The 72,089-nt window shown below is 35.1% G+C and overlaps 2 protein-coding genes across 2 annotated transcripts in view; both read right to left on the bottom strand.

Annotated features, from left to right (window-relative positions):
• LOC148947015 (uncharacterized) overlaps nucleotides 1-34,455 on the bottom strand; it is a 43,356-nt gene extending 8,901 nt beyond the window's left edge. The window contains 11 exon segments of the mRNA XM_089096486.1: nucleotides 406-615; nucleotides 2,181-2,302; nucleotides 3,857-3,958; nucleotides 9,986-11,038; nucleotides 11,086-12,085; nucleotides 12,120-14,161; nucleotides 15,025-15,193; nucleotides 19,919-20,080; nucleotides 23,238-23,341; nucleotides 32,428-32,703; nucleotides 34,286-34,455. Coding sequence (XP_088952612.1) covers nucleotides 406-615; nucleotides 2,181-2,302; nucleotides 3,857-3,958; nucleotides 9,986-11,038; nucleotides 11,086-12,085; nucleotides 12,120-14,161; nucleotides 15,025-15,193; nucleotides 19,919-20,080; nucleotides 23,238-23,341; nucleotides 32,428-32,703; nucleotides 34,286-34,430 — 5,385 coding nt within the window. The 5' untranslated portion in view covers nucleotides 34,431-34,455.
• Nucleotides 34,456-42,947: 8,492 nt separating this feature from the next.
• On the bottom strand, nucleotides 42,948-69,795 carry LOC148947014 (MOB kinase activator-like 3). The gene is made up of 4 exons (XM_089096485.1): nucleotides 69,648-69,795; nucleotides 65,605-65,832; nucleotides 53,506-53,621; nucleotides 42,948-46,033 (listed from the first exon to the last, which is right to left on the bottom strand). Exons 1-4 carry the CDS (start codon nucleotides 69,793-69,795, stop codon nucleotides 45,914-45,916), a joined length of 612 nt encoding a protein of 203 aa, XP_088952611.1. The 3' UTR covers nucleotides 42,948-45,913.
• Nucleotides 69,796-72,089: the final 2,294 nt, after the last annotated feature.

Here is a 72,089-nt window from a genome sequence, read left to right as displayed (position 1 = left end):
AGCAGTAATTGTCACCCCAAGTAGTTTAATGCATGTGATAAGAGATTTCTGGAGGAATGGGGTTTGTGAATGTGGGGGATGATTTTGAAAAATTAACTGTCATAACTGACGAATTATTAGGGTTTACTTTCATCTTCGACAAAGAAGCCTCCTGTGTGACATCGTCAAGTAATGTCATAATTGAGCTTTTCATATTTAGTCAGCAAACCTCAAGTGCAGACAGGTCGTCCACATATTTCCGTCACTTTGTGTGGTGAGTCATGAGGCTAATAACAATTATAACGAATAAACTGGGACCATCAGGGTTCCCTAGGGGATCTCAGTAAAGATAGCAAGGTGATCGGTATATACATTTTCATATTTTGATAAAAAAGATGCAACAATTTTAACTAAAAAGAGGCTCACTTGAAACTCTGTCAGTAGTTTATTTACAAGAATATTGTGGTCAAGTAGGTAAAACGCTTTATGGAGATCAATTAATAAAAGATTCAAACGAGTATCAGGGTTTTCAAGGTTTTTATTAACGGTTTCAAGAAGATTAACAATGTAATGTGAAGTAGATGTCTTCTTCAGGTTTCCAAATTGTTGCAAGTCAATAAGTTCAAGAATCTCTGCCTTTAACCAATTAGCTAAGAAACCCTCGTACATTTTTGAAAAAAAACGGGGGTTAAGGCTGATAAGTTGTACTCCAGTAAAGTCGTTCACGCCTCCCTTCTTTTGGATTGGAGTAATATAGCCCAGCTTTCAGCACGACGGGTAACATCCGGAATTCCTAATATCATTCAAATACTAGCAAAGGGTGTTGATAGTCAATCAGAGAATGCTTTCATGAGATCAATTGTAATATCAATGGGGCAAATACTATTTTTTTTTTCATTTTCTGTGTTTTTTTTTATTATTTGCTTTGCTGAAATTTTTGGGATTTTATGTTTTGGAGTTTCAGGGATTAGCTGGATTTCCGAGAGAGGGGGGAACATTTGCACAATGCTAGCTTGGTATTTATTAAGCTCATTGGCTGTCCGTTCAGGAGGTTCATCCAAGAAAATAAAGGTTCTTGCACGAGTGACCCCCTATTTCTTTCACTTTCTTAAACCATTGCTGAGAATTGCTCTGTTTTAAGTAATTTAGTTTATTCTTACCATAACGAGAAGTAGCACGACACATTTCTTTCTTTATTTGTTTACAGAGGGTTAAGGCTTCCTCTTTCTTTCCGAGGCGAAAAAGTTCTAGTTTCAAATGGATTATTCCTTTTATTTTCTCATTAATGTAAGGTTTATCTCAGGGACATACGTTCTTGGTAGCCTCTGGGAAACAATTTTGGTAATTTGTCATTAATTTTGTTTGAAACAAACTAATCTTTGAATTAAGATTAACACACGACAAAACATCATCCCAACTCTCGGACGTAATCCAAGATCCAAAATCAAAAGACTTTAACTTGTTATTGGCCGGTAGGAAAACTCAGAAACTAAGTAATTTGTTTTAAAAACTGGCAGTGGATTCAAATGTAGCATGAAATGATAGCTACCACCGAGGGGAGGGAAATGTAATGTTTTTCATAAATAGTTTAATGCAGTTCATTTAATGCTTAATATTTACCACTGAAAAGGTTAAGTTTGTCCAAGTACGTCAAACCTGCTCGTTATTTTATAAACCGTGTATTTATAAATGACTAGAATTTTTTTCTGTTTTTTTGTTCTTACAAAGTGGAAAATACTGAACTAAAAGCTGTTAATCTGACTTAGAGTTTCAGTACCCGAGTGGAAGGATCTACTTTTATGATAAGGATGATACTGAAACTGTCTTTAGCCGGCGGAGCACATTTAATGAATGTATTGTTTACTATATGTATATATTGAATATATAATGAATATATTGCTTATGAATATATATGTTTACTGACATAGTTGTAAAACAGTGATTTTTTCCCATGGAAAGTGGGCCTTTATAAAATTCAATCCTTTTTTCAATGATTGTTCAAATGAAATGCTTGAATGACAACAAAATTACATGTACCTAAGAGCTGAATAAACTTTGAGAGGAAATTAACCTTATTGGGCTGCAAACTTGTCGCTTCTGTATTGTGGAGCAGCAGAGAGCTCAATTTTTACAAAAAAATTCCTAAATTTTGGTATAATACAAAACAAGCAAATCTGTATGTATTGGCATATGGTACTTACTTTTTCGTATTGATCCTTTGTTAAAAGTTTTTCTGAGACTTATCCCATTTGAGCAACAATTCTTTCCATTGCTGCTTCCGTTACTTCCAACCGTTTTCTTAACAGATCCATTTCCTGCTCCTCTAGTAAGGTACAAAAAGATAAAAAAGGGGTTGATAAATAAAAGTCGTTTTCAAAAACTGTTTTTTCCAAGAGTGTTATATTTCTCGTAGGTGTCGCAAATTTTTTGAACTTTGCATATTGCTAGATTTCAAAATGGAGTTGGGGCACATATCCGGTCTGTCCCCCCTAATATCCACTCATCACGGCTGCAGCGATTGGTGCAACCTAGTCAAAAACGAACTACGTCCATACTAACAAAAAAAAACGTATTTTGCAAAAAATAAAAAAAAAAAAAACAGCGAGAGAGGAAAAATTGAAATTTTTATATGATTAAGGAACGGTAACCATTATATGGATTTTTCTTATATTAACACCATGTTTAAAAGACAAAGACATGGGAATTTTGAAAACAACCCTGAAGCCCCCAAAAAAATGGAGTCGGGCCAAAACAAAATGACATACAACAAGAATCATTCACAGCAACTCTCAGCTGCAGTCAGGGATTCAGCCAAACCCTAAGTGGCGATCAACTGCTTTTTTGGACCAAAGAAGAGGATTCCCAGAGAAATTTCGCATATCTTAAATACATAGAATTTATACTTTTTTTTGTCAGTGCCCGAAAATATGTTCCAAGAAGGGAAATTGAGCAATTACACAAGAGAGAGCAAATGAGTTGTAGACTCTGGCTTTGCAGCAAGCAAGAGGTCCAAATGCTTTTAGCAACTTTTTACCAAGATGCACGAGCAGGAGGGAGAAGGATCCTTACCTATTTATGAAACGTTCATTTTTCTTTGTTGTATATACGTGTACTTATTACCAACAGAAAAACTGGTAAAATAGCATTTCGATTTCCCAAGAGGTTAACATACTTCTAAACTCGACTTTTTCCCACTTCGACAATTTAACATAAAACTATACTAGAAGAATTTCAGCACTAAAATTCAAAAGGGTCCAAAAAATGTAAAGCGCACGTATTAGATCAAAGACTTGTTACAAGAGGAGTACAGACAGGGCTGCCACTGCACTTTGTCAAACTCACTGCCTACTGACAAAAAGTACAACAACACCAAAAATATTCTGTTTTTGAAATTTTTCGCACGTTCAGTCCCAAAAATAAATTGAAATCTTTGTGCAGAAGGAACTTTTTTTCCAAAAATTAACCGACTTTAACGGAAACTACTAAACAGTACTGCTGTCTTTCGATGGCTCATAAATGTCTATTTAGGAAGAAATTTAGTAAAAATGGTAGAAATGCTACTGCCTTTAGTAACCACAAATGTAAAATTGAAATGTAAATTTCTACGCTCAACGTTACACGGTTTTAAAAAACACACCTAACGGTTTACGGATCAGAATAGTAAAAGAAATTTTCGTGCATTTAGGCGCTTTGATTTTTTCAAAGGAAAAGAAATAATTGTTTAAAGCAGAATTTTTCAGAAGAATTTTTTTTTTCTGAATTCAACCTAAAATCGGACTCTTTCCAGTGCCCGTCTTATTTACTGGCTACATTTTTAGTTTTGTATACTGTCTATGGCAACCCTGATTACAGATTAGGAAAAAAAAGTAAAACTTACTTTGTTTCTTTAAATCTTCCAATTTTTTCTGTACTTGTTTTTCACTGGCTAAAACTGGTGGTTGATTTAATTCTTGAACGCAAGTACCAGAACAGCATTTACCTGCATGCGAACGTGCGGTTAATTAGCGGCTACTTTCTAATTAAAATTATTGTATCTAAGCTAAAATGTCAATGAACTCGTTTTTGGGCTATTAAAATACAATTAAAATGCATTCCACGTCTGGTTAACCAACTACGTGGCAACACCTTGTATTTCAAAAATGGTCGGTTCGCATGTTCTTTAAGTATGATTTTCAATGGATAAAGTTTTCCTTAATTATAAATAGCTTGAACAGATATTATTCAATACATATTTGGGTCGTATTTTATTATTTTTAAATTTCACACTTTCGCTTCTGAAGTAACATTACATTTTTAATATAATTGAAAGTTTTCACTTATTCAATTATTTTATTAATGAAGTAGAAAAATACTTACCAACTAATTGTAATTGAACGATTTGATAAGAAAAAAATTGCTAAATTCCCCTCCTAAGTCTAAGAAACATAACTAAAGAAATCTCAACGGTTAGTAAAGTGCACCTTAAGCTGTCTTTTTAGAAGCTTGTCCAGTTTGTACCCCTTTGGCTCTTGAACGATCTATTTTTGGTCTCGTATGCATAGTTTAAGCAGGGCTGGCCATTGCAGGGGATGGGTAGGGGGTCCATTGTTTCCCTAGATTTCAAAAAATACTTTTTTTTGTATTTTCGCTGAAAAATGCTTGTTTCCAGAATTTTCACTGAAAAATAAAAAAATTTGCCCCACCCCCCCTTTAGTTTTGTTAATTGGTGTCACTGAATATAGGAAATTTCTAAATGGCCAAAATTCTCTGCACTAGTCTGTTGCGACCTCACACGTGCTTTAACGAGAAATGCGTTCTCATTCTCAAATTTTCCGTTTTAGCCACCGAAATTGAGCTGAATTACAAATTATTGTCCTGTGACAAAATTAGCCTAAAAATTAAAAGGAAGAAGACAACATTTTGTTTCGCACGCTGCGGAATAGTCAATGAAAATTTAGTAAACCTTGATGATTCGCTCACTTGTTAACGATAAAGACAAAATCTTGCATGTACAAAAGGGTTAGTCTCACTGAAGGGATTTTGATTTTTATTACAGTAAGATTCTAATTGATATCACTTTTTTCATGTCTCTGAAATATTTGGCACATCACAAACAACAAAATTATTAAGCTTTTGGGCAACTTAGGATTACAAAATATAATATTAAAAATTTAAAAAAAAACTTAAATTGTTATTAAATTGTAAGTCTTTAATCTTATTTTACTCCAAGAACTCCTCCAATAGATGCATATTGTACACGGTAGACGATGCTAAAGTACATGTTGACGATTCGCTAATTACCCACCAGAAACAGTTCTAGCGTGGATTTCTAACTTCTCTAGCTGCAACTGTATGTCAGAAAACAACTTCCACTACTAATGTTTTTTTCGCTACAATATGTTAACTATAAAATGTTTTCACTGGCCCTTTAAGGTTTTCTTAAAGAGTGACAGGGTTTTCAGGAAAGTATTTTTGAATTCGTCTTTAAAAGATTGACAAATGACAAATTGCTTCGGTTAACCCTTAAGAAAATAGCAAAGCTCATTCCATGAAAGGGAAACCCAAACCTATTAAGGAAGAAGTAATTTTTATGATAATTCAGCTTCCTCAATGTCAACCTTTTTGTAGATCCTCGCTCCTTACTTTTCCATATTTTGATCTGCAAAATAGTTTTAGAGAATCCAAGGTCCATAAATAATGTTCAAACCTTATGCCTATAGTACCATTTCAGAAGTGTAAAAATTAAAATTAGGAAGTATTATGTAATAATCTACAATCATATAAATTCATCTATACGCGTGAAAGATTATATTGTCAGCCTTTAAGCATTGACAAAAACATTGCTCAGATGTTTAGTTTTACAACCTCTCAAGACAACCTCTCCAACCTCTACAAACTCTTTACAACCTCTACAACTTCTCAATTCCCAAGTTTATGTTTCTACCCGAGTAAATTCTATTTTGTTGATTTGAAGCAATTAGGGTATCTCGAACCCATTTCTAATTACCATTACATTGTTCATTTTATGGACTCAATTGGAAAAATAATGAAACTATCCAATATTTGGCTAAATTCAACTTCCACTGGCCTTCAAAAATGGGTTTGCATTGTTAATTACATTTATATTACAGAAACTTGTTATTGAGTTTAAAACTAGTTTGTTCCTTGTAAAACAGGTTGCCGCATTCTTCTCAAAAAGATCACAAGTAGGTAAATATCTATGTCACTGCCCCGATCCCTTTACTGCTCACAACAGTGTACCCCCGAGAGCTCTTGTAGGCTCCCTCCTCTTTTTTGTTATGATTGAAAGCCTTTCCAAAGATTTTTCTCATAGAAGGAAGTTTATAGCAACTTAATAATCCTATAGCCTGTCATAAAATGTAACGAGGGGTCTTATGAGTATTTTCAAAGCCATCGCACACGAAGTCTTGGACTTTAACATAAGGGTTATCCCGTCTAAACTTGCAGTAGCGCCAGTAACTTCCCTGAAATTGCCCGTCCTCTTTCTTAATCCCGCCCCTACAAAAATTTCTGTTTTCTTCTCGAGTCTACTTGGTGTAGACATCTCTTCTATAGCACAACACCCAAGCTAAAGACAATGCTTTGATATCCATCCTTTAACTCTTTAATAAATTTCGATGTTCCCTCTTGATTTCTTAAGGACGTAAACCACCTATATTCGCTGTCATTTTGAATATGCTTATCATGTTTTCAACCTGGCATTGAAAGGGATCATTCGCTTAAAACTGAATCCTTCCAAAATAAAATCCTGTGAATAATTTTAAAATTGGATAGGCCCATACTCCTCCCTACTAAAAAAAGGAAAAAATAGAAAAACAAAACAAGGTGGAAGCACAAGTGCAGAAAAGTTGTGTTGTCCCTCTTTTTCTAAAATAAACGCAGAGTTAAACCAACGTACCGAAAATATCCTCCCCAAAAGGTACTGTGCTCTCTCTCAGCCCGCCATTATTGTATTATGTATATACTCATTTTATTTTATTAATTTTTTTTTATTCATCATTCGAAGTTTTAAAACTAGAGAGCTTTTTTTCGAATCTTATTAGTTTTTGTTTTTTCTTTTATACCCTTGTTATATCCATGCTGTCATCTTATTTACATTAATACTTCTTTATTTCAAGTTTTTAGACTGTTTTCAATATTTTTTTCGTTTTTATGTTGACTGATAATTGCAAATTTATCAGAGCTTATAAATGAAGGAATGAAGTGAACACGGCTTTTCTTCTCAGCCTCTAATGAGCTGAACTCTTAGAGTTCATCAAGCGATGGAATATATTTATTCATATGGCCAAAGAAACTCATTTTATTGGCATTGTTGCAAAACCCATTTATATTACATTATATATTACAAAACCCATCATATTGTCCTGAAATACCGTACTTTGATCCCCAAAATAATGAAACATTAGGGGACCACTAAAACGAAAACCCAACCCATTTAAGCACCACACTTTGCTGCAATTTTCGGATTTTTTTAGTGATAGGTGGGGGTAGGGCCACTGACTGCTCCCCTGTAAAGAGTGTTTGGTAAAACTGCTGAACATAAAACAGATGGCAGTGAGAGGAAGCTCTGCTTTCTATATAGTCCTAAAATGTGTCCACTTTGTGCTCAGTTTTAAAACATTTTTATCTTTGATCTTACTATCAGATCAGGCTACTTTTCAATATTCAATTTTGATGGAGGAATTTTATTAAAATCTCTATTATTTTAAAATTTCTTTCGGTTTTATCTAAAAAATTCAGTTGCCAAATTAAATTTTTCAAACGAGCTGAAGATGGCAATAGCGTCATATCTTATATGAAGCTAGTGGTAAGCTATCGCTTCAAATCATTTGTCAAAGAAGGAGAGTCTGCATTCTGTGCCCATATAAAGATTGCAAAAACACGATGGCTAATCTTTGGGTTTCTCAGTTCATTCTACCTATGCAAAGATTGACCTAGTAGTTATTTCTCACTCTTCAGGTCAATTTTAGGGCAACTTTAAATACTACTAATACTACTGCTAACAACTCACTGCAGCACCTAGCCACCTGAAACTAACACAGCTACGCACACTCCCCCTCCGTCCCAATATATTTAAAGCCTTCCTCTTTACAGCCTCCTAGGAATTTCCCATTTCCATTAAATTTTTCCTTACGACATGCTCCCACCCTGTTCGGGGACAACCTGTTTTCGAGTTGGTCCTAGACGGTTGGCCGACAAGACAATCTTTGGCAATCTGTCATCCTTCGTCCACAAAACTTGTCCTAGCCATCTCATAGTTTCCTTCATTATAGCCGAAGAACGCTGGTTGAACTGAATTTTTTGCACTGTTTACTGTTGGAGAGACGGTCAGTCTCTTCATGTTCATCTTCATGTTCTTCCAAACTTTCTTCAACTGTGAAATAACACCCTGTGCCTTGTCTATTCTACTCTTAAAATCTTCACTGCAACTGCTGTCTTTACTAATGATACAACCTTAATAGGTTAAGCTGTCCACATAGCGATCTTCTTGTTCCCCAGCCTCAACTTTCCTTCTTCATTTATTCAAATCACCTTCACCTAGTCAAAATGACTTTGCCTTCTAAACATTAATTTTCAAACCTATTCTTGCACCTTAAACTCGCAAAACCTCTAAAAACTCATTTATTTTGGTAACATCTTAATCTAGGATGCTTAAATCATCAGTCTCAAATCTAGGAGAGTTTTACTTCTCTGTTTGATTCCATTTTCTCCCATAAAAAAATGTGTTAGAGGAAAACGCGATTATGCATGCAGTATAAAACACTGACAGTAGGCCTACCTTACATTGCAATTGAAGCAATTTTTCGTGAAAGGACCTCAAATTGTCAGATAATGTATAGAGAAATAAATAGCGAATTATATTTATTTTTGCTTTTAGAGTCACTCCCTAAGAGTTCATTTTAATTTCTAGAATATGTTTGCATACCAGAGACTGCACTGTGTATCTCAAATTAAAAATTTGAAAACAACCCCACGAACAGGCAAACAACTATTGACTCTGTAACAACAATTCTAAAAGGAACTTTGAAATCATTTCAGTGCTATAATGTCAGTAGTTTTTTTCTTCAAAATTTTGCATTGAACCCAAACGACTTCGTCTTTCATAATGGACGAGCATATTCTAAATATATTCGAATGCATTCAATAAAGAAAGTTTCATATTATTTCAACAATAATTGCCAGAAGCATTAATCTGCAAAATTATGTGAAATTTATGGGGCATCCTTTCTATAAATAACCTATAAATCTGGTGAAAGGAGAAAAAAAGGTTGAAATTAATATGTTCTATGGGTAGTTTTAAGATCTACAAAAAGAGAATACAAGAAAAATGTACAGCATTATTCAATTGACTGTGTTTGACTGCACTACAGAATTTATGGTAAACCGAAAATAAAATGTTCACTTTTATATCCTTCTAGTAAGAAGTATACTTATAGGGGATGATAAAGTATAAGATGATAATTTCAAATTTGACAAAAGAAATGACTAATTGCCAAAAGTTTAGTGTGAACTGGATACATATCTGAAATACGGATATTGGCTAAAATACAGGGGAAGAGTTTAGATACACAGAAAATTGTTTGCTGACAGAAAAGTTCCCGTTCAAAATTCAACTTGTTTGCTTTGCAATGCCATTTTCTGAATATTTCAAGATAAGGTAACCTTTTATCTTGAGTACCTGCAAATGAATATGACCAGTATTTCCTATCCCATTTATTTATTTTTCCCATTTAAGACACTCTAGAATTTTACGACTTACCCTTTATTTCGTGAATCTTTGGATAACTCAATCTACCATTATAAATGCCAGCAGTGAGATTCTTAGCACTGCCTGTTTACGTGAACAAGCATAAAACATGCAAAATGTGGCAAAGAACAAAGCAAAACGAAATATACCCATCGACAGAATCAGTCTGATGGATTTCAAAGCGTTAGTTCATTAACTATTCACACAATAACTATTAATTTATGTTTATTAACGTTCTCATTCCAATGCAATATTTACCGTATTTGCTATGAGATTCAGGCCGCAACTCTTCCTCCACTTCCGCAGAATCGCCTTCTTCTACTTCATTCCCAGAGACTTCCGTATAGATGCTTGGCGTTTGCGTATTTTCAGGATCTTTATTTGTTTCCAAATTTGCTTTCACGTCATAATGTGGGGCAACAAGGTCCGTGACTTGCTTCTCTAAGAACTCGTATTCAGATGGGAATGACTCATTTAAGATTAAACCATCCAGATGCTTATTTATTTCCGAGGTTGAGCATATATTTTCGGTTGATTGTATTTCATCTTCTTTGGCATCCATTACGAGATTTTCTATTTCTTTTTTTACATTTTCGAAAACTTTGTTCTGCTCGTCTTTCATCACTTCCATATTGGTAATCTCATCGTCAATCTTGCCCTTCCTATTGGGTAAATCATCTGCTATTGCTTGCTTTAGTAAATCTTCAACACAGCCAGAGGTGTCACTTGTGATATCACTTACGTATGTAAAGGCAACAGCTTTTTCAATAACTTCGTCGACTTCAACTGGCTCTTCCCCGGATGAAATTTCATAAAAACTTGGTTTTACAGCAATGGCATCGGACTTAGTCCTGACTGGAGCATCTAAAAATGTTGATACATTACATTCGATCATTTCTTCTATTTCCAACAATCGATCATCATCTATTGAGGCTGTACCATCTGTGGTTTTATTTATTCCGTCATTCTTTCCAATAGAAGCCATTTCATGAATTTCTCTTCCATTTCGGTCACCTGGTTCTTTTTGAGAAATTTCATCCGAATTTGCATCGTTCATTATGCTCGAAGTATCGCCTGTCGTCTGCATATCATAATCTTCGTCTTTCTCCTTTGATCCAGTAGCAGGCATAATATTTTGTGGCTTCTCATCAACGTCAGGTGTTTTTGTGATAAGATCCTCTTGCGATGGAACACTGTTGACTTCCAAAAATAAATTTTCATTTGATTCTCTGGTCGTTTTATGATTTTCTGGTTCGCTAGCTCCATTAGTAGTCGTTAGGTCTTTCATTTGCTTATCATCAGCCATATCAACTTTAATTTACTCACAGTCTCATAAACTGAGTGTACATTTTGGGCACCAATATAAACTGGGGTTTCTTCATTTTCTTGTTCAGCCTTGCTGTCCTCCACAGAAATTACTTCCAGTATTTTCCCATAATTGTCATTAGAAGACTTGAGTAGTTCTGCGTCTCCGAAATATTCAGCTCTACTTTTTGTAGTTTTAGATTTTTCTAAGCATTGAATTGAATCAAGAGGATAATCATTTTCTTCAGCCCCTAGGTTGTCATCGATACCATATTGGTGTTCACAATCCTTAACCTCTGAAGGACAGGGTTCTAAATCTTGTCTGCAAACAAGATTAATGTCTTTGGACTGGTTTTCCTGATCAACCCTTTCTACTATATCAGTCTGGTCGTATTGAGAAGACTCTGTTATACTTTCAACTGCTGCCAAGGCTTCTATATCTTTTTTTCCTTCTAAATTAGTTACCATACCTCCCGTTTCAACTACAGTTAAATCTTTTTTATCCTCTGTGTAACCAATGTTGATATTTTCAGATTTATTTTCTTTATTTCCTGTTCCTAAAATACCAGTTTTTTCCTGACCATTACTTTTTAGTTCGACAGGCTGACTCAATCCATGATCTATTCTTATTGCTTTTAAGTTTTTATTTGTTTCAAGATCAGCAACTGTGTCTTCTGGTTTCACTAAAGCAAAATGACTAATTTCTTCTCTGTAGCCAGTCTTACTATTTTCAGATTGTCTTTCCTGATCAATTCCTTCAAAGACTTCAGTTTTTTCCTTATCACCAGCGTTCCCTTTAGTGGATCCAGCCATTGATATACTTGTTGTTTGTTCGTGTAACTTGTTTCCCATAACAAGATCATTCACTGCATGTTCCACTTTAGTTGAGCATAAATCACTGTTGTTTCCATCCACAGTTGCTTTGTTTTCTTTGACTGGGTCTTTAGACTTCAAATTTGTGGTCGTGTTCAAAACTAATGTTTTTAGTGGTGTTGATGAATCAGTTTCTTTTTTTTTCAAATTCATTGAGTGGTTTCGCTTTAGTATTATCTCCTAAAATTTCAGTTTGGTTTGACCTATCAAAAACCACTAAATTATCTGTTTCTACTTCAATTTTATCTGACCCATGACTCTTTGGGTCACTTTCATTTTGGGATCCTATTTTAGTTAACGCTGACGAAACAATCAATTCTTTAAATTCAATTGAAGGTATTTTTTCCGAATCTACTGGTTTTTCTAAGGCTGTACTTTTTTCTTCCAATAGTACTTTAAATTCTTCATGTGGTGTTGAAACTTGTAAGAATGGCCCATCTTCAGTTTTTTGCAAGTGACTTGTAAGGTCCAGTTCAGCGATTGGCTCTTCCATATCCTCACAGTTTAATTCCCGATCTGCAAATTCAGTTTCCTCAGGCTTGGTTTCAGCTGGCATAGGACCAATCGCTGTTTTTTCGCTATTCTTGGAAGACAGCGTTTCTTCTACCTTCTTCTCATCAGTACCATGATCATTTAAATATTGAGACACGGATTTTTCAAAATTATCTTGATCTTTCAGCAGAGTTAATTCAGCTATTTCATGCTCATTATCAGTGTTAAGTAAAGAAGCAGCTTCATTCAGTTTCGAAGATTCCTCAAGATCAGTGTTACAACACTCAGGAATGAGAGGTTTTGCTGTTTGCTGTACTTCCACAAGTTCTTGGTCTTCACTTCGGATTAGATTTTTATCTGCATTACTGCTCGGCTCCCTATAAGATTCACATATAGCTGTTTGTTCTTGCTCATCGATGTCTTTCAAATTTTCAATTTGAATTTGAAATGATACCTTTTCATTTTTTTCTTCTTCCATTCTGTTTGAATTGAAGGTTTCAGTATCTTCAAGATCGTCAAGATCGGTAGTAATTATAGTCTTTGACTCTGGAAGGTCAACAACTGGATCTTGATTGGGGCTCAACAGAACCGGTTCATTCATTATGACAGCGTCTTCGTGTTTACTAATGCATATTTCTTTTACCCTATCAATAGTATCATCTAAAGTTTCATTTCCATTGTAAATATTTTCTTGCTTTTCTGCACCTGTTTCAAAGCTGTCAATATTTTCGACCTTGGCTTTTAAATTAGTCATATTAGTTATTTCTTCAGTATCTCTTACAGCTTCAGGAATATAGGTGATTCCTTCATCATCTTTCTTATCACCTTCAAATTGCTGACTGTAGGGTATGTTCTCAGTTGCTGCAAGTTCATTATTATGTACATCAGGATTAACTTGTGTTTCAGTTACTGTTATTATATTTTCATGTTTCAATATCATGTCAACTTTTTTGTCGACATCCTGGATTTCCTGTATTTCTGGCAAATTTGATTCAACTTCCTCTTGGTCACCATTTGAAGAACTCTTTGATACACAAATTATTGTGTCTTCAGTTAAAGCAGTGGTTTTCATTTCACCATAATATTCCTCGTCATGTTTTGGCTGGTGCGCCTCTTTTTCAACTTGCTCAGTTTTTACAGGCTCAGCTCCTGGCATATCATTTACAACTTGTTGAGTTGTTACAGTCTGAGTTTCTGTTACATCGTTTACAACTTGCTCAGTTATTACAAATTCAGTTTGCTGTAAATTACTCACAACTCGTTTAGTTGTGACAGGGTCAGCTTCTGGTAAATCATTTACAACTTGTTTAGTTGTTCCAGGCTCATTTTCAAGTGGATCATTTACAGCTTGCTCTGTTATTACAAATTCTGGTTCTGGTATATTATTTAGAACTAGCTTAGTTGTTACAGGCTCAGATTTCAGTACATCATTTACTGCTCGTTCAATCATTACACATTCAGTTTCTGGCAGATTGTATACAACTTGCTTAGTTGTAACAGCTTCAACTTCTAGCAGATCTTTTACAACTTGCTCAGTTTTTACAGACTCATTTCCTGGTAGATAATTTAAAACATATTCAGCTATTACGGGATCACTTTCTAGTAAATCCTTTATGACTGGCTCAGTTGTTACAGGCTCACTATCGGGTAGATCATTCACATCTTTCTCAACTGTTACAGGGTTAGTTCCTGGTAGATTATTTACAGTCTGCTCAGTTGCTACAAGCTCAGCTTCTTGTAGATCATTGGAGATGTCTGCTGAGCCTGGTAAGGGTTAAAAGAGAGGTATAAACTGAACAATAAATTTAAATATTATAAACACTTGTATCAGGTTTAATTACTTGCAAAACCGCTAAATACTTCATCAAACGGAACAACTGCTATTGAATGCTAAAACTAAGAGGCCCGTCAAATATTATCAAAATAAAAACGAAATAAGCAAAATTATAAATAGTTTTCGTGCGAGAGAATAATCTAAAAACTTAAAAAAATGACTAAAAAACTTTAATTTGAGCGATGTGAAATACGAAAATTCCAGTCAAAGAGTTAAAAAGATAATAGCAATTATATGATAATCTGTCAATTTTATAGTTCTATAATAAAGTACTTGGCGATCCGTCTCTCCATTGTTTTAATTTGGCTCATATTACTTTTCAACAGCTTGTTGTCTTGAGAATTTAAAGCCGCAATTTTGACAGAAAAAACCTCGCAAATTTACTTTAGTTCCAAGATAAAAAAACTGACTAAATATATTTTCTATGATTCACTTTCATAATAGCAAACTTATACATTACTTTTATTTAATAATATATTGCAAAAAGAAGTTTTTGTAACTTGCATAGGCGTTGATACTCAAAACAACATATATAATTAACAATAAATAGTTGTTCTTGCATCGTTAGCATCAGCTGCGGAACTGTCACAAAAGCAAGACAAAAGTTACGAGAATAATGACAACGAATTTAAGTATGTCTATGTTTACAGCAGAGGCGAAAAACCTTTGCTCTCGTGCCATTTCAGGATCTTCAGAATAAGATAAATTCTGACTAAAACTAGATTCTTAGCAATAAATCCCAAAAACGACCCTTTTTAACTTTTTTTTAACCAGAAAATTACATAATGCTTACCAATTAAGCTGGCTGAACTTTCAATATGTTGAATTTCATCTGAAGTAGCAGACGTCATTTCGGTTTTTTCATCCATTTTTCCTTCGTAGAGGAATTTTCGGTGTTCTGGATCCATACCAAAATCTTTAATTTTTGGCTCCTCTGGCTCCGTCGGTTTTTTGAAAAGAACCTGGAATAATGCAGCAATAGCTGATGATAAAAATTTCAATGGTTCTTATTCTACTTGCATAATTGGTAATGTAAGTAACTTAAAACCAATCATTAATATGAAAACAAGCAAGTGTCTGAAGGCAAGCAAGTGTTTCTGATCATAGACATAACTCACATTCAGTAGAATGCATTCAAAAGTTGACAAAAATTACATTTAAGTAAGCCTACTCTGTTTTACCTTACGGCTGAGGAATTGAGTCAAATTTCAGCATTTTTTAGGGGTTTTGTGCTTAGGAGAAGAAGCCATTTATTTGTTTGCAGTCCTAAAAACAGAGTATTCTCTTTTTTTCTTTTTTTTCTTTTTTTCATCCTGTTTTCTGACCTGCTCTTCTACTTGCTACCTAAATTATAAAACGTCATCCATTTAGTCTCAAAAACCAACCTATTTAGTGTCAGCTGTCATCTGTTAGGTATAAGAATCGAACGAAATTTCCGAGTTATTTTTACAATAACTTGTATTCTAATGGAACAGAAGTTTTTAAGTTCACCTTCTTGATTAAATTTTTATTAGATATTTATATCATTTTGATCATAAATAGAAAGACAGTATGATTTCAAAAACTTCTTAGGAATCCTGTGCTTTTTAACTAAACATATCACTCAATAAGATATTCAAGTTCTCGCTTAAGCATAATTATCAATTGTACCATGCTTCAGCCAATCGTCACTTGCTTTTATAGCAAAAAAATTTCGATTTGGTTAAAGATGAGTTTCCCCTTCAGTTGTCAACATTTAAGGTACAATGCCTCTAAATATTTTGATTATTCTTACTGTATCTACAAAATGAAAATAAAACAAGTAACTAGTGTGCACACATACCGTTTATAATTATTTATGTTTCAATTATTTCCTCTTACTTTTTTTACGTGTTTGTATGACCCCACTGCTTTCCATTCTTCGCATCTTTTTCCTTCTTATTCTTCGTATTCGAATGTATATCTTCAAACAATGTATTAATAGTTTTGCGTTATCGTTTATTAACTAGTCTTCGAGCTTTTTTCATTCCTTTGGGCATTTTAGGACTACAACTACTCCTAACAACTCACTGCAGCACCAAGCCACCTGAGGGCAATAGAGCTACGCACGCTCCTCATCCATCTTAATCAATCCAAAACCTCCCTCTTTACACTTTCCCAAAAAGTTTCCATTTTCTCTTGAATCTTTCCTTATGACATCCTTCTACCCCATTCGAGGACGACTTGCTTTTTATTTGGCCTTAGAAGGTTGCCCGGCCAGGACGATCATGGGCAATCTATCATCTCTCATCCGCAGGGCTTGTCCTGGTCATCTCAATCTTTCTCTCATTATAGCCATGGTAAGTAGAATTGACCCACATTTTTTTAACAGCTTCCTGTTTGAGATACGGCCAGTCAGTCGAGTACCTAAAACAATCCGCGGGCAATTTCTCTGGAAAACATCGAGCAAATGTTCCTCCATTTTTCGGAGCTCCTACGCTTCAGAACGATACCTAATCATTGGTATTGCATTAGCTTCCAATATTCTAATCTTGGTGTGCAGATGTGTCTTTCTATTCTTTCAAACTTTTTCAACTGTGAAAAACGCCCTGGGCCTTGACTATTCTACTTTTACTCTCTTTACTACACCCACCGTCTTCACTAGCAATTTTACCTAGGTAAGAGAAGCTGTCCACTTGATCGGTCTCCTCGATGCCCGACATCACCTATTCAGCTTCACGCATTCTCAGTCTTAGTGACTTGGTCTACTTAATACTAATTTTCAAACCTATTCTTGCACCATAAACTCGCAGAGTCTATAAAATTTATTTATTTTTGCTAACATTTACATAAAGGAATTTTCCTTCAATGTAGTACCTTGAAACGAAATCTATTCTATTTTAAAATCAAAAACTATTTTCTGATTTCAAATCAGAAATTCAAGAGAATTTTCATTTCCCTGGAATTTCTGTCTTTTTTTTTTATTGCAACAGAAGAGACTTTTGAACTTGCTTTTTCTTACCTTTAATCCTGACCTGTCTTCTATAGTTTTGCCGAACGGAAGATTTTTTTATGTTAATCGTTTTGACTCTACGTACAATGTGCTTTATTTTAATATTTGAGTCTTTGAAGCAGGAATGTATCCAGGGAAAGGTGATTACCAGTATTGAACACCCCCCCCCCAATACAAGAAAAAATTATGCTAGATTCGTTAGAAGTGACGACACCGCATTTTTGTTGCATTTTGTAAAGTTTTTTTTTTGTAAAATCCTCCCAAACAAAAATTCTGGACATGAACCTGCTATGAAGTGAGCAATCGAATTTTTCCTATAATGTGACTTCGAAATCGGAAACTTCTTTGGAATAGGATTGACTTCATTTAGATGTTATGAATTTTCTTTGTTAAAGAGGTGTAGTACAAACGAACCTTTTGAAAATACATTATAAAACCACTTAGACTTTTTCCCAGTTTCTAAAGAAAGAAAAAAAACCTTTCATTTCCTTATTAATAAAATGTGTGTTTAAAAAAAATACACTAAATTTCATTTGGATACAACATAAAGGTTAATTAAAGCATGATATAACCTATAGCGTTACGAAGCCTAAGCTTTGGCAAATTAGTAGTATTTAGGGATCGAACGCTCCAAAGCTCCCACAGCAGAAGTCAAGAGAAGCAGTTGCCCCTGGAAGATCAAAGATACATTTGAAACGAATACTTTTGTAAAAAAAAGCAAAAAAACAAGTCCCTTTCATGAAGATATTTTTTTACTCTACCATTTCTAGTTTCCTGCTCCCCTCAAAAAATTGTGGAGGGCAATCTCGGTAACCACTGGAAGCCATTTTTGAATACAAAAATAAGATTCGGAGGGATACTTCTGGAATTTAGATGTTAATTCTTGATGTATTTGCTTCCAGCGAAATAAATGGAAAGCTGATGCAAGAAGTCATATTAGAGGCTAATTTGTCACCGGGAGGAGGAGGGAGGTCTGTCCACCTGATCCTTCCATAGTTATATTCATTATGTATGCAAATGCGGAAAGTTGATTTGCTTACTCGAATGGATCTTAACGAGTCTTCCAGGAATATGTTTTTTTTTCTCTTTTGGCAGCATCAGGCGATAGAAATATCCTGGCAAATATTCTATCTTTTTAATTGGTAGCTAGATCACAAACATTATAAAACCTTCTCTTGTCTTGAAAAAAAAAATTAAAATAAACAATAAGATGGGTTCATTGACAGGTTCAAGTCTAAAAGTTAATTATGCGGGCCGATCACAACTTCATCATTTTAAACAAGGTAATTCATTTTAAACTAGAAATATGAAAAATTGCAATGTTTATTTCATCGCCTAACTAGATCTAAGCTAGCGATTTCTTTCTAAGGCAAAGAAGGGGAGTAGCAGTCAATATGCCACTTCTTGAGTTATAATAATCAAGTAAATATATAATAATTTATGACACAACCATCTAATAACTTCGGCCCATTTTTCTAAAGCGGTTCTCGCCAAAATCAACTTTTCGGCACCAGGACTGGTGCTCTTTAGGATCTAAAATCGGGGAAGCAGTTTCCTAATTTCGGTACTGAAAGGCATCTAAAGTAGGCATAGCTGATTCCTATTTCTGACACCCTGCGAAATCCAATTAAAAGAAAAAAAATGAGAGCATCATAATATATCTTCACATAAAAGGGCTAAAGAACTCTCTATGCTCCTTAGAAAACTCAACTGAAAGTAAGGAGCAACATTAAAACTTGAAACAAACAGAAATAATTACATATTATATGAAATTACATGATGGGGGATTCCTCCTCCTCAACACCCTCTTTACGCCAAAGGCTTGACGCCAAAGTTCTTAAAGAATTGGGAAAAAAGTCAGACTTTAGTATAAAGAGGGAGAGATGAGGAAGGATCAGTCCCCCACATATACGGAATAATTTCTGTTCGTTTTACGTTTTAATGTTGCTCCTTACTTTTAGTTGAAAAAAAACTTATTTTTAAAATTTAATTTCTCGTCGTTTTTCAAATCATGCCATAAAATCCCCCCCCCCTCCGTATAAAATCAATGTTTTATACGCCATGATGCAGTGATGCTGCAAATTATCATGATGTGATTCCTTTGATTACTTAAACAGGGCAGTAGATTTTTAAATTGTCATTCGAAATAGGCCCATTTTTAATAATCTTCTGCTACAGACTATGGATAGTCACATGCATCACCGCTTTTTTCTGGGAGAAAAATTAGCAATTTCATATTATGTCAACAATTGCATTTTGAATGTCATTGAATTTTGAATGTCATTGAATAATTTCAATCAAGATCATAACCCTTTTTGGGGGAATTCAGTTCCTGTTTCTAATATATACATAAGGTTTTTTATTAAGAATTTATACCAAACAGATATGTAGCTAGAGGTGACAGCTATCCAAATGAAACAAGTATGATTTATTTTATTTTTTTAATAACACTAGAATATGGATAATTCTTTATTTCTATTTAATTGCTATTTAGTGTATAAATAGAACAACTGAAAAGCTTTTAAGATCTATGGCAGTCAAAATTTTTGGCGTGAGCTATTACAGCTGGCACTAAGTCAGTTTGCCAATCCTTCAAAATGAATTGCCGATCTCGTGCTTACCTATTTCTTCTTATAGATGCTTAGTCATCAGCAGCTATGATAGAAAAAATAATCATAAATGCAATCATTAATCTTGTTAGGGAGTGTTTCCTTACCTTCATAACTGTATAAACAAAGAATACGACAATTCCAATTGTATAAAGTGGCATTAGGATGCTCATTGCTCCTCCTCCTCCAACAGCTATTCCTTTTGGATTATTGCCAACATGAGCACCTGCTCCCATTGGTGGTCGCATTCCAATTGGTGGCCGACCATTCTAAAAGAGTGATTTATTTTTAACTTTCTTCGCAAAAACTATTGAAATCATTTTAGAAGTTTTCTTTGTTACTGAATTTTCTTTATTGAGGTTCCAATGAATTATACTGACACGATTAAAACAAAATTCAGTTCAAGCTTTCAAGACATAAAATTGATACTGTACTTTCTTACCCGAAAGAAGTCAAAATGTTTGATTAGTTTCGTTGATACGGAATTACGCTTTTTCTAAAACGCTAGTGACGAACTCTTACGCAATTAGAAAATTCAGAACCAAGTATTTCAAAGATGAAATTGCCATTAGTCGTTCTCGACGAAAGGAAATGTAAAAAATAATATCAACCCTGCTGTACACTTTTTGTACTGAACATGTTGAAAATCTGATTCACATCTGCATAAAGCTCGACCAAAGTCTTAAGATCACACAATATAATTCAGCAGCCAGTTTTATATTTTTGTGATTTTGAATATAAGTCTCTGGAGGATAGTAAAATTATATTGATCATTAACGTTTTAGACAATATCCGTACAGAACTCACTGAAATCATATATCAGTGAAATATTCAAGCCCAAGCAAGACACCCCAACAAGCATATGAGTATAAACGACTGAAGCTCCTCTGAAGCTTAGATTGTGGTTGTGGGTTTCTAGTACATCATGTGCTCCTTTCGCTACCTTCATCTCTTGAGGAGAAGTTTTCCGGTGCGACCTCATAATGGCAGGTGGGAAGACCTTACATAATCTCACCTAGCTAGGACCGTACCTTTAAGCAGCGTCACGAGCATGAAGAATGTTGCACATAAAGGAAACTTTAGCCTTGTGAACGACATAGAATTACACTGTATGTTGAATTCTTCTGTCTTTCTTTGTTTTTGTTGGCATTTTGGAATATTTAACTTCCTCTTTGCTATTTTCTTTTTAAATAGGCTGAATCTCCATCGAAGCATAGTATTTACAGGCAAAAGTATTATATACAGCAACTCACAGGCATTAGGTCTTGGATTGCTTGAGTAAATCGTCGATTGTCGTTGACAAGATTACACAACCAAATTCCGAGGCAATCGGGCGGAAGGGAAAGGAGAACTTACGCCTTATCAACTAAGATTGTTAGATTGTCATTTGGCTTTGGAAAATTATGACTGCATGAATTTGGTATTAATGTTTAAGCAAGTGTGGTATGCAAATAGTAAAGTACAATATTTCTAACGTCAAAACCTAGTGAGCGCAGAATCCAGCTTGTTTGGTAATATTACGCTCATTACTCCCACCCAACACGTTCTTATTATTGCCAACATGGGTATCTAACGCCCTTTGTAGTCGCATCCCAACTGATGGTCTAATATCCAAAAAGAGGAATTTATTTTCTATTTTCATCGTAAAACAATTGCTATCATTTGCGCATTTTAAAAATGTTTTGAAATTCACTTTTTTCGTTTAGCACCCCCAATATCGGTTAGATCATAGCAATTGTGATTTTTTTTCTCTCCTTTCTTTTCTAATTATATACATTTTCCTTATAAAGTTCAACGATCAAAACCAAAGGTTTTAAAATAAATGGCATAAAAAATCCGTCTAAGGAAAGTTAATTTCGCTCCCACAGACTGCAATTAATTGAAAAAGCTAAATCAATAAAATATCAAAAGTATAAATAGTGCATTGAATTATGAAATTTTTAAAATTTATGAGGAAAAGAATAACTAATGGGAACCGATGATGGTAAACAAACCAGTCTCCCATCGCCTGAACTCAGAGAGAAAGGCTGCTTAAAATGGATACTTTTAGCCAAAATAAAGATTTTCTTCCAATATTAGTCCAAGCCTTGGGTGCGTAGTCCAAGCTGAAGCCATATAGTCCAAGCCCAGGACCTTAGGAAAAATAAAATTATCTTCAAAGAGTAGTCCAAGCCCTATGCGCCAGCCATGGCTCCCAAGGATCTGTATCCTCTTTTTCATACAAGAGTATTCCAGAAAAAAATATCCTAAATCCTAAAAAAAAATCTTTGTTCCATCAAAAAAGTAGCGAAGATGCAGCATCTACACTTAAGGTATATCTGCCCTGTATCAATTTGTCATGTAAAATTTCTTTACGCTTGTATTTCCTTGTACTTCAGCGCAAAATTAAGAAAGAGACACCATTCAAAGCAAAGAGTATACTCTTGAGTACCTTGATTTTTTTTTTTTTTTTTTTTTTTTTTTTTTTTTTTTAATTGATCGAAACTGCTGAAAATAATTTTGAAAAGTATGGTCTAATCAAGAGACTTTCATATCTTTATTCTGAATCAAAATAAAGCAATATCTATATAAATATTTTCACTACTTCCTGGTCTAGATGATTTTTAAGTCAAAATTGCAAACTCCTTGAAAAAACAGAAAAAAACACAGTATTTTAGAGGGCGTTTAATAGCTCGTTTTTCGTTTATCATCAGAAGAATGAATTTTGTGGGTGGAATGGTTTGAGGGTGGTGGAAACAGGTTTGATTGGAGCAGTGGCGGATCCAGGGGGACGAGGGGGCGGCCCGAGTAGCGTAGTCTAAAGTAGTGTAATTTACTTAGTTAACTCAAGTTTGCCCTCCCCCCATCCTCAAAAAAATCCTGGATTCGTCCCTGGATTGGAGTATTTGCCTGCTTCACGCTAGACATTTGAATAATATTGAGCTGATTATCTCATTAGACTTCTTGTGGAAACGGATTGAAATAAGAGAAAAGGAATAGTAGGGAACAAGAAACTGACAGCGATTATTAAAAGACGAAAAGTTGGGACAGTTCCGAAGGTATGTTAATTTTTTTTATATTCTATGATAAATATGTGCATACTTTAACTTTATTATTCAGTTTACCTTGTTCTAGGTCCATTTAGGAATAATGGTCCAATCCATTTAGGAATCAAATAGAAAAGGTACTTTCGTATTAGCCAGTACACGCTCGAGAAGTTTGCTCCCTTGGATGTGCGAGAACCGATTTTTATCTGTCTGGATTCAGAGACAATTAGCTTACGCTCAGAGGTATTTAATATAATGCGGTCTGGGCGGCCCGCTTTACATAATTCTTTGTTGTAGTTTCCATAATTTTGTTAACAAAGTATTATATTTTCTTCATATTTTGGTATATTTCACCAGGATTAACCTAACTTCAATCTAATTAATCAAAATTTCTTCTCACCCGAATATCTTGTTGACTTGGAAGAATTGTCCGTCCCTTTTCTTTTAATCCAGGGTGCATCACTTCTGGATGAAGGTGAGGAGGTCTTTCTGGCTTCATGTGACCTACAATTAGATCCAAGTAAAGGAAAAGGTGTAAAGGAAAGCTTAGGCTTGAGGAATCTTATTAGTCACAGAACTCTTTATCTCCCTTTTTTTTTTCTTCGTTCGTTTTGTTTGTTGATAGCAATATAAATATTGAATTTTTTTTGTTTCGAAATGGTGTTTAGTCTATTCAAGTTGGCTGCTGGTGGTTGATGTATTTGAATTTTTTGTATAGATAAAACCCTTATTGAGCGACTGATTCATTTACCTTTTTTTAGCATATGTACACAGTAAGAACCGTAAAAAATATGGTTTTTTTTTGTTATTTTTCAATTATGAACACTTGTGTTACAATTTACAGCTCATTCTGTATGACGTCTTTGCTTTGATCTCAAAATCTATAATATAAATATTTAATCAAATAGTTTAAATAATACTAATATAAATATTAAATACCGATTTCAGGCACTTATCCTTTGGATGCACTGCAACTATAAATTTTTTCCTTGCGCAAAATATTTATTATCTTTCACTCAAAAATCTTATTTTCTAAATAGAATATAGTGTAGACAATTGTTGAAAAAAAGAAAAAAAATCCGCTTCAGGGTTCGGAATTTGATTCCGCTGATGTGATTATGCGGAAATATCCCCATAACAATCCAAATATGAAGAAGAAGAAAGAAAATAATAGAAGAAAGAAAATTTACTGTTGCATTCGCAACACAAGACTAAAAATACCTTCTTAACATCTTGACCTGATTATTACATTTCTACTAAGAATAATTGCATATAACTTCCAAGCACGGAAGTATGCAACGTCCTATTTTGCAAAAACTAACAATCTTTGTAGGTGCTGTTTCTTTAACGAGAAGATCTTTTCTACAAGAACATTTCTAGGAAAAATTGGCATGGTTCCATTGTGTACCAGACTGAATCAGTGAAGACGGATTTGAATTATAAACAGTCAAAAAGACATCCTAGGCATTGTCATTTAATATTAACAAGAGAATTCTAAATACAGTTTAGAATTTGGTGATTGCAACACTTTGCGTAGGAATAACCAACTTCAAAAAAACACAAACAAATCATTTTTGTTTACTTTAAAAGACTGCAGGAACACATACAGGAGGGGGGGGGGGTCAGATGAATCCTTCTCTATGTGAAAAACATCTACAAAGGGTAAAATTGCAGGGTCTACACGAAAGAATATACCAATTTCTTTTGAACTTCTACTCGTCAGGATTTTATATACCGGTATCCACCATCCGATGACAAAATTTTTTGGAAGCCTTTGTATAGCTTCATATCTATTTTGAAAAGAACAGCCTGCAGTAAAGTTAATAGAGACATAATCTTGAAACAAATTTGATTTTTCCAAACTAGTTCTTGCAACAGGAAATACAATTCACATCCTATCGAGTAGTTACGTTGATATAATTATTAGAGTCATCTCAATAAATCATGGTTGCAACAATTGCTATAGGCAACTAAACTGCGAACCACGATTCATTGTAACCAAGAGTTCAGAAACGAGTTCTAGAAAAACTGTCTAGGGAAAAAAAGATTCTTAATAAGAACTGATTCGGGATTATAGTATATCCTAGTAGTAAAAGTTAATTGTGAAAGCAAATTTATTGGAATTTCAAAAAAGAACTTGAATATCTATTAAACGGAAGTAGAATGAAATAAAAAATATATAGTTTGAATGATCATGGTCGTAAACCCTTGGCTGGAGTTTTTCAGCCCCCAATTTTAAATACCAGAGGGAATCATATTTTAGCCTGTTAATCACTCTTGTGATAACCTGTGATCTCTTTCTCTCTCTCTCTTTCCCACCAGTGGTGGGCACTGGGAGATCTTAGAGCTGTTTAAGCGCCCATTTGAAGGCTAGTAATTATATCTACATGCTTTTTACCAGTTCGTCTTGATAACGCTAACGTAAACATAGTACCAAAATTGGCATTGTTTAATGTCATTTCTCAAGTGAAAAGGCTGGGAGGCATAACGAGGGCATCATTGTAATCTCCATCGTTGAGAAATCTCAATCAGAGTTTTATAATTCCTCCTATTAAGAACCCCCCCCAATCAACTTGGTAAGTAAAACTAAAACACGCGTTCTAAGGAAACTACCTAAGGATACAAATTCATTTAAATTCGTTTCAGGAATAACAACTGTTGTTTGTCTTATCTTAAAGTAAAAGCTAGCTACACAAGAAATGTGTCGGGAATTCTAAGAAAGAGCTTGAAACGTTGACTGCATTTCTCTTCTCTTTCTTTTTCATTTAATGAGCACTAAGAGGTGATCTTATAACTTTGGTTTTGTCCAGTACTTCTAAAAAACAACAACCTCACCTAGAAATTAAATCGTATGAAAATTGGTACTTGATCAGAGAAAACGCTTTCTTCTTCAGAGAGGCAGCCTGGAAATTTTTGCTCTGGAAAGAGTTGCTCTGACCGGGCTGAATCTTAATGGAATGTAGTCTCTAGCTATGGGACAATGACCTCTCCCCCCTCCAAAAACACACTTTTTGAGATCAGACCAACAAAAGGGCAGCGGCTTCCAGATGTATCTGTGCTATATTTTTCATGGAATACACTCCTCTCCCAATGAATTTTTTTCCATATTTTTAGAAGTCACATTACGTGAAGTTGACCTACACGATAATATATAATTAGATTTGCCATTAAACTTCCTTTTCAAATATAACACTCACTGCAAACACAATTTCATTTAGAACCCTTAAACTACTACTACTACTACTAACAACTCTACGCACGCTCCTCCTCCATGCTAATCTATTCAAAGCCTCCCTCTTTACACCCTCCCAGGAAGTTCCCATTTCCCTTAAATCTTTCTTTACGATATCCTCCCATCCCAATCACGGACGACCTGCTTTCCGTTTAGCCCTAGACTGTTGTCCGGAAAAGACAATCGTCGGTAGTCTGTCATCCTTCATCCGCAGAACGTGACCAAGCCGTCTAGAACCCTTAAAAGGACTATGAAACGGTATTTCTGTTGACATCCCTAGTGATGAATTATTTGTCTGATTTAGCTGAAAATTTGATACGATACAGCGTCTTGTCTAGGAATTTCTAAAGCCAAAAACTTCCTGAGAAGTAAGCTCTTTATTTGGGGGAGGGAGGGAGGGGATATGGAAAAAGGAATGGGTGATCCAAAAACAGAAATTACTGAGGCCTCGTAGAATTTAAACTTAAATGTCTGAGACATCATTTTTCTCAGATTTTTTGTGGTTTGATTGTTACAGATGAACAATATTATATTTGGGTTACCCTTTATAAGAGGCTATACTAGACTACAATTTTAGCATAATTGCAGAGCTTTTTTTGTTTTTCAGGAAATTTTCAGATCCCCTCTTAAGAAGGGATTTTTTTTTATCTAAAATCGTGCCAAAATCTTGATACAATATATTTTCTAGCCTAACAAAAAAAACCTTAAAGGCAGAGAGAATCTGGAAAGTTTTTTGGAGATATTGGCCAAAAGTGAGGATTTTAGGGCTTAAATTTTTCTTTTGCAGCGAAAAGGTTCTATAAGAATTTTGAAAAGGTAGCAATTAGTATATTTGAAAAAAAACATAGAATACTGGATAAAATAGTCCATTTATATATCAGAAAGATAATTATTTCATGATTTGAATAATTTACCTTTGTCTTCAGTAAAATTAATGAAACTATCAAGAAAAAATCTTCCAAAAAACCGTAATTTTTTTGTGAACTTTTTTTCTATTGATCTTGACTAGTATCGTCACATTTTTTCATTTTGTTAATTTTTATGACAAATAAAACACATTGTTGAAAAGGCATATCGGCTTAAGGAATGCAAAAATGACGTTTCAGCATTTTGAAGGCTTTTGGGGGTGATAACCCAAATGTCAGGCCACGGTAAGACAGCTGACCTGAACGATTGTGTTGTTGCTAATCGAAGACGAGCAAGATTGATACAAGACACTTGGGTTTATAAGAATGTTATTTATGTTAAAAGCAAAGATCACCCTTTTCACCGGCGTTTTCACGGAAGTAATCGACCCTTTTCAGGAATTATTTGAAAAAAACTAAGTTTTCTAAAGAGTTAAAGAGGCTGAGTTACAAGGTCGAACCTTAAAACGTACAGGGATTAGGAGGCACAGTTGGGGGGGGGGGGGCTGTCACCCCCCAAACACGTCGCTTTCGCAGCCTTTAAATAAAAAAAGTTTTTTAAACTGAAAGTAAGGAGCGACATTAAATCTTAAAACGAACAGAAATTATTCCGTATATGAAAGGGGCTGTGCCCTCCTCAACGTCTCGCTCTTTACGCTAAAGTTTTTATTGTTTAAAAAAAAGGGTTGTGAGAACGTCAAACCTTAGCGTAAAGAGCGAGGCGTTGAGGAGGGCACAGCCCCTTTCATATACGGAATAATTTCTGTTCGTTTTAACATTTAATGTCGCTCCTTACTTTCAGTTTAAAAAACTTTTTTTATTTAAAGGCTGCGAAAGCGGGGGTTTGGGGGCGGCAGACCCCCCCCCAACTGTGCCTCTTAATCCTTGTACGTTTTAAGGTTCGACCTTGTAACTCAGCCTCTTCAACTCTTTATAAAACGTTTTTTTTTGAAATAATTTCAGCACGTTTTTGTACAATTTATTACTTACTATTACTTGACTAACTGTTAGCTGATCGTGTCAGGAGTTGAAGTTGGGTGGCTGCCGCCCCCCAAACCCCCCACTCTTGAACATTCTTGTGTTAAGGCTTTTAATTCCTGAATACTCAAATCACTTCGTACAGGGTGCCTCCTAATCCCTGTACGTTTTAAGGTTCGAACTTGTGACTCAGCCTCTTTAACATCCCCCCAACTGTGCCTCCTAATCCCTGTACGTTTTAAGGGTCGACCTTGTAACTCAGCCTCTTTAACTCTTTAGAAAACGTAATTTTTTTCAAATAATTTAAAAAAGAAACTGAGTTTCTTTTTTAAACTTTAAATTCAGTATATAAAAAATTTCCTCTGAAGGTGAATCGAACCCGGGTTTTCCACCTGACAGTCAGGAGTCTCGACCGCTGGACTAAAGAGACACAATTGTAACTGTTTTTTACTAAGTTGAATCTATTTTTAACCCAAGCAAATTCCCACAAAACTTGATATTTGGTTTTTGGAAAACAGGGAAGGAGTGATCGGATGGAGTTGAAATTTCGAGGATAAGCTCCCAGGCCTCAGAAAAGCATATTCTCTAAATTTCAGTTCGATCAAATAACGTAAAAGGGGGTCTGTGGTGGGAAAAATTAACATGGGCTATTATAGGAAAATGAGGTTTTTCGTAAATTTTAATTCGGTGGATAATTTTTTCGGTCTGAAAATATCAAAAGGCCCTAACAGGTCGAATTCTGCTTCGAATGAGTCCTCATTCACCCGGACCAGTTGCCAACTGTGGCCTGTAGGCGTGGATAACAAAAAAAAGAGAAATGAAGTTTAAGTGGCCATATTTGGTTTTTTGAAAACAGGGAAGGAGTGATCGGATTGAGTTGAAATTTCGAGGATAAGCTCCCGGGCCCTAGGGAAGCTTACCCTATAAATTTCAGCCCAATCGGACAACTTTAAAGGGGGGTTGTGGTGGGAGGCCCAGTCCAAACTTCTGGCCCAGTTTACCCCATGAAGATAAAGTCGGAGGAGGATTAAATTTTGCAAGTTTCTTAGTTTGAGCTTGGGCTACAAAATGCGATCACCGCCGTCTCTCTGCGACCTCTAGGACCTGAAATTGCTTAACATTGTGGTGGGTCGCCTCTTTATAGAGGCACAAGTGTGCCTCCTTGATTGATGTAAATAAGTTTGTTTAATTGGTTTATTTAAGTTTGTTTAATTGTTTTGTTTCATAAATTTTTGTTTGGTTGGTTCTGTAGATTTCTATAACATAGAGGCAAGTTTGTTGGAATAGGAACTGTTTAAATATAGCACAGATACTGTACGTACGGGGGCCACCTTTTTTTCCCGTTGTTTCGATACAACGGTTTTTTTTGTTAAATACGGTCTTAATTATGCAGGTTTTTCGCTATGCCGTATGAAAAAAACATAACAAGCAAGCAAAACAATTGAAGTTGGATATCTGATAAATAATTGAATATTGTAGGTTAACGGTGAAAATACACCACTACAGATTTTTATCTATATAACAAAGCCGCACATATTCCCTTAAAAGCAATATTCAGTGCTTAATTTTATCAAAAATTGACATTGACCTCTTGTATCATAACTAAGTTTGACAAAGGTAGTTTTATCATGTTTATTTGGCATAAATAGAAATAAATAAAAACAAGCAGAAACTGACTTAAAAACAAATTTTTCCTGATTGAGGTGAAGACTAAAGCTGGAACTCAAACTGAACAAAAACATTTTCTCTGTAGCGCCATGCAATTTAAATTTATAACAGTACTTAAAATAAACCATTTCGTGATACTTCCCTATTCTTATAGAATTTTGAAAAACTAGCGCTTTACTGAAAACAAAAAGCAATATTTCATTTTTAAAGAGTAGAATTATAAACCGCTTCAAAAGTCTCTTACAGAAGAACAATAGAGTGTTATAGGGTGTTTTATACAGTTTGAATTTACCTAATTTGGAACGCATTGCTGACTACGATTTTGTAGAAAAATCTGAAGAGAAGGAGTTGTGATAGTGTTATGATCATAGATTAACCTCAGAAATTCACATCATAGCTGGAAAATCTCCGCACTACAGGCAGACATAACAGGATTTCTGAAGTCTGATTATGCTTTATTAACATTTGATTTTGTATAATGTTAAATTTCATTTCCATAGGTAGAAATTTGTGCAGAATGGGTAGAAATTCATTGATAACACAAATGGTGACACACACTAGCTGCAATTATAAGAAAGTTTGTGATTTTTGAATGGTCATAATAGCTTCTAGCTGTGAAAATAAAAGTTCTTCTTTTTCGCGATTTTTTAAAATAATTTAAATTTCCCAAAAGAAATATCAATATCGTGGCCGGCAAAAACTTATCGAAAACTTTATAAATAAGATTTGTGATTTCTGTAGACTGATTAAGACCTTTTCTGCTCCTAAAGCACCGTCCTATTTCTTTGCATTGGTTTTGTGTTTTGATTTAAGCGCTAATTTTTGAAAATGCTACAGATAAAGGGAAAATCACAAGGTAATTTATTTCAGCTTAATTTATGTTCATGTTGTCTATCCTAAAAAGTAATAAATTTCGTTCATTTTATGTTTCACATTCACTCTTTACTTCCGTCAGAAAAACTTTTTTTTATTTAATTTTTGTTTGTTTATGTATATTTTCATAAATACACCAAATAAATTTGACACGGAGACCCTTGAAATTTATATGTAATAGCATCTGTTTAGACCATTCGAAGGCCAAGTTGCACAAAAACCCAGTATAAATAGGATATTTCATTCGTCATACGGATTTTCCTTTCGTTGATACCCCGAGTGAAATTTCAGAGCTTTTCTCCAACTTCTACTATATACTTGTGAAAAAATTATAATAAAATTCTAGAAAAATATCTACTTACTTGGCCGGAAAGTTTTTTTTTCGGGAATATTTAGGCTTGCCTTAATGTCTTTGACTGGATTTTACGTTTTACGAAAGCAGAATAATAGTTTAGTGAAAATCATTTTTTTATCAAATCAAACTGGAGCCTCACGATAAGCAGGACGTCCCTGAGAGGGATGGAAATGAGGTTGCAAAAAAGAAAAACATTAAGGCAAACTTTACAAAACTAAATCAGATCTGTAATTTTTTTTTCATCACTATGGAACAGCTATGAAACATAAAATAGTGAATTATGACACAAAAAAAAATTGAGAAAAAAAAATTGATATTAGAGTAAGTACGCGTACTTAAGTTTCTTGCGGCTGGGAAAGATCTTGAGGAACTTTTGGTATAGCAGGTGAGAGCTTACATTCAAAGATTCATCTGTTTGCGTGCCTGCATTAGAGGATACCAATTGATAGACCAAAAAGAGAATGCGAATCAAGTCTGAATTTTTCATAGTGGAAACTGACCAACGTCCTCATTCTAATTGGCTTTTACCGTAAAGTTATAAATTACACAATATTTGCAAAGTTAAATATGCAAAATGCCACATTCGACAACATACAAAAAACCTCGTGTGGTCCATGTAATTATCATGTCACAATGAGATGGTAATAGTAAGTCAACAATTTGGTTGTCGATGCAAGGGATCCTAATAAATCACTATATTTCTTTATCAGTAATTTAATCACATCACTAAGACAGTCTTGGGAGTTGTGTCAAATCACCGATTTACTCAAACCTCAGCATATACCATTTATCTACGGCTACGTAATCTAACAGCTCCTAATCTCGATCCAATAGCTTACCTAATGTTACCTAATGGATTGTAAGATATTGGTTCAACAGCACACAAGAGAAAGGTAGACAATTAAATCCATATATATATGGTTATTAAACAGTTTATTCATCAGTACTCCACCAAATTCTGATTTTATTTTATCATGTGTATGCCATTTGTTTAGACAAGTAGCATTCTGTAAATTAGGTTCAAAGGAAAAGTAGGCTACTGCACTGACAAGGGCTAAATAGAGCAAACGATATGCAAGCTTCAGTATCCTAAAAACAAAACAAAAAAAAGGAATAAATATTTTTAATATAAACTCCGATTACTTAATTTGAATAAATTAAGTAGAAATTCAAAAACCATTTTGACCTTTATTTTAAATAGAAGAGCACTAGAATAATTATTTACAGGATATCAATAATTATCTTCAATAAATAATAAATTAAGATAAAATGTTACCATATTTTTACGTTGCTTTGAAGCACTTGAGTAAGCAGTAAGAAGTATTTTTTTCTGTTTCTGCAACTGCTTCACTTCTAATTTTAAAATTGCTTTGTAACACATCTGTTTTTAAACAACAGAATTTAAGGTTTTATATTGTGACAATCAGCTATATTCTTTGTCTTCATATTTTAACAAATTCATTTAAAAAAAATTCTCATATCGTCATTTTAGTTAAGACTTAGAACGGACGGGAGACTTCACAATGTCATTCCTGTTGCTGTTAGTAATATTACATCATATTAAGTTTTACTGACATGCCTTTCTTACGTGGATTGTGAAAGGAGCCATTTGGTCTGTGATGCAGCTTTTTGTCATCCACTCCATACCTATTTGTCAAGCAAGTAGTAAGATTTTGACTAGGTTTATAATCGGGCGCCCGAATATCTATTTTGCAGGTATCTAGGAGATTTTCTCGACACTCTTGGAGTGCTTGTCTAGCAACACTCCCTCGGGTGAAACGTAGATCCTTGTGAAGGACGTGCGTGCAAACAAGCTGCAAATATGTATCCATTTCGAATACGACTCCACAGCATACTATAGTAAAGAAGAATTTGTATAGATTAGAGACTTCTAGGGCTATTTATAACTCTAATTCTTCGACGAGTAGACAATTGGCAAAGCAATTTTTCTATCTCCTATTCTCCAATCCTCCAACCTTAGAATCAAACATGTACACCTTTAAAAGACATTTCAAACAAAGACATGCTAATCGTCAAATATGGTCGTACGTTAGATGAATCTGATATGCTTTGTAAAAATATATTACTGAGCTTCTAAGCTTCCATAGTGGACGATTATTCGCTAAGCGCATTATGAAAATACATATTTGTGACCTAAGAAACAGATTTCATGATTTCAAAAAAAAGAAGCTCAAAGACTGCCACACATGGTTTTATGCCCTACAGTATTCCAAAAAGAATCTATATTATACAGCACTATCAACCACAATATTCTATATTATACATATCAATGCTGTATCTTTTATATATATTTTTATTATTTTATTAGAAACAGAAGACCAAAAACAACTATGACTACCGTGAATAGTTTAACAAAACATATTATTGGCTAAAAATTCGAAAATTTCAAGAACGTTCTTGGACAAAACTTGGAAGCTAGAATTTTCTCTCTGTTATCCATTTTGAAACAGAGATCGATATTATCATTTTTTTTTCTATTTTTTATGCCCAGCTTTATATTTTATTGCCTATAAGAGGCTAAAATATATTGTATTCTCATAAATGAGTCACAAACTATTATCAAGAGAACAATCATCTCGACCAGTCCTTAAACTGAATTTTGTTGACAGTTCTATCACAGTTCTCACAGCCATTAAGTATACTCCCAAAAAACTTGAGATTCTGCATTTTCTTTCCCAAAAATTTTATGAAACAACAAATACTACTCGAACAAGTAACATTCTCATTAGATTTATTACTGGTTAGGCATCCTTAGGTTTATCTGTTTCTTGTTTAACTGAAAATTCAATAAAAAACACAATCTTTTCTTAAATAAAAATTAATACGAACAAAATATGGCAGGCTGGTAATTGCAATGGTTTGCTTTACTGATTGCCTTTCAAAACATTTGAACTCAATATCCTTATTCTAAGCGAATGCAATTAGATGAACCCTATAATTATCATAATGTTTTAATATTTTTGTGGTGAAAATTTGATAACACAAAAACTAAAAAAGAGAGTTAAGTTTTAGTGTAAAAACCATTAGTTGAGGGGGGGCATGTTTACCACGGTTAGATTGCTGTTAGAATCTATTGCCCCATTTTGAAACAGCGTAAAAACGGATTTATCATATATATTATTATTATCGAATTTAGATCTTTTTATGTTCGAGTTTCTACCGACTAGGGCCACCCTTTATAACTGTTCATTACCATGAACAGTTTAATTTTCTATCTGTTTATTCAAAGAAAATTCAAAACTAGACAGGGGTAAGGACACCAACAAAAAAGACCTGTCCCCTCTCCCCTGATACTACCGAATTTTTTCTTTTTTTTTCGACACGCTGCTCAGAAATATCACATCTATTACCTGCTTTGATTTCTTTTTAGGTCCTTTTAATACAAAATAAAGTCACATTATAAAAAAAGAACTCACTTGAATCATCCTTATGATGTGGCTCCGGGGTCACACCCCCTTGCAACATGGGGTAAAATACTTTTGGCCATAATACTGCAAAGCATCCAACAACTGTTGCTAATACAAATATCGTTTTCGCACGCGATATCTCTGACGCGGTCATTGTTCGTTTCTTGGAAAAGACTAAAGAAGATCCATGGACAGTTTCCAGGATTCCAGTATCGATCCATGACGAAAAAATAGAGTGGAGTTAGCTCTCTGGCTCAAATGCGCATCCCTGTAACTTAACTTGCAGGGAAAATAGATATTGCATTCCTTTCAATAACGTCCTACAGCTTCTGGTAGACAATCGAAGATTATGATTTGAATTCCCAAGAGATTTTTCAGTCCTTTATTTTTCCAGGATTTTCCAGGATAATGCCGATAGATCAAGAGGTGGTATGAGAGGAGTTGGGATAATAATGTGTACGGCCTAATTTTCCGATGTCAAGAAATTCCTGTAGTTTAATGTTACAAGAATTAAACAAATTATATAAGGCACTTGTCATGCTATAGTTAATGCGGTACCGTAAATTTAGTAAAGGATGATGGCTCCTATGCTTCGTTACTAATTTTTTTCCTTACTTTAGTAAGAACGACGGAAATTCCAAAAATGACACGAGTTGCAAGGAATAACTGGTGCTAATAGTAGCCAAAACTTAGAAAAAAAAATGATAAAAAAAAACGTCTTAAGAATATTAGCTCTTTACATGGGATTCTAAAATAAATAAAAATCAGCATGTTTAAAGCTAGTCACTATAATGTGCGGGCCAGAAAAAGTAAGCTATGTTTTTGAGAAAAAAAGGGGGAACACACTTAATAAGGCAAATAATCTGGATATAAATTACACAATCAAACTTAGTATACAAAAGAACTTTTTTTTTCACAAGTTTCAGGCTCTTACCAACAGAAATGGGAATTTTGCATTTTGCCAATTAGAGTGATCAAGGTTGCGTGCTTCTTTAATTTTGCTTTGCCTTTTTTTCCAACTCTGATAGTGCTAAGCCAGAGTCTTAAAACATGGATAAAAGGCTCATTGAGCCAAAAGACTCCACCACAGAAAATTGATGTTTTATGTCATTTTGTAGCGCAAAGCAACAATTCTGGAACAAAAGCTAATAAGTGGAAATTATTCGATAGCTTATCGATTCAAAATTAACAAAAAAACTATATATTGAGCTTTCTAGTTTCAGAGGCAGTAATACCGCATGGTGACGCGTTCTTTCTCAATGATGCAGACACTATACACACTAAACGGTAAATATTAACATTTATTTTAAAACTTCATTTGACTTTTAAACTCATTCGTTTGAGGATAGATAAAATTTTTGTATAATACTGCACAATTGTGCATCATCAATTATGGAGGAAGGCCGGTGAACCTTTGGGTAAGATTGAGGGGGGATGGGTATTCTTGAAACCTGAAAAAGAGCCTTTTTATACCCATATTTTCTAATTTTTTATCACTCTTCGGATAAGTATTGGATAAGGATGTTTTATTCAGGGGATGGGGAGAAGGTAGAAATTAATGTCTTATCTCCGTTCATTCCTTGGAAAAGTTTTGAACTAAGCCTGTAATGTAGATGGTGCGCTGTCATAGTTACACTGTTATTGCAGAAATAAGTTATAAGACATAAGAAGTCGCTCATATGCTTACCAGCAATAAAGGTTGAGATGCTGCGGGGGATATCAAAGCCAAAGGAAAATTGTTCGAAGAAATCACCTTGAAAAGCGTAGAAAGGATGACCCACCCACATTTAAGAAAGCCTTTGATCAAACAATTCGTAGTAAAAATGTGTTCCAATCTCCTCTTTAAATGTTTTTTTTTTACATTCTGAGGCCCCGTTCTTATCCTTATTTTGACAAGTCGGAATGACTATTTCCCTCCAATTTATAAGTAAGCCAATACAAGATCTTACTATTATACCAAAAAGCTGTATTTTTCAGATACTCAGCAACTTTGTCCATAGTCCATTCCACATCTCCTTCATTCGCATTTACAACACTTTTTCTACTATTCTTTCTTTTCTCTTATTCTCGTAAGATCTGTGACTTCTTATTCAGAATCATTCTCTCTTCTACCAAGTTTAAAGGGTTTTTGCTGATATATCTTGCTACTTTTCAAGATTTCCTCCCTAAAACATCTTCTGGTTCTTGTCACTCTCCAGTCTACGATTCAACTGTCCTTTGAAAGTTCCTTTTAAATTTCCCCCCTGGAGTTAACCCTTAAACATTCCTAAAATATATTCAAAAGAGTCGCCAAAGGTAACTTAAAAACACAAAAAGCTGCATTTAAACGATTTCTAAAGGCCTCATGTCAACTTTCAGCTTTTTAGCTCAAAACTCGGTTCAGTAGTTTTTAACAGAAAAATTGATCAACTGTACAACTAGAAATGTAAAAAAAGACCATGTAGATTTAAATAAAAAAGTGCGAACTCTCTACCAAGGAATAATTTTAGTTAACACTTCTTATAATCCTTAGATTGGATTTCGTAAAGCTGTGGCTTAGGTAATTATGCAACGCATGGTCTCTTAACTCTAGGTTCACACAGAAGCAGTTGCTGCGATAGGCAATATTCGTCAATTGCATCGATGAGCAATTTTAGTCGCCGTTATGTTCACACAGGATTTTTACGTCGTCCAACTTTTACCCGCAAAATATTCAAAATTAAAAGAGCGTGGTTGAAATGGATCAGAATGATGTTTTACTTCTTTCCCTTGCTGTGAGAAGCCGAAAGAAGAAGAGAAATACAGTGAGTTGAACACTATTTTTTCTTGCTGATAAAAACCAAGACTTTACTGTGCCATATTACATGCCTTTATTGCAACTGCAGCAACAAAAAAAGGTAGACCCACACTGACACAGGCTAACGGTTATCACCTGGTAATCTTGTCACTCTAGACTCCTGTTGCCATACTTTCAGGACCAAAACTGCATTTTTATGTCCACTTTTCTTCTTTTCAAAAATAATTTTATTAAACTTGCCAGCCATCATTAACTTTTCAGTTTGATCGTTTTTATTTGTTTCTTCCATCATTGCTGTTGTTTTGAAAAAATTGCTCGAAAAATCGCTCAGTTGCCCGATAAAAGTTGGATTTTTTCAACTCTGGGTAGTTGCTTGACGAAGCAACTAAAATTGCCAAAGTTGGCAACTAAATTGCGGCGACGGGCGAATTTCGTTCCTGTGTGAACATCTGTGTGAACCTAGGGTAACAGTTTGTACGATTAATTTCCTGCTTTAAAAAAAAACCGTCATCTTATTCATAGAATCGTTTCAACCTCCAAGTGAAACTCTTAGAGTGGAATCAAAATACACATGAATTACATTTGGTTTAACAGTTAGAACACTAGTTAGGATAACGAGCCACAAAATTAACTTGTATCTAATTTAAAATTGCGTACATAGTTATAACAGAGCTAGTTATTATACAGTTATGACATAGTTATTATATGGTATTTAAAATTTGCTTCTGATTCGAGCAATCTGAGATTCATGTACTCTATGGTAATGATTTATTCATTACATTTAAAATGTTTTTACATCTTCCAATGTTTTCAGTAATGATTAGATCTTACATTATACATAAAAGTTTCAAGCAAACCTAGCAGCCAAGATCAAATACTTCCACCTTTTTTGAAAGTTTCTTCTCTCATTAAACATTTCCTCTTATATCTCATTATTGCCCCTTACACACGGTGCGCGATAATTTAAAATCTCATCATTACCACATTGGCTTACATCCTCCTAATCTGAAGAAGAGTCTCGTTAGAAACCTAAAGGACGCCCTAGACGGTCAATCACTTTGGTCAAAAGCTTTCGTTAATCGATTGACTTAAGCATGATTGACCGTCTAGGAACCTATTTGACACTTGAGTCAAGCGTTGACGTTGATTGATAGAAAGTTTGAATGACTCAATCATTTTGATCAAAAGCACTGTTACATTAGCTTTGGTCGAGATTGAAGGGTCGATTGAAGGTTGATTGAATCACACGTCAATCAATTAACGAAAACTTTGTTCAAAATCTTGGATCTCCTTAACAGTTACTTAATACATCTTACATATAAAGGTTTATCACAAAACAGCTTTTTTTTAAACTCCGTTTTTTTTTATTTCGGCCACTAATGGTGGTGGTTCGTTCTTTACTAGGTTGCAGGTATTACTGCGAACATGATTATCTGGAACTTTGTAATTTTGAACCATAATCAGCAATTCCAGTGGTTTTGCTTATCCAAAAAAAAAGGCAGAACCATGAATGATTGGTCTAAAGATATGTCCTAACCTTAGCTTGAAGTGATTTCATCGAGAAAACTTAATGAATTGGTATATTTGTCCATCAGCAAGCAATCTAGTTCCTATAATTTTATTTAATCTGATTGTCTATTACAAAAGTGGATAAAATACATGAGCAACTAGATTTCAGGAAGACAGACATCTTGGGGTCTATGGGATCCTTCGTGAGATACCAAGATTTTTAGGGATTTTTTTGTGATGTGTGTTAGGGAGATTTCAACGAACTGAGTCCCACCTCACCCCAAAATGTATTCCTCAGTACTTACTTGGTACCTTGATTCATTCAAAGGTCAAATTTTCTCTGAGGTCCTCATTTTAAGGAAGACAATAGCCCACTAGGTAAGCGGAAGAAAGCATATACTCGGAACTAGAATTTTTTTTTTCTGAATTTACCAACTGTACTCGCCAACTACGAATCAATATCAAGTGAATCAACAACATTCGAAGGTGGAAATGCCTTGTCAAAAAGATTATGCAATAAGTTAAAGTGACCAGAAATTAGGTACCCTCTGGAACCAAAGGACGTTTGATTGGGTAAAAAATGAATTTAATACAGCTTAAGCTTCATTTCTAGTTTTCATTAGAATTGATTTCTATCATTAAGATTACCTCGAAAGCTCATTTCTGTAGCTAAATCCTGCGTGTCCCTCTTTGTAATATTTTCTCTTTTCTTTTATGTAATGGAGGGTATAATAGTCTAGCTTATTTATTATGGAACTTTAAATATATAGTCTGGTCGACTCCAATATTTGAAAAACCACACACACGGAGTTATCCAGAAAAAGCCCTTGCGGCTAAATCCGCAATCACGAAAGAATAAATCAAACTTGCATTTTACTACTTTAATTAAAAATAAAGCAACAAACCACAATCTGACAATAAATGGGGACAAAGATGCCAATTCATACCACAATCATCAACGTGTAAATTGATACAAATATTAATACTGGTTTCGCATTGGCTAAGTAGGTCTTCTTCACTGGTTGACTTAAGGTTCGCATAAGCCGTGTAGCGTAAGCCACTTCCATAGCGTGAGCAACATGGACAATCGAAACTGAGTTGAATTGTTTGAATTGAAAATCGATAATTTAAATTCTTCAGAGATAGACTTTGTGAAGACAAGGTTTATCTAGCCTAGCTTACCTAGGCTACTTCCAGCACAGGCTAATCTATTTTCCAAATTTCTGCTCTTCTGTATTTCGAAGAAGAGTCAACAGAGCAGTCGTAATCACTGCTTGAGCTGGAATATTAAAGACGGATAGCATTTCTTTCTCCGAAGTCTTCCATTTGTTAGATAAAAACATATTATAGAAAATACTTCTTCATCTTTTTTTCTGATAGTTGAATAACGCATATAAAGGCTTGAACTAAAGAGTTTATGGAAGCACCAGTGTGATAGGCAAAATTTCAATCTGAAGACCATTTACCTAAGCTACGTATCGTAAGTCACTTAGCGATGAAGTCGCAACGTGAAACCGGTATAACAATGACAGTATTAAACACAAGCACTTAGGCAAGAGTCATGTTTATTTTCAAGCAGTAAAAACAACACAGAGTAGCGGCGTTAAATACACAATTTGGCAATAAGATTCCTGAGTTATTCAAGACTACAGCACAAAACGTTTATTAATATACGTTGTAGATTTGGCTAATTCACACCAATTGGCTGTTAAAAGTCCCATTTGGTAGCCAAGTTTTTCAAAAAATTGCCAAAACTAGAATAATATTCCATACTAGTATTCTTTTGGCTCGATTTTTTTTTAATGGCGGCAGCCAAATTAGGATTATAGTATACCAATTGATGTAAACTAAAAAATTCCGGCACGGATGTCAATAAACATCTGGCAATTACTCTTACAATGAACGACCTTAACGAAATACTAATAATAAAACACAAAGCAACCTTCTCGGGTTTTGTTTATATTATTATGTTTAAAATGAAAATGGCCATATCACAACAATTATAGCGTACCAATTGATGTAAACTAGAGCCACATTTCCAGGCTCAGCGGGTTCGAACACGGGTTGTTCTCGTCTAGTTTCAAGTTTTTAGTTTTTCGTCTAGTTTCAGCGGGTTTGAAGTTCCAACCCCGTGTTTTCCTCAAGAACCCGCTTTGTGAAAACGCTTGATGCACTAGACGAGAACAACCCGTGTTCGAACCCGCTGACCCGTGAACAACCCGTCTTCAAACACGGGTTAAGCGTTTTCACAAAGCGGGTTCTCGAGGAAAACACGGGGTTGAACTTTGAACTCGCTAAAACTAGACGAAAAACTAGAAACTTGAAACTAGACGAGAACAACCCGTGTTCGAACCCGCTGAGCCTGAAAACGCAGCTTAGAAAAACTTGGCACGAATGTCAATAAACATCTGGCAATTACTCTTACAATGAACGACCTTAACGATAATAAAACAAAAAAAGCAATCTTCTCGGGTTTTGTTTGTATTATTATGTTTAGAATGAAAATGGTCATATCACAGGAATCGCAAACTTCGGGTATTCATAGTTTTAGGAAGTGTCTTCTCATATCTAACTAGAATACACTTTATGTTTCTACACAGCCACTACGTAAGAAACGTCTTATTCTTCTTTTTGTTATGACCTAAGATAATACCTAACTGAAGCATAACTTTTCAATTCAGAATAAAGTAAAATTAGTTGTCAACATGTCTAACAGAAAAAAACAACAAAAAAACAACAAATTCTATATGTATTTCATTCATTGCGGATTCGGCCTATTCAAAGATTCTTTCTTATTATCAGAGAATGGGATACGTCTTTGAACATCGTTACCTGTACTTACAATTTTGCAACAATGTCTTTTATTTAATCTCAACTTTTACTTCTGCCTTTGCCAGTGCTAAAATTACATTCAGCAAGTAAGAATGAAGCTGTCTCATTTTTTGATATCTTCTAAAATACCAAATAATAAGCCATAAGGGCAGCCTCTAGGGTTAAAGCTATTCTGATTCTAATGGATACATAAATTTAACAACTCAAGGAGCATTCTTCAGTTGGGAATACGGGGAATTCCCGTGTCCCCTCCCTCTGTGCAAGCATTCGCATTAATCAAATAGCTGGGAATAGAACAACAACGATAAAACGCATTCTTTGACGACTATGATCGCAATAGGAACGAAACAAAACTCCATGTGAATTAATGCATGATGGTTTCAGTTTCAGTGATTGTAAAATTTAGCCGAGTCATAAGCAGATACCGGATGGCTGGCATAAAACAGCACAGCCATTAAGGTGCCTAATCCACCTTTTCCCAAGAAAATAAACCAAAATTACATAAAAATCATTAAAAAAAAAAGCACTGACTTGAAGCCAATATGTAACCACCTTCAAAAAGCATTAAAATGAAGTAAATGTCTAGCACCACTGGTTGAAAGTTCAAAACCTAACAGTGGTCTTTGACTTTATACTTCATAGACTTAAAACATGTCATTAACTACAATGCTCTATAACAAACTGATAACGCTTAAATGGATTTAAAGAACATTTTCTGTATTTTTGTATTACTACTCCTGTAACATGCGAGTAATAACACAAAACGTAAAAAAAAAAGAAAAAAGTATAACCTAAAAAAGAAAGAACCATGCGGATTTTTATTTCTATAATGAATGAGTCTTTACTATAAAAATTTGTCAAGTAGTTCAAAGAATTGTCTATATAAGCTATGTTGCGAAACGACATTTATGACAAATAAGCAAATCCTCTGAAAAGAGGCAAGTACAAAAGAAGTGGAAAGGGTTTCCCTCACCCAAAAATTCGTTAACTTTTCATTAGCTTTTTATAAAAATTGTTTTTCACTATTTTTCCTTATGCATAATAGGTTAGTTCTTTGCTGTTTTGACAGGTATGAGAGGACCTCGAAGTTTATTTCTGGCAAATATCTCTTAAAGACGCTATTTAACGCACTGTTGGATTTAAGTAGGGTATCTTTGATTCCAGCTTATTTGGAACATTTAGTATTAGTAACGTAAATAAATCCCATACCAACGGAAAAGGACAGAAATTCATTATTATATCCTATATCAAAATATATAATCGGCATCGAGTAGAAGTCATCAACCCTTCCTTTGATTTGCTCCTACGATGATACGTTACGGCTGAGGCTGGATGGGGTACAGAAGTTTCGATAGTCATTACAAACAGAATATTGCTAAGTACAGTGAATCTTTACTTAGCCACATGGGATGACAAGCAGTAACTCGGGAACGAAGTTACGGCCAGCAGTAACTCGATACTCTAAAACCTCATTCGCTTGCTTTGCTTTACTTTAATGTTAAGAGGCAAATGGAAAATAAAAGAGTAAAAGAAAAAACCTTATGTAAATATATGAATTCCTTTTTTTTAAATTTGGATTTCCAAAATTAAAAGGAACCTACTCAGAATAAACTGAGGCGGGACTCAAACCAAACACTACTGTAGTAGATTGTAGGATTTTTTTTTTCTAAAAAAGGAAAAAGTTTTTCCATTTTCTTTCCAAAATACCCTATTTTTTTCCAAAAAGAGAAAAATATCAAGAGTTGCCTCATTTTTTTATATAAGAGAATTACCTTCCAGCAGGATTTTCAATAATTGGCTTTTTAGGGAATTAAATTTAAACTTTCTGTTGCATTTCCCTTTTCGATGCTAATTAACTCAAACTTCCCGATGATATATTCAAATAAATGGACGATTTGGAACACAAAGGAATTAAAAGGACGGCAATGAAATGTGAACACATTATAATGGAATAGAATTGATACTACCTAATATACATAAAATTATATGGAAAAACCAGATATCTGTTGACTATAAACGAGAAGGTAATTATCAAAAATTTTAATGCGGATTTCCCGATTGAGTGGTTTGCATTAGACAGAAGCTTCACTTCGAGGAAGATTATAAAACGCAACTTTTTATGCTGGATTCAAAAATTTACTTAGATATTTTCTAGTACAGACAATTTTGGCAATGATTATGTTTTTTGAATTAGCATGTGCATTTTATTGGGAAAACTTCTCAAGCAGTTAAGAACTACTTTCTGGAATGTCCAAAATATCCTAAGTTCATCAAAAATAAAACAAACTTAAAAGAAACATTTGCACAATAGCATGGGTTCTGGTAAAAACTAGTAAAATTTAGCAGAAAAATCGGATAAGAAGCTCAATTCATTGGTGGCTAGCAAAATAATATCAAATTTTGTTCCCCATAGTTATTTTGCCATAAAAAATTTTCCCTTTGTGGCGTAATGAAATCATCCTTGTGATGCTTCTGAGAAAATTGAAAGTAAGCTGATGTATATTTGGATTTTCTAATAAGAGAAAGGCTAGATCTACGCTTGGAGAAACGTAGAAATTGTATTTAGAATTCTAAGCATAGCACCATTACTAAAGAACTAAGTATTGACTCCTAACTTAACACTTTCTTTGAACAGTAAGAAAGTTCCCTCGTCTTAACTTTTTCCTTAAAACCAATACAGCCCAGATAATGGCCAATGTTCATGTGTCTAAAATGGTTGAATGTGCTAAAATATTTTTCTCAACAAGATATTTAATATTTCGAAGACTAATTTAACAACTATTTATTGTTCTTATGTTTGACGCATTCAATAAGCTGGTCTCGTGTGGCATCCATGTCTCACAAAGGTCAGACATCTAAAATTGAAAATATGTAAAAAAAAAACGGCTCAAACAATTATCCTTTGCTCTTCCTTTACTTCTTATGAAGATGGTCTAATCAGCTTAATCTGACTTCCTTGAAAATCCCACAACATAAACTTATCATGGACTCTTGGACTGAAATGCCTACAGTCCAATTTTTACCATTACATTCTTTCTCCGGACCAAAACAATTTTACAACTAGATACCGTGCTACACTAACTAGAAAGAATGATAATAGGCCTTTACTTCGAAAATACAACTTCGACAACAGAACGATGCGGTAGTTACATTGTGCAATATTTTATTCGTCGTTTGGCTACTAATTTTATTGCTTGACGCTTTCAACACATCTTATTGTGTTGAAAATGAATTACCGTCACTTGGTATTGACAGTGACAACACTGTCACTACCGCTTTGTATTTTTGTTTTTGCTGATTTTAGTAGCTCCTTGCATTATTTAATGCCTATTCTTTACAAGCTCATGTTTGTTTAAAGCTATTAAAGCGAATAAATATATTACATTCTAAAAATGTTGTTTAAATCCAGGTTATGATCATCAATTAGAAAATCTTTTACATTAGCTTTTTTTTCCAGTTTTACACATGGCTTTGAAGTAAAACATAAAATACTGGACAAGTCCATGACATTTTGTCAAAAAAATTCTATCAAGTATTTAAAACTGTTAATTGAAGACTGACATCTCTCAGAACCTAATATGATTGGAAGTCTGCTTAAATCCTCTTTACTATCAATGAAACTAAACGTTTATCAGAAGTCAATTTTGCCAAGTTCATTTTAAAATTCATTCTACATATTCAGTAAAACAAATTAACACTAAATGATTTCAGACATTCTTTCCAAACTAGCAATGAACCCGATTTATTAGTTTTTTCCACTTTTCCACTTATTGACTTTGTCGAATGAGCCTCTGAACGATTAAAGTATCAAGCCTAAAATAGCAGACAAGGGTACTATACTTTAAAGAAGTTAAATAAATAAGATGAATAAATTACATAAACGCTAAAATAGATTAAATTAAAAATATATTGATTAAATAAATTCAAGAGGTTAAAATAAATAAAATAATTAAATACAATGCAACACTTGTTAATTAGTCTTCAGGCAATAAGTTGCTCAAAGACGTTAGATTACTACAATTGCCAAATAGTAATCAGTTTAAGCAATCTTAAGGCGCCTTTTTTTGTGGGTGGAATACGCCACATACATCCAAAACAACCTTTATATTTACGTGGCTTATATTCCATACATATGACACAGCTCTCATAAAGCCTTTCATGTTAACTCACGTGAAATCCACACATGAACTCACGTGTTCATTCGGAATCTATCTATAAACCCATGTACTCACGTGAAACCTACATCATCTCGAGTTTCTTCATGTTATTTTACCCATAATTGGAATCTAGTAGTATAATGTCTTTGCATTTAACAATAAGGAAGTTCAGCACACATAGAAACTAGACAAGGCGTTTCAAATTCAATTTTGGAAACATTAGGAATACGTTCAAACACAATGAAATTTGAAAATAAAGCAAAATTAATGACTCACAACCACTTCGGGACACTGAGTTATAAAATGAGCAATTCAGACCCACCGGTTTGTACTTGCACCACAATTTGAAATGTTACATTTTTTTTAGTCTTTGCATATTCTCTTAGTTAGCTCCTCCAAAGGCTCGAATTCCTGTTCTCTGACTAGATCAAATTCTCTGACAAAATAGTAAAAATGTTTATAGCAAGCATTGACGTGAGGCTCCTGCAAAGAAAGAAGAAGAAGAACTAAGAGTCGAAATGGATTGATCTTGAAATATTCTAATGTGCGTTTGATGACCTTAAGACTAAAAAACACCGTTTCTAGAGTTTAGCTGAAGAAGAAACGCGACATTCCTTTAACCGTTTCTCTGCTCGATGGGGGGGGGGGCAGAAAAAGGACTAAGTGGACAGATTAAAATTAGCCCAACCCATAAAAATAACTATCATGTCACCTCCTTATGCAGGGAAACAACTGACTTCGATTATTTCATGGAACGAATAATTTCTGCAAAATATACAATAAAATCAATAATTTTTCAAAATTAGAAATAATTTTTATCACATAAATAATGTTGTGCTTTTTCAAAAAGAAGCTCACACTTTTTATTTATAACATCAGTCGGCTCTTTAATTCTATATATATGTATATAAATATATATATTTCTGAAAAATGAATTACAAATGCTCAGACAGAATTCAAGTAAATATTTGAAATATTGATAATGCGGAAACTTAATCAGTAGCTTCAGTTAGATAAGAATACATTATTTCTTAAATTTTAGCTGAAAAAAACAAAAAAACAAGGGAACCACGTATCAGCTTTTCTACCCGAGCAAACAGAAAAATGACCAAATGTACTGATCCAAATAGCTCATACAGATTGAAAAATAGAGCGCAATTGAACAACTGGATGCAGGAATGTATTCAAAGGTGAGACAGAGCTAGGCCAGTCCTAATTAAACCATCTTGTTTGAACAGTTTTCCTCAGTACCCCATAATTACCATGTATTTCACACTTTGTTTCTACATTTTGACGACCTTGAGGGCGAAGTTCTTTCCTCATTGTACCAGATCTTCAATTTTTAGAAATAAACCAGCATTAGGATATCGAAGCATGCAAGTGTTACTACAAGGGTTACTTGCTGGCACATAATGTAGAAATAACAACAGAGGGGTATGAGAATGGTCTCGAGTCGCTAAAGCTACCGCTACATCCACCGGCAAAGTGGGAAGCTCAAAAAGCTTTTTATCATTGAATATTAATCCTTGCATAAACATTTCTTCTACCTGCCCCATGCCCTCTGTGGATTCTGGCATAAATATTAAGGATAGAGACAAGAAAAGTTAATTTGTTAGGCCAAGATAGCCAAAACTTGAACTTAATTTGATAGAGGCTGGTGCACATCAACCAACAGAAACGTCACTCATTGAAAATAACCAAAATAACACGGAACAGTAAAAATAATTTATTATTGTTATTTTTTTCAGAAAAATGAATGCATAGAAAATCATCACCTTGATTTTATAAAGCATTTAAATTTAATATTATATAAAGCATACCGAAAGCACACTTTTCAGCACATTTTCTATAAACTGCTTCAAGGCGTGTTCCCCCTCGAGAAATTACCCCTGGCAATTCCCCCCCCCCATCCCCGGGGGAAAATTACACCAACATGCAAAATTGAGCATACAAAGGGAAAGTATGACAAATAAAAGAAAGAAGAAAATAATGGATTTTGTCTCTTAGGCGTTCTAGAACATACCGATTTTTTTTCTCAGTTCTGAAAGGTCTAGATTTTCAATAAGGTACCATATACCATTAATTTAAAAGAAATATAAGCTAAATGACAAAACTATAATTGACTCATCCCCGAAAAATCAGCTGAAATTAAAGAAGGAAATATTAAAAATTGTTTACTGATCAATGATGTCGGAATATAAAAATATATTATATTTTTTTCTATTGATTATTTTAGTATAGCCACGTTGGGGTAGCCTACCGCACCCCTCCCGCCCAACTTTAGTTTTGTCTTTTTAATGATTATTTAATGTTTTTTTTTGCTAACCCATTATGGCGAGATGTATCGTTTTATTTATGATATGTTCTTCTATTTATATATTCTACTTGACTAGCTCTGCTCTCCATTAGGTGTTAATACTTTTGGTAGTTTTAAGTGATCTAAATAAACAGTTTAAGGAATTCTAACCGGGGGACATTTTCCAGAAGGGGGTATTAAACGAAAATTTAAAAAATATGACTTAAATCCCGAAGTAAATACTGGACGGTTGGACCCAGGCTGTTGGACTCTTTGTTGTAAACTTTTCCTCTTCTTAAATAGTTTCTTATCTGAGTTTAAGCCGATCCCTTAAACTTCCCCTTCATACAGCCTTACCGATTACTAAAAACCACAATTACTCCTCTGTTTGTTATTTATCAGCTGAAATAGAGTCCAAATTTTTTATTATTACACAAAGTCTATAGCGACCCCAAATTCAAACTTTCCTTTTATTTTTCTTGTTTCTTTTTTCTCCATAACTTGAATCATCTGAGGTATAATTGATACTAGATGCTACCTTACAATAATATACTTGAATCTCATTACAGTCGGCTCCTAGCTTGTCCATGCTCCATAAATAACTAATGTCAATTATCACTGCTCAGATATTGATGGCACTGGATCAACAGCTACACATTCTGTGGATAACAGAGACGGTTATTCACGACAAGCCACTCGGAAAAGAAGTGCCAATTGCGAATATCCTATGAAAAGTTACGGTGGCTTATACGACCACCAAATAAGAACTATCGTGAAGGACATGGACCCTGTGTAGACATAAGCGCTGTTGTTGTATGATTCCTTGTTGAAGAATATATCTTATCTAATATCGGCTGAAAAGTAATTTGAAAATTGACCACACTCTCCTGTCCTAATCAAACTATGCCAATAAAATGGCAACAGTAACTGGGTCTCAGTCATGATTCTGCAAAAAAAAAAAAAGGAAAATAACGTTCGTTGGATGTTTTACGAATTTGGTGCTAAAAATCACTAACCAAGATCATTGCCCACAGGCGGCCGGGATTCACTTTTCGAGTCGAGCCAACTCTTATCTTTCAGTGAATATTACTCTGGCAGATCTCTGCTAGTTGCCAATATAAAATGGAAAGAAAAACTTGCTTTGCTATCTAGTCTCCGAATAACGCCTTTATTTTCAAAAGCCTAATATATTCACTGTTGTTTTAATGCTTCAGGCAAATAAAAAAAAATAAAAAAAATAGAAGAATTAGATAAGCTATAAAGAACAAGTAATAGCTAAATTTTATTTTCTAAGTTATTACCAATTATAAGAATTGGTTTGAGCGATTTTCCCCCGTAAGGTCTATTTAAAACCCTAGCAGTATTATACATATTGGTAACAGGGCTAAGCCACCAGAGGTCTTCACACCAATGAGCACCCTCCTTACCCATCCCTGATTGTGTTCTGCTTTAGCTAGCTCTGAAGAAATTCCCAAGACTTTTCATAGTTCAGGGTCATTTTTCGTAGTTCAAAGTACATCAACTGTTCCCTAGTTATCCAACAGAATCATAACAAGGAAATTATTTCAGGGGGTTGAAATCCTCTTGATTGAAATCAAGAGGATTTCAGTATTATCCCTTGCAAACAGTACTGTCATCTAGCCAGTAGGTTAATCTATATATACTTTAATCTCCCATATGGGATATTAAAGTATTTAATCTCCCATATGGGATATAGCCCATTTTCTCACTTTAAGTGAGGACACACAATTTCTCGGTGTTCACTATTACGACAAAAAACGAAGAACGAAAAATAAAAACCAGAAAAAATAGAAAACCAAACCAGGGTTATTTTCAGCATGAATAAAATGAAAGGCAAAGCATATATTTCGGAAATGACATCCACTAAAATCCCCAGTGAAAAAAGGACTAAAGTAAACTAAATCTATTTAACTACGATTTACAATTTGAGAACAAATTACAGCAAAATATAGCATAAAAAATTGTTTCAATAAAATGGTGGATTAAGATACGTGTATATTCAAGGGTGTCTACAGAATGGGCGTAAGGGTGGCTTCAACCCTGTAGAAGAGAAAAAATTACGCAAGTTTTCGATTCATATGAGTAATAATGCCTCCCTCCGAAGATCTATCAAAAACTCTATCAGCTAAACTGCTTTCAGAAATTTATTAAACAGGCTATTGTCAATCGAAAACTTCGCTGAAGATTTCTTAGTCGAAATATTTGCCAAAATAACAGCTTTGTTGTTTCGTGTTATTCTCCGTCTGAAAATCACCCTCGCTTGGTTTTGTCTTTTTCTTAATATTTTTTTCCGTTCTTCTTTTTTGTTGTAACATGCCACGTTTAGCCAATGTGGTCTCAAGATAAATTCAGTATTCACCACGTAGATAAAGGCAGGCACGATTATAGAGCAAATCGCAGGTTTAGAGACGCAAGGCGGAGAAGCAAGGGTTCGAGGAGGTACCATATACCCTATGATGCTAAAACCAGCCAGAAGCGCAAAACTTCGTGATGTAAATGGTAGGTTTATCCCCTTCCATTTCCTTACTATATAATTGTTCTCTCTAGACGCTAGACTAACATCTGAAGTGCTAGTAATCACATAATAAACTTGGCTAAAGAATTTCAATTACCGGAAATCGGATCAAACAGGTCCAAACTCTTTTCTAAGAAATGGAACGATCCCAAAGATGTGTTTGATTTAAGTTAAGCATAATTAGATTGTGTTTTTCTTTTCTTTTTTTACCCATCAAGAATTTGCAGACGGGTCACATAAACGTGTTTACTAATTTGAGCGATCCCTGAGTAAATCACGGAACAAAAGAAGAAACGGTCAGACATCAGATTTATTCAGAATTTTAAAAATAGAAACTTGAGCAATGATGCCATACACGACAATCAAAAACCATGTCAATGTTCCAACTGAACAATATGCTGTTCCATAACATAGACTTAAGCTATTTATACTGAAATTAAAAAAAAAATGTCAAGCATAAATTAAAATCATTTTGCAAACTCCACTATTGAAAAAGTTTTTTCATTCATTCATAAGGCAATATTTGTCAAATTTTGAGCGGGTTTTCACTAAGGGGAATGGTCAATTCGCACATTTACGCACATCATCATGGCTGCCTACAATGGTAGGTAGCACTCCATATATTTATCCAGTTTGGAACTTGAAGATGATAATTTTCTCTGCTATAACATTCAATGAAAATTGTTTTATTCAACATTCATTACATCATCCCATGAGTCATTATATTTTTATGTGCATCATTGTTGACAAATTTCACTGTAGTAGCATTCAACGAACTTTGTTTCATTGAACAATCGTTACACCACTCATCAATTATTAAGTATCACACAGGAACCCTTGGAGCTCAGCAGATTTCTCCCACCCATCCTCCCCCTCCCTCTGCTGACGACCCTTGTCCAAAATGACCACAATTTCTCAAATTACAACAAGAGCGTCTTGCAATGCAAGCTCAGTAAAATAAAGTCACAAACACACTTTTTCTTGCATTTTCATGCCCTCATTAAGAACACTCAGTGGTATCCTTCAAGCGTTGGCTGTAAGCATTTAGATAACTAGAATCGATATGGGTCCATTTGAAACTAACGTGAAGATTACAATATGTTTGAGAGTATATTTTTTCCCCGCCTTTAAATTTTTAATTTTGGCTTACAATAAGACGTGCGTCACTTTTAGTTCATCATGCAAATACACAGGAGGGGAGGTCAGTAGCCCTATACTCTCTCGCCCAAATTCTGAAACTTCTAAATTTCCTCGAAAGCTTCTTATATATTCTATGTGATTTTGTGTGTAGTCTACATGTTTTAGAAGTAGTTTTCAGTTTCCACCATGGACTATTCTGAAGGGTTTATGAGTTTGTTGATTACAAATCTTAGGCTAGTTACTTAAAATCAAGAGCAAGACATGACTAAGCAAATATTTCACAAATTGCAATGGATCTCCAGCCAAAACAATTATTTAAGAGAACAAACACATTAATTGCTAATATGATTTTAAAACTGCGATTTAGGCGTGTTAGAACAAAAACCGGAATGAGGTCTATATTTTTCACAAACAGCTTCCAATTTTATCACTGTTTGCATCGATGGGTTTCAGACCTTGCTTATACGAAATCTGAGTCAAATGTTGCAATACAGTAGTCCAAAAGCAAAACACAGAGCCGTCGGAGTACGCTGAGTTTAATAATTTAGAACTGCAAATCTAGACGAAAAAGGGGAGGGTAAGTGTATAGTTTTTTGATGGTTCTAAGCATATTGGCTATCTCATAATCATCGCTTGGTAGCACTTAGGCCCTCCTCGAGCAACAATGTTTGTTATGTAGCACAAAATGGCAGAAATCGGCACTTTTCTCAGACATGATTTCTTTTGTTACTTAAAACGGCCACTAAGACTTATGTGTTACCGTTCGAATGATCACCTCTACCAATATTATACGGCTATTGTTTTGCCACGATTGCCTCTGGGGACAAAAACAACAAGTAAACACACAACCAAAACCAAAATTTAGGCCTTCCCAAACAACCAGAGGCCCTCCCAAACAAACACACAACCACTTAGGCCCTCCTCGAGCTACAATGTTTGTTATAAAGCACAAAATGGCATAAATCGGCACTTTTCTGAGACATGATTTCTTTTGTTACTTAAAACGGCCACTAAGACTTTGTGTTACGTTCGAATTATCCCCTCTCCCAATATTATATGGCTATTGTTTTGCCACGATTGCCTCTGGGGACAAAAACAACAAATAAACACACAACCATGACCAAAATTTTCACATAGATTTTGATGGACGACTCTACACAAAACAAATTTACACATTTAAAATCTACTACTGCTACTAGCAACTTTGTTTACTAGCAATTTACATATTTAACATCTACTACTACCACTACTACTATCAACTCACTGGAACACTAAGCTACCTGAGGTCAACACCACTGCGAACGCTCCACCTCCACCCTAATATATTCAAAGCTTAACTCTTTACCCCCCCTCCCACTCCCGAGAAATTTCAATTCCCTTTTAATCCTTCTTTACCAGCTCTTCCTAAACCTTCAATGACGATCTACTTTCTGCTTGGCCCTAGATTGGTGGCCGAAAAGAACCATCTTTGGCAGTCTTTCATTCGCAAATCGTATCCTAGTTATCTAAGCCTTTCTTTTTACAGCCCTAGAAAGTGGGATAAAACCACACATCCTGTACAGCTTGTTGTTTGACATAAGGTTAGTCAAACGGGTACCCAAAACTATCCGTAGACAATTCTTCTGAAAAACATCTAACAAACCTTCCTCCATCTTCAAAAGCGCACACGTTTCAGAGCCATAAATGATCACAGTAATAACTCTCATTTGGATGAGCACAATTTGTAAGACTAGGGAGAAAATATTAGTCTGGTTTGGCAAAAATTTAGTTTTACAAACCTTTGCCCGGTAACAACCATTTTTGAAAAAAAAATCAAAAAATTGAAAAATCAGGTCTCTCATGCAATAATAATAATAATAATAAAAATTAAAAAATCCAAAAAAGACAAAAGCAAAAATTATATACCAGGGGCGATTATTATTCACGCTGCAGTCCACAATTCAGAAAAAAAGAACACAAATAAAATGATTGAGAATCACTTACTGCTCCCGTTTCCACAAGTTTGTCATAATGATGAATGTAGACATGCACAAAAACACGGAAGAGTCGAGCTAGAATTTTTTTGCATCTATTTTGAAAGTTCTTTGGAAACGGAATGTCTGAAATAAAAAAAAGAATAATTTAGTACACAAACCAAAAATTTTAAGAAATAGAATTAAACTAAACAACCTGGCTCATGATCCAAACAAGTTATAAGTACATTCTACAAAAATTACTGCAATTTTCATATTATTTAGAAAGGATAGGTACAGTTTTCCTAGTCTACCCTGTGGGCATGCACCTGGTTTCAACACGTCTAGTATGAAAATAATACTAAATGCTCTTTACTACTATTACTACCACCAACAACTCACTGCAGCCCCAAGCCATCTGAGCCCAACACAGCCTTCTTCAACCCAGACTATTCAAAGTTTAACTATTTACTCCTCTCCATGATGTTACAATTTTTAACTATTCTATTGTTCCCAACTCAAATTTTATTACTTTGTGGATTTGAACATTCGTTTTCATCACCTTTTGCGTCCCACGAAACAATTTTCCAGTTCGTAAGGCTATCTTACCCCCCCCCCCCAAAAAAAGAAGAAGAAAGAAGCAAGTTTGATGCTTCACCTGTCTCTACAAAAATTTAGGAGTTAAATAATTATATTTGGTTTATTTCTGTTACACAAATGAGGTCAAAATACTCATCAAAAAAGAAAATTACGATTTTCTTTCTTTTTTCAAGGTTGGGACACAATTAAGAGTTTTCGATGATGGCGACTTCAATGGCGAGCTTTTTATTTCGAGTTAACATCATGTTTAAATGGTTTTGGGCTCTTTTCGAAATTCTAAAAATTAGTTATATATTAGTATTCTAAATATTAGTTATAAGAAATATTATAATAATTCTAAATATTAGTTATAAAAATAATCGCAAATTATTATTCAATTGAATCTGAATAATAGCTATTATTTCCGATAACGATGTTTGCAGGCCGAAAGATTGTTTTCCATTGAGTCTGAACATAACACCAGGAAAGTGGAATGGCGCATATTGATATTCATCGTCACGCAGTATACGATAATCGTCTACACCGTGACGAAATGCCTTTAGGGGCATAGTTTCCACCCATAAGAAAATAATGAATCGAAAATATGAGAATTAACTTATCAACCTTTTTATGGGAAGTGTACACTGAAGAAATGCCTCTTTGGGGACTTCATGAAGACATACAGCTCGATCATCACCTTGTCAAAGGAAAACTTCAGGGTATAGATTTGTTACACTAAGCTTTGATAGTCTGGACGTTGAACAAAATTTTTAAGCAAAGTATCAAATTATAATTCAATAAAGTAAATAGTTTTATTCACTGCCTTTTGGAAGAATTGGAGTTATAGGTCTTAAATAGCTTCTTTCTGAAGGTTCCATGCGACCACTGTATAGCTCCTCCAGTATTGTTTCTTTTAAAGGATGGCTTTTCCTGTTTTCACAAGGCTCCTGAGCTCAACATAAACCTTGTCATAAACCTCCTGAGCTCATAGCAGTAGGGGCGTCAGCTACGGACAATACTGTCGAGAAACACTGAGCCACTCCAGAAAGGTGGGGTGGCAATCTCTTTCTCTTCAGCATAGCGTCATCAAAATTCTTTTTAATAATGGCTTTAATTCATTCCAAGTTTGATTGGTTTTGGCAAAATAATTTAAAATTTTACATTTTCCGTCCATCTATCCCACAGAGTCCACCATTTTTTTTAACAACGGGACCGATAACGTTTCGCTTAATTTTCCTGAAGCAAAATTAGCAAAAGTCACACATCCTGAAACATCGTTCGCATCAGTATATAAGACGAGGGTTAGGAAGAAAACTTCCCAATACCTATCCAAAGTTTCTTAATAACTGTTTAAGAGCAAAATTTATGGCATTAACCCCCCCCCCCTCACCCCCAGTAAAAAAAAATATCTAAAAATTAGTGAGCTCTGTCACTCTTTCTAAACTAAAAAAATTCACAGTAAGACGTGTTGAAAGTCGGTGCAATTACCCATCCCAGTAAAAGGTTGGAAGCTGACCTTTATCTTATGTCATATTACTGTTTTCATCATACTACGCTCCCAAGTCAATTTTTTTTATAACCATAGATCACTTTATAGATTAAACTTGGAAGTTCACGCGGCAGCAAAGACTACAGACTCCATTTAAAACTCGTTAATTTACTCATATCCAGACCAAGTTGTAAGGAACTGTGACACAACCTAAATTTCTGTACTTGTCTTAGGTATACCACAAAAAATTCCGTTTAGTGTTTTATACTAATTAAAAAAAAATTTCCACAAAATAAGTTTTTCAAAGAAAAGTAAAGAACTTCATTGAACAAAAAATGAGCAAAAATAAAATCAAATAGTCTACCAAGCGTAAAACTACCACAAATAAGCATCGATAAATAAATGAAACCCAAAACGAACAGAAATTACAATAAAAAACCGAGTGAAACTCAAAACGAGCAGAAATTAACATAAGTTGGGCTCAAAACCCCTATGCCTTCCCGAGGCTAGAACAAATTTGCACTTTACTGAAAAAATATAAATGTTTTTACTTTTATAACTTTAACAAATCAAATAATATTAACATTTTGATTACTAAATATCAGTATATGTTTATTAAACTGACAATGCATATTCTTTTGAATTTTTTTCAGTAAAGTGACCTGAAATGGAAAACTTGATACATTCTCAAAAAAATATGTTTACTCTCTTTGATAGCTTGGATACATTTACGCTATTTTGATTTGGTTAAATTTTAAGAACACGAGCAGCCCCAAAAGTTTGAACATAATACCCTCAGTTGTTCTTGGGATACTGCTGAGATGCCTTATTGGGAATTAGCATTAACACAGTGCATTTTGATTTAATCTTATGGAACAATTTAGTTTTTAAACATAAAGTTAAATGGGAGAGTGGGCGTGAGAAGGGGGTTAGTTGCCCTTCAATAACTTTCGACTATTAAAAAGGGCATCAGCCCTTTCAATTTTCAATCGAATGAGCCCTTTTCGAAGTTCCTACGACAACTCCTTCGATACAAAGTGCCCTGGTCTAAACAACAAAAAAATAATACATTATACAAACATCAATCTTTACCATAAAAATGTCAAGCCTTCCTATAACTTTCGACTATTAAAAAGGGCGCTAGGTCTTTCGATTTCTAATTGAATGAGTTCTTTTTGAGTTTCCAGAACAACCGTTTCTATCAGCACCTTATATACACTCATGGAATAAATTACAACCCCTAGCCTAAGGGCTATTAGGGGTGTTGTTATCCTCGAAGACCTAATTTCTAGAACTTTCAACTACGTTAAACAAAATGGCTATCTCAAAATTTTGATCGGATGTGTCTGGGAAAATGGTGAGCGTGAGAGGGGCGGTAGTCTTTCTCCAATCACTTTTAACTATTAAAAAAGGCACTAGCCTATTCAATTTCCAATGAAATGGGCCCTTTTGATGTTTCTACGACAACGCTTTTAATAAAAACTTTATATACCCCCAGGGAAAAACTTAAAACCCTCGCTCTGAGGGTTCGGGGGGGGGGGGGGGGGGGTTGCCATCTTAAAAGACCAAATTTCCAGAACCTTCTACTATGTTTAACAAAATGGCTATCTAAAAATTTTGATTGGATTTGTTTGGGGGAATGGTGGGCGTGAGAGGGGGGTTATTTACCCTCCAATCACTTTCAACTATTAAAAAGGGTACTAGCCCTCTCAATTTCCAAGTGAATGAGCCAATTTTGAAGTTTTTACGAAAACTCTATCATTAAAAACCTTATATGCCCCCAGGGCATAACTTACAACCTTTCCCCTGGGGACTTTAGGGGTTTGTCATCCTTAAATACATAATTTCCAGAACTTTCCACTACGTTGAACAAAATGGCTGTCTCTAAACTTTGATTGAATGTGTTTGGGGAAATGGTGGGCGTGAGAGGGAGGGGGTCAATTACTCTCCAATCACTTTCCACTATTAAAAAGGACAATTTCAATTTCCAATCAAATGAGTCCCTTTTGAAATTTCTACAACAACTTTCTATATAAACCTTATATCCCCCAGAGCATAACTTACAACCCTTGCACTGAGGGCTCTGATGGGGTTATCATCCTGAAAGACCTAATTTAAAGAACTTTCGACTACGTTGAACAAAATGGATATCTCGAAATTTTGATTGGATCTGTTTGAGGAAATGGTGGGCGTGAGAGGGGGGTTAGTTGCACTTTAAACACTTTTGACTATTAAAGGGGTACTAGCCCTTTCAATTTTCAATTGAATGAGCCTTTTTTGATGTTTTTACAACATCGCTTTCTATAAAAACCTTACATTCTCCCAGGGTTTAACTTACAACCCTTGCCCTGAGGGTTGTGGGGGGATGGGTTTTCATCCTTAAAGACCTACTTTTCAAAACTTTCAACTACGTTGAAAAAAATGGCTATCAAAAATTTTGATTGGATGTGTTTGGGGAAAAGGTGGGCATGAGAGGGGGGTTAGTTGCCCGCAAATCCCTTTCGACTATTAAAAGGGGCACTAGCCCTTAGAATTTCCAAGCGAATGAGCCCTTTTACAAGTTTCTAGGACAAAGATTTAAATAAAAACCTTATATGCCCCAGGGCATAACCTATAACCCTTGCCCTGAAGACTGTGGGGGAGTGTCCTGCTCAAAGGTAAAATTTCCTGAACTTTGTGGAACTGTGTGGAACAAAATGGCTGTCTAAAAATTTTGATTGGATATGTTTGGGGAATTGGTGGGAGTGGAAGGGGTGTTAGTGGCCTTTCCATCACTTTCGACTATTAAAAGGGGGGACTAGCCATTTCAATTTCCCATCGAATGAGCCCTTTTTGAAGTTTCTACGACGACGCGTTCTATAAAAACCTTATATGCCCCCAGGGCGTAACTTGCAACCATTGCCCTGAGGGCTGTGGGGAAGTGTCCTCCTCAAAAACAAATTTCTATTTGAAAATCTACAACGCTGAAAAAAATGACTATCTAAAAATTTTGATTGGATGTGTTTGGGGAAATGGTGGGCGAGAGTGTCCCTCAAATCACTTTCGAGACTATTAAAAAGGGCACTAGACCTTTGAATTTCCAATCGAATGAGCCCCTTTTCAAGATTCTACGACAAAGATTTCAATAAAAACTTATATGCCCCCAGGGCATAACTTATAACCCTTGCCCTGAAGAATGTGGTGGGAGTGCCCTGCTCAAAGGTATAATTTCCTGAACTTTAACTGCGTGGAACCAAATGGCTATCCCAAAATTTTGATTTGATGTGTTTGGGGAAATGGTGGGCGTGGAAGGGGTGTTAGTTGCCCTCCAATTACTTTCGACTATTGAAAAGGGCACTAGCCATTTCAATTTCTAATCAAATGAGCTCTTTTTGAAGTTTCTACGACAGCGCGTTCTATAAAAACTTTATATGCCCCCAAGGCATAACTTACAGCCCTTGTCCTGAGGGCTGTGAGGGGTTTGTCATCCTAAAAGACCTAATTTACAGAACTTAAAACTACTTTGAATAAAATGGCTTAATTTTGATTGGATCTCGAAATTTTGATTGGATGTGTTTGGGGAAAATGTGGGCGTGAGAGGGGGGTTAGTTGCCGTCCAATCACTTTCGATTATTAAAAAGGGCACTAGCCCTTTGAATTTCCAATCGAATGAGCATTCTTTGAAGTTTCTACGCCAACGCATTTTGTATAAACCCTTATATGCCCCCAGGGTATAACTAACAGCCCTTGCCCTGAAGGATGTGGGGGAGTGTCCTCCTCAAAAAAATAATTTCTATCTGGAAATCAACTACGCCAAAAAAATGGCTATCTCAAAATTTTGATTGGATGTGTTTGGGGAAATGATGGGCGTAGAGGGGGGGCTAGTTGCACTCCAATCACTTTCGACTATCAAAAAGGACACTAGCCCTTTAAATTTACAATCGATTGAGCCCTTTTTGAAGTTTCTACGATCCCGCCTTCTATAAAAAACCTTATATACCCCCAGGGCATAACTTACAACCCTTGCTATGGAGGCTGTGGGGGAGTGTCTTCCTCAAAATCATAATTTCCATCTGGAAATCAACTACGCTGAACAAAATGGCTATCTCAAAATTTTGATTGGATGTATTTTGGGAAATGGGGGGGGTGTAAAGGGTGTTAGTTGCCTTCCAATCACTTTCGACTATTAAAAAGGGCACAAGCCACCCCAATTTCCAATTGAATGAGCCCTTTTCGAAGTTTCTACGACAACTCTTTAGATACGAAGTGCCCTGCTCTAAAGGAAAAAAATAAATGATATATTGTTCCAACATCGTTCTTATATGCCCTAAGGGCATAACTTAAAACCCTTGCCCCGAGGGTTTTGGGGAGTATCCTCTTCAAAAACATATTTTATATCTGGAAATCAACTACGCTGGACAAAATGGTTATCTCAAAATGTTGATTGGATGTGTTTGGTAGAATGATGGGCGTGGGAGGGGGGCTAGTTGCCCTCCAATCACTTTCAGCAATTAAAAAGGGCACTAGCCCTTGGAATTTCCAATCGAAAGAGCCTGTCTTGAAGTTGTTACAACAACGCCTTCAATCAAGACCATATATACCCCCAGGGCATAACTTAAAACCCTTGCCCCGAGGGTTGTGGGGGAGTGTCCTCCTCAAAAACATATTTTCTATCTGGAAATCAATAGCCACTCCAATTTCCAATCGAATGAGCCCTTTTTGAAGTTTCTACAACAAATCCTTCGATAAGAAGTGCCCGGGTAAGGAGGAAAAAAAAAATATATTGTGCCCACATCGTTCTTTACTTAGGCAGAGCTATCGCGCTGCCTAAGATAGTACATTGTGCCAACATCGTTCTTATATGCCCTCAGGGCATAACTTAAAACCCTTATCCTGAGGGTTTTAGGGGAGTCTCCTCAACAGAAACATATTTTCTATTAGGAAATAAACTACGTTCAAAAAAATAGATAACCCAAACTTTTGATGAGATATGTTTGGGGGACGGATGGGCGTGGGGGGGGGGTATGTGACCACCAATCACATATGACTATTAAAAAAGGCACTAGCCCATTGAATTTCAAATCGAATGAACCTTTTCTGAAGTTTCTACGACAACGCTTGCTATAAAAACCTTGTATGCCCCCAGGGTATATCTCATAACCCTTGTCCTGAGGTGTATGGGGGAGTGTCCTCCTCAAAAATATATTTTCTATCAGAAAATCCACTACGCAAAACAAAATGGCTCTCTCAAAATTTTGGTTTGATGTGTTAGGGGGACTGATGGGCGTGGGGGGGGGGGGGGGCTAGTTGCCCACCAATCTCTTTAGACTATTAAAAGGGCACGTCACTCCAATTTCCAATTGAATGAGCCCTTTTCGAAGTTTCTCTGACAACTCCTTCGATACGAAGTGCCCGGGTATGGAGAAAAAAAAAACATTGTGCGAACATCGCTCTTTACTTAGACAGCGCTAGCGCGCTGCCTATGATTGGATTTTTCTACACAGGACCTACTCATAGCTCATACTCCATAGGAAATACTCCTGTGTGGAAAGTGTAGGCACTGTGGAATACATATCCTTTTATTAGCATTTTTTTCTAGAGGCAAATGATATTTATATTATTATTATTATTTATTTTATTTATTACCCACTATAAAAAAGAAGCAGAGTACATCAAGAAAAAAAAAAGCAAACTCGCACACTTAACAATTATTTACATAAAACGACGTAAATTATGGTGCGCAGTAAGACCTGCAGATAACGACAGCTTTCCAGCAAGCACAGTCACTTTTCCCGTAAATCAGGGAGGCCGAATCGCGATATTAGATGCCGGTTCCGGAACCACGGAGGGAGGCACAAAAGGTACCAAGAAAATTTAAAATAATAAGTTTGGATAGAATTCAGATCTTTAGGCTTCAGAATTGGAAGAAAACCAGATAAAAAAAAAGAAGAGAATGATTGTAAAATGAAAAATATAATTTCCAAATTGCTGTTCTAGTGTACCTCCCTCAATTTGAAAAAATTTTTGGATATCCAATCTGCTTTTATCTTTGCATTAGAAAATGTTAGAGCCCAAAGTGTTTTGAAGCTGTTAAAAATAAAAAGATCAAGCCACCGAAAAGAAGATACGCTTGAAACAGAGCAACAAAACGAGTTAAGTGGGAGACTAACATTCGAACTAAAAGTAGTAGATTTATGTTTACCAGTGTCTAGCATCATCCCAATCTACCTGCAGTTATCTATGATACAGCTGAAAGAGTGTGAGAGCCTAGCCCTAGAACGATTGACAAGGAGAATATCGTTCGCATAAGTGACATACGAGACATCAATTGCATCAGAAATGAAAGTCGAAGGCAAGGAAGAAAGGATAGGAGCAATACATAACTTAAAAATAGTTGGAGAAAGCACACCACCTTGACGGACCCCACGCAGAAGAAACACCTTTGAATAAGAAACTACTCTATTTAATTTTACCCGAATAAAAAAGTTTGAATACCAATACCTTGACGAAACAACAATAGAAAGGTTAACATTGTTGGAAAATAAGGAAAAGAGTGCATATGAGAGGACTATGTTAACGAAACATTTTGAAAGATCAAGAATGCAGATATGAAGAAAGGATGTATTATTAACAGATTGCAACAGGGGAGAACCTAGAGCGTGAAGAGCGTGCCGAAATCCCAGCCTTTTTTTAAAGTCATATTTGTTTTCACTAAAACCAGTACTTTCTGAAATGAAAAGGAAAATAATATATTATAAACGCTGTTAAGATCACACGAAACAGTAATTGGTCGATAAGAACTACAGTCTGACGAAGTTTTTCCACGCTTCAAAACCAAGGTGACTGTGCCACAGAGAAAACTTTCGGGAACTATAGAAGTAGATAAACCCATCTGAAACAGTAGCTGAAGGTGATCTATTTCATATGTGTATTATGAAGGTGAAATAATTTTATATGATAAGAAGAAATTCCGTCTTGATCAGTAGAGCTAGATTGCATGTTCTTAATAGCTTGACCAATGTCAACAATAGAAACCGTTAATACATTATTCTGAGAAATACGACTAGACCATCACGAACCGAGAAGGTTGCTAAAAAGCTTTTTAACTTCCCGGTTTACATTGCCAAAAATGTCATTATAATACGGCATTCAAGTATGAACTGCTATAGGACTTTCAGAAAAATGACTACCAAGCTTATTCGAATTCAGAACATGAGACCACTCCTTTCTCGACGCAGGAAAATCAAAACCAGATACCCTAGACTGCCGTAAACGCTTTTTTTGGTACTTTGCTTCAGATCGAAGACAACTCGATTTGGCCGACCGCAGGACACCCATATTTGTAGCCAAAACCTAGTTTTATTCTTGATAACTTTTTATTCTGGGCCCAAAACCTCTTCTGGTTTTCTAGTTTTAACTTTAATCTTTTCTAGTGAAACAGTAGTCACCTCAGCTTCTTTTAACAACCAAATTATTTTTTAACAATATTTATTTAGATATTGCTAATTATTTCAAAAGAAGTTACTAACTTGAGGCAAATGGAAAGGCACTTTTGTAGAACCCAATAAAGCGGACAACGTAGTAATATAAAGTGCAAAATTAGCTCTACTCCAGTTAATTCTGTAAAACCACTTAGAACTTTTTGTAAATGGTCTAGTAGAATGGGAAGCGACTAGTGAAGCAGAGAACGAAATCGGGAGGTGGTCGATATCACGATCGTCTTCGTGAACAAGAACAGTCGATACATTAATATTTGGCGAGGAAACTACATGGTCAATATTAGCCAAACTTCCAGATTGGTAATATATATGAATAATTAACACTTTTCTCGACTATTTTATAAGCAGAAAAAGCATCAAGGACTATAATCGGATCGAACTAACTGACTTGTAATATCTGTGTTGAAGTCACTAACCGCTTCTAAGTCATAGCCAGTCAAAACAACAGATGCATGAATAGCCTTAAGATTTGTTGAGGCTTTCACGTGGGTGTTTGAAGCGGAAATAGTTTTTTGTTACGCAAGAGATACACATTTCATAGCACAGTATTACCAAACTGAACCGCAAGGATGAATTTATCACTGTGAAAACACACTGCAGAGAGAAACTTCAGGTTATTCTTAACAATGCACGCGAGGCCTCTAGAAGGTCTACTAAAAGTGACCTCAGCATTAGTTGTAAAAACGGAATGATTACGACTTCTTCTTAACACGTTAATATTAGTAGAAGTCAGGAGGTGTTCTTGAAGGCATACTGTGTCAAACTGGTCACACAATTCATCCATCATATTCTCCTTTAATCTAGTATCATTTATATTAAACGAAAAAATTGAAACAGGCACAATCATTTCTTCTTGGCAATGATATCTCGCAGTACTTTGCATCTAAGACTAAAGGAGGCATGATTTTCACCACAATTACCACATCTTGCATCTAGCTGGCGGGGATAATTCCTGGTGGCAATATGAGGGCCCACTCAGGGTGTACACATCGCAACAAAACTTGCGCAATGAGTTACTCTGTGGTCTTGCAAACAGTATTTGAGATGAAACTATGGGGCCGAAAGATATCCTTTCACAGATAAGTATTTATACTAAAGTTTGACATCATTTTGCAAAGCCTTGAGTTTTGACAAGTATTCAGAAAACTCAAGCTTAACCATACCAGTGTCACCGAGACACATAGCTATCCTCACACCAGATTATCTGTCAAAGAATGAGAGGTCTAAGCCTTTCGATAGTCATCTTACTACCCCAAAAAACCGAATAGTAGTCACCTTGGATGAATATTCTGCTAAAATCACTTAAATTGAGTCTTTGATATCTACAGTGGCAGATTTTTTAACATTGATTAGCCATTTGTCATCTTCCAAACTCAGGTAGGTAAACGCATTATGATACCTCACTTCATCGAATACTTATGTGCATTTTTTCGGGTCATTTAATGTTTTTAGCACTTTAGAGACAGCAGCAGTAGCTTGAGAGTCGGTTGACAGCATCGCACAGGTAGGCAGCAGTAGCAATTGATTATTATACAGATCAATCATACTTTAAACAGTCTTTATGGAGTGTTTCATTTTGTTCAATTTTATGTTAAAACTCAAATAAACACAGCAGGGATAACAGGGACATCATTTGGAGAACAAATCACAAACGTTGGCAGGTATTTGTCTCCATCGTGACATTTCTTAAATATACTTCACATATTCTTCAAATGCTTCAGATTGCTTTTCAAGGACTTTGTCCCTTATCTTGCCGAAAGCTCAGTCCCAGGTGCAGCCGTATTGCAGAGGAGTTTTTTTTAGCTTCAGTCGCACGCGGAAAGTCCAAAAAAACTCATTTTCATATTTCGGTACTTTGATTTAATTCACCCCATTATAATGGTTAAACTACAAAAAAAGTCCATTATTCATTATTCACTGTGCATATAATAAGAAACAGATGCCAACAAGTAAGGAAAGTTCAGTTTCCTATTACCAAGTACCTACAATTTAAGGGACTAACACTACCGGCAGGTAGTACAGCCCGTGCAACAAGAAACTCCTCTCTTCTGATTGCTGATTAGAAAAACTGAATTATAATCAGAATAGAACATCCAAACTAAAAAGATAGTAAAATAGTGGATGACCTTATACGTATGAGTTAGTAAATATATCCAAATGATAAAAAAATCTGTAAATATAAATTTATTATTTCACTTATTTCGAAACTGATAGTCACCGCAGTTCACTGTAATTTATTCCAAATTTAATCCGGCTTAAATATCAATAGATGTTCACAGGTCAAATGCGAAATGATAAATATGAAATGTTAAATTCCATGAATGGAAATGGAGACCATAGCTCAGAAGAAAAATCTGTAGTTTTGACACAATCTATGCTAGTCCGCGTATGAAATTCTTTATGAATCGTCCATGTTTTCTACTAGTCTTTGCATTAATGAGCTGCGGCACAACCGAGATTTTCATGTTTGAATTACTTGTCTTAAATATACAACAAAAACGCCGTTTAATGTTTTATATTGGATTTTTCTACACAGGAAATACTCACAGCTTACCATGCCATACATTATTACGTCAATTATTACCTGTCGTTGTTGGAAACACACTGTCGTCATTTATTTGATCCTCAACCCAATCCATCAACAGAGAGATATACTTGGGAGCAGGAAGGGCCATAGGCTTTCTGTAATTTTTTCCATCAGCCCAAAAGTATTCATACTTCGTTCCACCACTCATTGTTGGGCAAGATTCTGGTACACAATAGCTGGTGACTACGCCATAAATAAGATTGGTTCTGTTGAAGAAGTCCACAACTGGAAAAAAAAAGTAAACCATGATACCAAGGATGGGCAACTGACATGCTACTTGAATTGGTCAAGTCAGCGATACAATTTGTCAATTTCAGAGAAATACGATTCAATTATTGGCTTTCATAGCTTTTTTCAATTTGATTTCAATAGCTTTTTTCAATTTGATTATATATACCACGAAGCCGTATTATTTAGCCAAATGCCTTTCTAATTTTTTCCTCGAACATTTGAAATTAGCATTGACTTTGAATCTCGAGTGGGAAGCACAATAAGGTAGCCCCAGACAAACAACAGTATCAGAAACTGGGAATGAAGTACTCCTGTCGCAAGTTGTTTCAGCTCGGTTATTACCATTGATGGGGAAAAATAGACATTTTTTAACACTGATAGAAAGGCTTCAATTTGATTACAACAATTTTCAATTCCATTCGAAATATATGTTAATTCAACGTGGTTAAAATATACTTAAAAATATGGCAAACATGTCAAAATAACGCTTCAAAAACACAAGATTTAAAAGTGTTTTTTGTGTTAATTTATTTCTTATTTCCCCAAAAATCGAGGAGTATACAAAATACATTAATGAAATTACAAAAAAAAAATGAAACAAAGGCTTAATAATATAACTGAAAAAAAATACGTAAAAAAAAGACAAAATAACCAACATTGTTTAAATTGTGAAAAAAGGGAAAAGGTTGTACATAAAGGGAAAATTTTCAGATTTAGGATAAAAATTATCTAAGTGGGCTTAAGCGCTTCGAAATGGACTTGAAAACATGTGTCGGTTTTCGTCCTACATGGTATTCGGGACCATTGCTTTGCTTGAGGCCAAAATAATTACAATAATTTAAAAAATATAAAAATTGCAACTTGGAATGTTACGACGTTAAAAAATAACTACCTGATCGATATTTTGACTGACGAATTTAGACAATTTGAACTGAAATTATTACGAGTTTCGGAAACTCATATCCCAGGGGTCGGAAGCAGGAAATTAGGTGACAAAGTATTTACTCAGGCAAGAAGGACAGGGTATACAAACAGGGAGTAGGGCTCATTATGAATAAGGAAGCTGCTAAGCCTTGTTAGGCTAGGAAAGGAATGAAAGATCTTAAGCTTAACTGGCCAGTCATGCCAAAAAACTAACAGAGAGAAAAATCTCAATGAAAAAAACAAAACAAACGAGACTGTGGCCAGTGGAGAGAAAAGACGAAAGAATGTAAAACAACGCGGGTATTTCGCCTGTATCAAAACAAAGCGTCTTCAGCACAAGAGAAAACAAGAAGAGCAAGATAAAAAACCAAACTAAAACAAATAAAACCACCACCAAAAAATATACAATTGGCACAAACTAATTCATGTAGGGAAAAGCAGCTATTAGAGTTACTTCAGTGAGAACACCAAAGCACATGAGAAAAAAAAATGAAATTACGTTAATTATTCTGTTGTGAAATAATCCTCTTGCTGGCTAATACTGAAGCAAATCGTTTTGGTCTAGTAGGTAAAATAGTCCCCTGGTGATTATTTTAAGATCTTAATTCCTTTATTGAATGTTGATTCACTTTTCAAAATATTATCCTAAATTGAGTCAATATTTAAATTTCCTGTGTCCCTATTTATCGAAAGATTTATGATAAACTTTTGAAAAGTGAATCAACAGTCAATAAGGGAATTAAAATCTATTAAAATATGACATATGAATGTGAAAATAAGACATAAAGTTGCAGGAAAATATATAGAGGAAAATGAAAAATTTGAGATACCTTGGATGTGAAGGAAGGTTTATTTTGTGAGGAAGAATTAGCGACAGTACTAAATGGATTAAAAACTAATAAAGCCCCAGGTGCTGATAGTGTGGTAAATGAGCTTCTTAAATATGGTGGCTCTGAGGTTAGAAATACGTTAATGAAGATTTTGAGTTTGATTTTTGAAAAAGGTAAAGTATCTAGCGATTTTAGGAAAACCCTAATTAAACCATTGTATAAGAAAGGTGATAAGAATGTGTTTGGTAATTGAAGAGGCATTAGCCTGATCTCTGTAGGTAGCAAATAACTAAGTAAGATGATACTTTTTAGACTGAGAGATGCTGTAGACAGCGTTTTAAGAGAAAAACAGTGCGGTTTTAGGAAGGGTAGAGAATGTGTCGACCAAATTGTCACTCTTAGGTTAATAATTGAGAAGTGCCTGAATTATCAACCCCCTTTAGTCCTTAGTTTTATAAATTATGAGCAAGAGTGCAATTCTGTTGATAGAAGAGCTTTAGTGAAGGCTTATCCCTGTGTGTTATACCAGACAAACACATTAAAGTAATTATGGTTATGTACAAGAATAACACTGCAGCGGTTAAGGTAGGAAATGAGGTTAGAAGCTTGTTTCGTATTAAATCAGGAGTTAAGTAGGGTTGTGTTCTATCCCCCTTGATATGGATCATTTTGATTAGATTGTCTTAAGTAGCAAGGGAAAGGTAATGAGGGAACACGGAGTCAAATGGGGAAGAAAAAATTTCCTGGGCTTAGATTATACTGACGATTTAAGCATCCTAGATGAAAGTGTGAGCAAAATAACTGTGCTTTTAGAGGTTTCGCGAGTTCAGGGTACTAAAATAGGTTTGAAAATTAATGTTAAGAAGCCTAAGCCGCTAGGGCTAGGAATAAGTGAAGATGAAAAGGTGACTTTCGGTAACAAAAAGATTCATCAAGAGGACAGCCTCACTTACCTTGGTAGTATTATTAGTGAAGACGGTGGGAGCATTGAAAATGTTAAAAGTAGAATAACCAAGACTCTCAGGGCGTTTTTTCACAGTTGAAAAAAGTTTGATCGAATAGGAAGATAAGCCTGCGAACCAAGATTAGAATATTGGAGGCTACAGTGATGAAATTGGTCAAATACGGTTCTGAAGCATGAACGCCGCAAAACCAACGAAGATTTGCTATATGTTTTTCAGAGAAATTGCCAACTTACTGTTTTAGGTACCCGGCTGACTTACCGTATTTCAAACGGTAAGCTGTAAGAAACTTGTTGTTTAATACCGCTTTCTAGGACTATAATGAAATAAAGGTTGAGATGGCTAGGGCACGTTCTGCGGTTGAATGATGACAGATTGCCAAATATTGTCCTTTTCGGCCAACTGTCTAAGGCTAAATAGAAAGCAGGTCGTCCGCGGCTGGGATGGAAAAATGCCGTAAAGAAAGATTTAAGGGAAATGGAAACTTCCTAGGATGGAGTAAAGAGTCAGGTTTTGAATAGACTAGGATGCAGGAGGAGCGGGTGTAGCTGTGTTGGCCTCAGGCGGCTTGGTGCTGCGGTGAGTTGTTAGTAGTAGTAGTATTTGAGTGCTATTGAAAAACCAAGTAAAAATTTACATTATTCAAAATAACAAACACGAATTGAAGGCAAATTGCAGATTTTAAAGTTTCGAAAGGGAAGGACAGGATAGAGAACAGGCGTGAGGGCGACTGCATTAAAAGTAAAACTATAATTTTACGATTATATATACCACGAAGCCTTCTATCCTTAAGCTTACTGGCAAGTGTATAAAAACTTTCAATTAAACTTGCTTTAGAATGACTCGAAAAAATAATATCATCAGCATATGCAATAAAAGACATATATTGCCCCCGAGAGATAAAGGTTGTAGATAATGAACGAAAATACTCCGCTAAACATAAATTTAAAAACAAGGAGATAAAACTCCTCACTGTCTAACAACACGACCAACAGAAATTGGATTAGAAAAAGCATCAGAAGCAGATGCAGCAATTTTTCTAAGCCCGATTACCAGGTTCTAAGAACTCTAAACACAGAAAGTGGAATCGCACCACTAATTAGAGCTGAAAGAGCGGAAGCATGTGAAATATTGTCAAAAGCTCCTTTTATATCAATTATAAGTGTATAAAGCGGGGTGCCAGAAGACCTTGGCTCATAAACCATTGCATCAGATGTTGCATGGGCATGGTCACAGCGCATTCCTTTTTTGAAGCCTACTTGGTCGTTGGTTGAGATCAATATCCAAATGTTCAAAACGATCCTTTATACACAATTCAAAAAGCTTACTCATTTTAAATCCCTTCGTTATTGGTCTAAAAGAATCACAGGATCGGAGATCCCTTTTACCACATTTTAAGATAAGAATTACCATCCCAACCTTAAAAGGTGAAGGAACATTACCAGACTTGAGGATAAAATTAAAAAAAATGAAAAGAAGTGGGAGCCAATTTGACATGATTTGAGAGAATCCCATTTTCGTCTTTAAAAGATTGTGGATTTGATTTACGACATGCGTCTAAATGATTGGGTCCAATTGTTGCTTTGTAAAGCTAAAATCTTCCTGCAACGCTGAACACTTTGTCGACACCAGGATTCTCATGTACTTTCCTCCTAAGGATCAAAAAGTTAAATGTTTTTCTATGTCTCCTTCCTAGTAGACCAGTTGGTATTATTCCTTGCAACAAAGTGGCTAATTTTGATATTAAATGGGTCATTATTTCATTGCATCAGTTTTTGTCTCTTGAAGCACAAACAGTTTAAATCAAGAAATGAATTAATTAATTCAAGAAATGAATAGAATTTTTGAAACCATTCCAAAATAACGACTGTCACCGGTTTTTAACGCTGGTTTATACATAAAAACAGATTATGACAATGGAAGCGTGGTCGAATTTTAAATAACTTGCCTTTTCACTAGTTATTCGTGAACAGCCAGTATAATTTTCACTAGCCTGACTTAAAAGCCAGATTCGTTTTCCATTTTTTTTTTCAACTGAAACTTTTTAAGACACTACTTCTTGTAGAAACCCCTTTTAGCATGACTTTCTTCTGTTCATGGCTACTTTAAAAGAATTTACTAGATTTACAGCAACCTATTGCGTGGATAGATCTCTGAATATGGTTTAAAAAAAAGCCGATCAGATCCATTATTGATGGGATAAGTATAGATGATGCGACACTTCTTTTGGACTGAACTATAATTGTTAGTTTTTTCAACAGGTTTGAGCCATGACCAGGGGCTTCACGTATGGGGGGGACGCCCCCTCCCCAATATTTTCGGTGACTCGGTAAAAAAATTAAGCCGGTAAAATCGCGGCGCGAAGCGCTGCGGTTTTACGGACTCAATTTCTGAAATAAATAAATGAGATGAATGAAATTACTGAAAAAAGATGAAAACACAGGCGTAACATCCACTGAAATCTAGATCCTCCCTAAGTCTCGAAAACCTCGGTGTCAGTCGGTAAATGAGACGATTTTACCGACTCAATTTTTAGATTTGATTGAAAGGGGCCGCTATCTCGATCTCATTCGGTAATTGGAGCGGCAAAATCGACCGGAAACAGTGGATGACTCATGAAAATTTATTCGGTAGCAACTTGTCGAGAACTTCCGGCTTGTGAATCATGGGGGTTCAGTTCAGTTTCACGATTGACTTCAATTGCAAAGAACATATTAACAATAAAAAAAATATGTCAAGTTTAAGGACAAATCGGGTGAAAATAAAGTGCTTGGCGTGTAAGAATATTTTCGATAAGGATTACCGTAAGCGTCATAACGCCAGTTTTCATAAAAATAAACCTGAGCCGAAATGGATCCTAGCGACTGAGAAGGTAGTGAATAACCCATTTGCTGCATAAGCTTCTAAGAAAATGAAATTGACAGTTCATTCCAACGGAAGAGAAGGTAAGACATAGCCTATATAATTAAATTGTTCACTACAAATCAACCAGTGGGTAGGCTGTGCATATATCCTACACGACTCCACTTGACTAGCGCAGTGATTTACATTAAAAGGTTAATGCCGGGCAGGGGCGTAATTTGCTATAGGGCAGGGGGGCAACTACTCCCCCCCCCTGCTGGAATTTTGCGTCTTCGAAACTCTCGTTGAAACTAAGATAGGCCTACAGAATTCAAGCATCCACAGAAACAGATCGGTTTTCTTTAGCATACCTTTGCCTTTATGATAAGATTGGAAGACGAAAGCCTTTTTAAATAGAGTTTAGTCAGCATGTTTATGATTTTCGAAGCACATTTTGTTGTCCGTTCCCAAAGGAATTGGGCTAGTGACAGCCTTGGCCAGGAGCGTTTCTAAGGGGGGACTTCACCCCTAAAGGTCCTGAGAAAGGACGTTTGTCGGGCGAAGCCCGAAGCCCCTGAAAATGCTGCTTCAGACCATCCAATTATTTTGCCTATTGCGTTTAAAATCTGCTGTCATAAAACCATTTGTGTTTAACCTGTTACCAAAGAGGGGATGATTTCAAAACAACACTTGT

This window comes from Artemia sp. Qi Xiang Cuo, chromosome 11 (assembly GCF_049724085.1).
Source record: "Artemia sp. Qi Xiang Cuo chromosome 11, ASM4972408v1, whole genome shotgun sequence".
NCBI lineage: Eukaryota > Metazoa > Arthropoda > Branchiopoda > Anostraca > Artemiidae > Artemia > Artemia sp. Qi Xiang Cuo.
This window is presented reverse-complemented; position numbering and strand designations above follow the sequence as displayed.

What these genes read in the sequence shown, in the direction of transcription:
- LOC148947014 (XM_089096485.1), bottom strand. Translation starts at nt 69,795, where the DNA reads ATGCGCTGTGACCATGCCCATGCAACATCTGATGCAATGGTTTATGAG. An exon ending in TGTGTTTCCAACAACGACAG is followed by an intron (nt 53,622 to 65,604) that starts GTAATAATTGAC and finishes TTTTTATTTCAG; the next exon opens with ACATTCCGTTTCCAAAGAAC. An exon ending in AACTTGTGGAAACGGGAGCA is followed by an intron (nt 46,034 to 53,505) that starts GTAAGTGATTCT and finishes CTTTCTTTGCAG; the next exon opens with GAGCCTCACGTCAATGCTTG.